The sequence below is a fragment of the Dipteris shenzhenensis genome, chromosome 33 (genome assembly GCF_047967505.1).
Source record: "Dipteris shenzhenensis isolate YYH24624 ecotype China chromosome 33, Dip_SZ_1.0, whole genome shotgun sequence".
Classification (NCBI taxonomy): domain Eukaryota; kingdom Viridiplantae; phylum Streptophyta; class Polypodiopsida; order Gleicheniales; family Dipteridaceae; genus Dipteris; species Dipteris shenzhenensis.
The window spans coordinates 14095504-14167592 of NC_141628.1; positions in this window are offsets into that span (position 1 = coordinate 14095504).

Consider the following 72089-nt stretch of genomic DNA (forward strand, 5'->3'; position numbering starts at 1 on the left):
TACCAGATTTTGTACCATTTGATGAAACTCAAATGGGTATTTTTGTTGCAGTTTGAAAGCCTAATCCAAAAATAGACTTGGATGACTAATGTGGCCTAATTTTGGTGGCAAAGATTGTTCACATGGAAAGGGATGAAAAGGGAATTCCTAAAACATTCACAGCTTTGTGGTATGAACCGAAGTCTTTGATCTCCCATAAAATATACAATGAAATGATTTTATGAGCCTTTCTTGCAAAAGAAAAATGAATGGTTTCTAAACGAGGATGATCTAACAAAGGTGTAAGTGCTTATCATTTTTTATTGCTAGAAATTGAGGGCTCAAAGTCTTTAAAAAAAGCATAGACATGATTTTAAAAATTGTGTCATAATCCCTTATAGTAGACACACACATATTAAACATCATTCATGTATACTTGACCCATCAAGTTAAAAAGCAATACTAGAATTATATCTTGTTCCAAATAAATGATGTATCTTTACACCACCCATATGTTGAATTCCCTCACCCAAAGATAATGAAGATGAACATAAGAACAACGTTGCAATAACTATTTAAGTTTTATGAGTTCATTCTCAATCTTTTCTTCTTCTAAGTCATGAGAAAGAATTGTCTAGTTATATGAATCATCAAGTTACAAATTGCATCTATGGAAACACTTCCCAAATGTAAGTCTTGAATGTCACCTCACATTTTCAATCTAGGGTATCTATAGGCCGTTTTCATTTCACTCACCCAATGTAGCTAGAAGAGAAGTAAACCATTCCATAGGTTGCAACATAGGGCATTGAGAATACGCCATACAGTAATAAAACTTTTGATGTTTAAGCACTACTGACCATTATGACTTTAAGGAGGGACCCGGAATCGATCCATCTCATGGAGTAAAACAACAATTCATTACGTCCGATTTATTCCTGGGCTGCGGATTTGCAGTTTCGGGCCTCTTAGAATATATTCCAATACTCCAGTTCAAGTTTTGACACTAAACTTGTCGAACAGTAGCCTTCCACAATGTCTCGAAGAGGTATTAGTCTCTTATTCTTAGTTTGATATCGCTCTAAGTAGCTGAACATGGAAGTCATGACACGGACCCGTATTTTGAAAGCCTTCCATTGTTCCAACAAAGCATCCCTTCCAACGCCTGGTCCCAGGCATTTGTCAACACTACAAGAATACTGCGTCCGCGCCGTCACCACTCAAGTTAGGGAAGCTGCAGTATGTAGTTAAGAAACGATTTCATGCTAAAACAAGCAGACCCTCCATGAGAAATGACAGAATAAAAGCGGAAGAGGCTTGCTCATCATATTTTGACAATTTTAGGGTTCGCTCAGAGACGACGGCTTAATCATCCTAAGATGCAATGCTTTGCGAGCCTCTCGTAAAACGTAGGAATCTCCTATGTCGACATTTTAACGACGCGCAGCGCTCGCTATTAAATTGCACTCGTAAAACAAGGATAAGGGATTACCAGGAGCAGGCTCATGCAGTTTTGGACAAACTCTATGAATTTTTGGTGTATAAGAACAGCATAATAGTCCTTAAGGTCTCCGGACGTCTTGGACAAAATATCGTAGATGTGCCTGCATATGGATGTGAAGGAATACTTTCTTCGAATTCTGTACGAGTCATGCAATTAGCTTGTTATCAGCGACAAATTATTCCAATAGTCACGATCGTAGTTAATTCGACGTTAGTATGTCCTCTAAACTAGAAATGCCTTTACAGAAAAGAGATTTCGTGTGCCAAGGATACGAGTAAACGATCATATGGTCGCTTGGAGAGATTTGCTCATCTGTGGTGAGAACCGGACTCTGAAAGCGAAGCATCTTGTCGACAGTAGCTTCGAACGTGCACCACCTCTCCTCGGAAGAAGCAATATCAAGGAGGGCACTCAAGGGGTGTGAGGAAAAGTTCATGGTTTTGGATGATTTGCATGTTCTTCCATCGAAGAGATTAATATCAAGGAGGGCACTCAAAGTCGGAAACTGATGACCGTCTACTTCAAACGCACACCAATATTTTTTTCTTGCTCGCAAAAAAGGGAATATTTTATTAAATGCAGAAAAAGTGAGGATTACAGCATCAAGCTATGGAACTAAACATAACTTAGGACCGATAGCGAAAATATGACATCAGTTGGAGAACTTCTAGTTGAATCTCCAACCGTGCAGTAACCGGAAACGGTGCATGCTAGAACACTAAACCATTTCTGATCCTCGATATTTAATTTCCCACGAGAACGCCCCGAACAAGATTCTATATGAGAATTTGAGGATCAGTAAACTTTCACGGTCGCCGAGGAGAGCCATCTTCCAGTCACACTGAAACAAAATGTTGCCCCAAGCCAACCACTGAACCGTGGAGCTCGAGAGGGGGCGTATCAGCAAACAATTACATAATAAATGCAAATGAGTTTCAAGAGCCACTCTACAAAGAGGGCAAAGTGGAGAAATATCGGTCCGCCACTTGGATAACTGATCACAAGTTGGGTATTTAGAAACCAATAAACGCCAGTACAAGGCAAAGTTAAGCTTAAAGAAAAAGGTAGCCTGCCCCACCTGCCTAAGCTGCATCAGCCAAATCACCAAAGAATCTCACAGGCCATATCACCGCCATAAGAGTTGAACATCCTTAGCAATATGCTTATAAGCAAGCCGAAAAAAATCCTTGAGTGTCAACCTATGCACACTTCCCACAATCATCAACCCAAAACCTCAAGTCTGATGTCATCACAACTGAAGTGCCCGTCGGCCAGTGAGCACGCACCCAACCAAGAACTATACATAGGAATTGGCATTCTCAGGCAAAGAGATTAAATAATTGTCCCAATTCCACCAACTATGTGAAATGTGATCCCACAAATTGTTCTAGGTTACCATTCCCCTTTGATATAAGTGTTTTGAAATCTGGGGGCTGAGTTTCGCTAATGGAACATCATTAACAAATGGAAAGGAGTGAAGCGAGAAACTCAAAGACGATGAAGAATCACCACCCATGTGGGTAGCCCTGAACCAAGTGCAACCTGTAAGACCACTCTTCTAAACAACAATAAGAGTAGAAAGGAAGCTAGAAAAGCGAACCTTAATTGGGAATGGACACATAAGTAAATCTTGCCAATGTCCCAAGAAACCAAGGGAACCCGACTCCTGAATGGAGAGGCGAGAGATTGCTGCCCATGACTATTGTGAATGTAGCTTCAAAATCCACTTATAGCATAACCGATGGCATTTCTCAGCAGTAGACGAAACCCTAAGGCCACCCTCACTACACTGTACATTGGCCCATAGGACCATGGAAAAGAGTGCCACTGGTTAAACCATAAAAATTTTCTCGCAATCTGATCAAGTTTTGCAAGAGAGGCCATTGAGAAGTGCATCACCGAACACACAAAGACGAGTAGGGAGGATCAAATGATTGAGAACACTGACCCTACCCACAAGGGACAAGCACTTGTCGTGCCATTTATGAAACTTACCTAACACTTTTTGTAGCAACCAATCAAAGATTTGTCTTAAAGTAATACCAAATCCAATGGGGTAGCCCAAATAGCGCATGATTGTGACCTAAGGAACTTTTACAAAACCAAACTGAGAAATCCACTGAGGCAACGGTTACCAAGTTAGGTAGAGTAGGGTATTTTAGACACATTGATCCTAGAAACCGACAAAGCAACAAACTCCTCATACACATAAAAAAAGGAACACAAATTCTGTGGATGAGCTTCCAGAAAGTTAGCATTATCATCTACAAACATCTGCAAAGAGAAGAATGACCGGTTTAGAAGCATGAAACAACATATAGCGCCAACAACCATACGGGAGTCAAGTTGACGAAGTAAGTGTTGAGATATCGAGCTCCACTCGTGATATGCTAGGGTGACCGTTGTGCATTTATGTCACTGACTTGTTAGCTGCAGATGCGATTGGTACACCGCCCATGAATAATAGCTGGATGACAGCTATCCTTATCTACTCTAGTTTGTGGCTCAGTTAGTATGCCACCTTAGTTAGCTGAGTTGGTTTGAGACCCACATATAGGGTTCTTCTATTTCTTTGTACTTGAGTTCCTTTGGCTTTCACAACTAAGAAGAGGAAAACTGTTTTCAGCCTCCACCTTTGTGTATATTCCCCCATTGTGTATGTGAGAAAGCTGCAAGTGAGACTCCTTTCCTCTCTCCCACTATCTTCACATGGTATCAGAGCCTTGTTCGTGGTAAGGAGCTTAAGAAAGCAAACCAAGTTCACGGTGTCCTGGTAAGAGGACCAGTGTTGCTTTCCTTTTTCGAGTTTGGGAGCAAATCTCTGCAGGTAGCACAGCCGGAAGTGCAAGAGTGCACTATCTCAGATTGAGACGCCGTTTTGGGGCCCGTTTTGGATTCGAGGCCGTTTCGGGGCCCGTTTTGGAGGCGGAAGTTCTTCGTAGGCACTTAGAAAAAGGCCCTGTTTTTGCTGTGCGACCACTGCTCTGCAGGTCGGTGAAAAGTTACCGTAGAAAATTGCATCGTATGCCTATGCACAGAGATACTGGGAGTTACAAAATCATCCTTATTGCCTGTTGATGCAAAATCGTCACTAGGAAGTGACTGTGTGGTCAAATACCACTTTCATCAGTTTTGCAGATTTGCCCGTGTGAGGTAGAAGCTGTGTTTTTTGCAGTGACAGAATATTTTGCAGTGTTCTACAATGGCGTCTGATTCTCTTTCACAGATTGTCACTGAAAAGCTTGACAAGAACAACTTCCAAGCATGGAAGTTTTGAATGATGAATTTCCTTATGGGAAAAGGCTATTGGGAGTTCATTACAGGAAATGAAGAAGAACCAATTCTTCCTAATGTTCCCAATCAACAGGAAATGCAGGCATTATAAGGATGGCATGAGAGAGCCATAAAAGTTATGTACTGGCTTTCTATCAGTATTTCGGACTCTATGATTGTGCATATTCAGGATGCAAGTATGCCAAAGGAGGCATGGGATACTTTGGCAAAAATGTACAGCACAAATACGCAAGCCAGGAAAATGCAGCTCAAGCAGGAGTTGCACAATGTGCAGAGAGAAAATATGAGCATCAATGACTACCACATGAAATGAAGAAAATTGCAGATGCTTTTGCTTCCATTGGGTCGCCAGTGGAAGATGATGATCTAGTTTCTGTGACCTTGAATGGTCTAGGAAAGGATTATGCACAGTTTCGGACATCCATTGTTGTCCGTGAAAAATTTCCTGATTTTGAGGAGTTGTTTGCTCTTCTAATTTCTGATGAGCAGAGAAATGGTGGTGCATCTTCTTCAGGAGGAACTTCAAAAGAAACTGTCTTCTACTCAAATGCTGGAAGAGGTAGAGGCAGAGGTAGAAAAGGCCGATCTGGAGGCCGTGGTAGAAATCAGAATATGCAACAAACTCAAGAAAACCAGTCCTTTGGAGGAGGACTTGGTAACTCTAGAGGCAGGGGGAGCGGTAATGTAAACAGAAATGTTGAATGCTACTATTGTGGTAAAATGGGTCATATGGCTAAAGACTGCTACAAAAAGTAGTTCTAATGACATTATGAATGGAAAATTGCAGCAAGGCAATTATGCATCTTCTAGTAGACAAGGTGATGACAGAAATGAGCATCTGTTTATGGTGCAACACATGACCAATTCTGTGACAAGTGCAGAAGAAAGAAATAATGTGTGGTATGTTGACTCAGGTGCATCAAACCACATGACAGGTCATGCAGAATCGATGCAGGATGCAAGGAAAATGGAAAGACCAGGATTTGTGGAGACTGGTGATGATACTGCACATCCTATTGTGCAGATTGGTAAAATTCCTTTGTCTATGTAGGATGGGAAAAAGAAATACCTATCTGATGTATTTCATGTCCCGAACATCACCAAGAACCTGGTTTTTGTTGGTCAAATGGTTGAGTAGGGCTTACAGGTCAGATTTAATCCTCATGGATGCTTTGTTGAGGATATGAAAAATAACGGTCGCTTGATAGCAAAAGGAAAGAAGAAGGGAAGGATGTTTACATTGGATGCTGACATGCCTGAATTGAGTGCAGCAATGTTGTTGCAGATATTGATATATGGCATAAACGCATTGGTCATGTTAATGTACAGCGACTTAAATCAATGCAAGCCCAAAATATTATTGCAGGATTGCCAAAATTCAAGGTTGCAGAAATGCATAAGGTATGTGAAGCTTGTCAATTTGGAAAACAGGCAAGGAAACCATTTCCTAGGCATGTTCAAGAGAGTAAGAAGCCATTGGAATTAATACACTCTGATGTGTGGACTACTAAAGCTGCATCTATTGGAGGCTGTCATTATTTTGTCACTTTTATTGATGACTACAACAGAAAAGTTTGGTTGCATTTTATGAAAAAGAAAAGTGAAGTGTTTGCGCATTTCAAAGCTTTTAAAGCTATGGTTGAAAAAGAAACAGGACTGTAAATAAAATGCCTAAGGTCAGATGGAGGGGGAGAGTACCTCTCAAATGAGTTTGCAAGGTTCCTACAGGAGCATGGCATAAAGCAACAATATTCATGCAGTCATACCCCACAGCAAAATGGACTTGCAGAAAGGAAAAACAGGCATATTGGAGAGGTATCTCGAGCCATGCTAAATGAAAAAGACCTACCATATTATTATTGGGCTGAAGCAGTTGCTACAGCAGTTTACATAATGAACAGGACTCCCACTGCAGCAATACATGGCATGACACCAGAGGAGATGTATACTGGTAGGAAAATAGATATTTCTCATTTGAAAATTTTTGGTTGCATTGCCTATGTTCATGTGCCAGATGAGTTGAGGTGCAAGTTGGATCCAAAAGATGAGAAGCGCATCTTTATTGGTTATTCTCTACAGCAAAAAGGGTATAGATGCTATAACCCTTCTACTCGTAAGTTTACAGTGAGCAGAGATGTTGTTTTTGATGAGATGAGCAGCTGGTATAAACCAATAAATGTGATTGATGATGTAGATGCACAAAATGGTAATGCTGCACAGAATTCATAGCAGCAATCACAAAATATTAGTGGACCTGCAGTGTCCTCTAGTAGTGGTTCACATATTTCGCCATGGACAGGCAGATTGAGATCAGGAGAATCTCCTCAAAGCAATGTAGATAGTGGTACGCAGGTATCACGAAAAGGAAAAGAGAAGGCAGATCAGCCCATGTTTGATGTGAATGCAGGTCACTCTTATGCTCCTCTTATGTGGATGGTGAATCCAGTGGCTCAGAACAGAGCATTGATGATGAGTTGGGTATTCCTTCTGTTGTTACACCTGGAGTAAGGAAGACTAGGGATGTTTTAAGAGCACCTGGAAGTGAGCCTATTTTGCGCAGGTCTACCAGAGCTAGATATCCTATGGATAGGCTGAAATATGATGGATTTACAGCCATTCACTATGCCTATATGGTCAAAGTGATACAGGAACCAGAACCCACTTCCTTTGAGCAAGCCATGGGAAAAGAAAAATGGGAGAAAGCCATGGATGAAGAAATGGATGCCTTGGAAGCAAATGCTACATGGAAATTGGTGCCTTTGCCTAAAGACAAGAATGCAATTGGCTGTAAGTGGCTTTATAAAGTGAAGCACAATGCAGATGGTTCTGTGAACAGATACAAGGCAAGATTAGTTGTCAAGGGGTATGCACAGACATATGGCATTGATTATGAGGAAACATTCAGTCCGGTTGCAAGGATGGCAGCCGTAAGAGGAGTCATTGCTATGGCTGCATCAAAGGGATGGTCTTTACATCAGATGGATATAAAGAATGCCTTCTTGCATGGTGATTTGCAAGAAGAGGTCTTTATCGAGTAGCCACCAGGTTATGTTCATGCTATTCATCCTGAGTTTGTTTGCGGGTTGAAGAAAGCCTTGTAAGGCTTGAAGCAAGCACCTAGAGCATGGTCTGACAAGATAGGATAGTATCTTATCACTATTGAATTTCAGATCTCCAATGCAAATTTCTCACTTTATGTGAGAAAAATAGAGAAAGGTATTATGCTGCTTGTCATTTATGTTGATGATTTGATCATCACAGGTGATAGTGATGAAGATATCCTTCACGTGAAAATGTTATTGAAGAAAAAGTTTGAGATGAAGGATTCGGGAGAGCTGCGTTATTTCTTGGGCATTGAGGTGATTAGATCACCAAGTGGGATACAGCTCTTGTAGAGGCAGTATGGATTGCACATGCTGTCCAAATATGGGATGACAGGCTGTAAGCCTATTTCGGTTCCTTTGGAGCAGAATGTGAAGCTGAGCACAGATGCAGGTGAGCTTCTGGAAGACCCTACTATGTATAGACGCATAGTAGGAAGTTTGATTTATATGACTATTACCAAGCCAGATTTGAGCTATGCTGTTGGATTGGTAAGTCAGTTTATACACGCTCCAAGGAAACCACATTTGGACGCAGCTAGATGCATACTTAGGTATGTGAAGTCCACATTGCAGTATGGACTATTTTATGAGGCTGGGGTTCAGATACAGTTGCATGGATACACTGATGCTGATTGCGCTGGTAGTATTTTTGATAGACGATCTACCAGTGGTATATGTTCTCTTTTAGGAGTGCTGCAGTCACTTGGAGCAGCAAGAAACAGCCTACAGTTGCCTTGTCGAGCACAAAGGCTGAGTACAGGGGTGCAGCAATGGCTGCATGTGCGGTAGCTTGGTTGCATAAGCTACTTTATGATATGCATGAGTCTACAGATGGGCCAGTTGTCATTTATTGTGACAACATGAGTAGTTTACACTTGGAAAATAACCCAGTCTATCATGCTAGAACAAAGCACATTGAGGTGCATTATCACTATGTGTGGGAAAACGTTTTACTAGGTCTTATTGATCTAGTTTATGTCAGCACAGAGGATCAGGTAGCTGACATATTCATGAAGGCATTGGGCGCAGAGAAGCTGCGCAAGTTTAGAGACCTGCTTGGTGTGCACGAATTGGGATTGAGCTCGAGGGGGAGTGTTGAGATATCGAGCTCCACTCGTGATATGCCAGGGTGACCGTTGTGCATTTATGTCACCGACTTGTTAGCTGCAGATGCAGTTGGTACACCGCCCATGAATAATAGCTAGATGATAGCTATCCTTATCTACTCTAGTTTGTGGCTCAGTTAGTATGCCACCTTAGTTAGCTAAGTTGGTTTGAGACCCACATATAGGGTTCTTCTATTTCTTTGTACTTGAGTTCCTTTGGCTTTCACAACTAAGAAGAGGAAAACTGTTTTCAGCCTCCACCTTTGTGTGTATCCCTCCATTGTGTATGTGAGAAAGCTGCAAGTGAGACTCCTTCCCTCTCTCCCACTATCTTCACAGTAAGGGCTCTGTGACAATTTCAAAAAGAAGAGGGGCCAAGGGAAAACCCGGCTTGATTGAGCACTGCAACTGAAATGATTGATAGTTGTACCCATTAAGAGATTAGGTAGCCAAAGCATTGGTAAATAGCACTTGAGTAAGCCGACAGCACTACAAGGTACAGGCCATTTTCCAACGAAATTATCGACCTTTTTTATACTAAGAAGTTTTTTTTTACTGGGCACAAAGGTCGGTATTTACATCGCTATTAACGTCGTAAAAGAAATATCACTATATAAGTGTCACTATGTAGGACTCTGTAAACATCACTATATAGGGACACTGGTAAAGTGTCACTATATAGCCCTTAACTGAACTTTAAAAAAAACATTAGTGGGGCTAAACAAGGCCACAGCAAGCCCTTTTTGCTGCCCCACTAATGTTTTTTTTATAGTAATTACAAAAGAATGTTTACAAGCACACAAGCGAGATAAAACTCTCAAACCTTGTTTATTACAAAATTTTCCTTATGAAAGGGGTGATACAAAATCGCTGAAACGAGCCGAGAGACAGAAGCATATACATGCCGAAGTATATACAACCTTGTTTGTTATAAAATTTCCCTTTCGAAAAGGGTGATACAAAATTGCTCAAACGATCGACTTACAAAAGCATATACAAGCCATAGTATATACAAACTACTACTACTACTATTACTACTACTGTTGCTCATCTAAATCATCATCGTCGTAGTCGCGCTAGCTTAATCCCTGGCCCTTGTGAGCTACACTTGATCGCTGGCCCTTGTCGAAGCCGTGTAAGCCAAATCCCTCGAGACATGCCTCCTCATCATCATTGCTCACCTCCGCTGATGGGATGTTCGAGCTTGCACCGTAAGAGTGAAACCATATTAATTGGAAATTAGATTGGAACTTAAAGAATAAAACAATTTAAAAAGTGAGATTACAAGTAGGATTAGACTTATACCATGTGAGTAGCACAGCCCAATCGATTGTCAAACTCGCTGCCTGCTGCTCAATAAACCACGGCTTTGCTCCTATGTGGAATGCACGTCTCGTCTCGCTGTCTATGGGAAGGTGACCCATTGCAAGTGGGCCCAATTTATGAGAGTTAGATAAAGTGCATGCAATATGTAATAAAACAAATAGAATAATAAATTAAATGAGAAGAAGTAGACTTACCACCCAGGCCTCGAACGCCAACTGTCTTCCTGCACCAAAGTGCGAAGCACCTATGATGTCCAAGGATCCCGATATGCCGTAGGCTTGGCATAAGAAGGATGATGATCGCATCATTGGCGAGGTTCCCCAAGGAAAAGGGATTGAAAGAAAGATGAGCGAAGAGCAAATGGAGAAATTCAATAAGTTTTGTATCCTCAATAGCAAGGAGATGCAGAATTGGATTGAGAGATATGAAGTGGCCAAAGCAGAAAGAATAAATGCAAGGAGGAGATTCAGAGTAATATACAGGAGATTGCAACCATATCCACGGGATCTTGCCCTTCTCCCCACTCAATTGTCACTTGATTGGCTACAACTGGCGCTACGTAAATCCCAACGTGATGGAGAGATAATAAACGAGCTCGAGTTATCATTTGGATGTATGATGCATGTACGCTTCTCACCTCTTGACGTAAATTTTAAGTAATTATTTGTGGCAATATATGCTATAAAATAGATGCATCTTCATTGTTTTAATGATGCTCTTTTGCAATACAAAAAGTAGTGCATTATGGTCATATGGATGACATTTTCGCGTGGAACGCATCGATTCAAACAGAGTCACATATGATTGTGGAGTCATGGCTAGCTTCACACAAGATAGCCAAGCAAGTGCTTTGGATACCAATCTTCTCTCCTCGCAGTTGGATTATTGTGGGACCATATGCGAAATCTATGAAATTGATTTCAGAAAATTTAGTATTTCATTCTTGATGTAAAATGGTTTAGAACTATTTACAATGGTCCCCATGCGACAGTGAGGTCCAAAGACAGTAGTGGTTTCTTTGCAATCTCAATGAAAGTAGGATGGAAGGTGTGACAAAATGATGGGGAGCCAAGAATGGCTAAGAATGGGTGAAATGAACCAAAATGTGGTGTCTTATAGAGAGCCTGAACTCATCCACTAGATTGCTCTTGATTATTATGGGTGGAGAAGGTGCTCGGGGGGTTCACTATGTATGTTCTATATCACGTGCATTCAAGGCCTATTTCTAAAATCCCTTATATGTAAATTTTTCATTAATAAAATGTACCCCTTTTTTATACAAATCTGTAAATTTTTTCCAAAACTATTTTAAATAATCCCTTATGTATATTTATTTCTGTAAATTTTAGAAATAAAAAATATCCTTTTGTTGAACTCACGTGATAGGGTTACATATGATGAGTGACCCCCCCGAGAGAAGGTGCTAAGATTGAAAATAATTAGCTACTAAAATTCCGTTTAATTTTGTTTTGAAACTAATTTTTGTGGTCTACCCAAATAAGTTGATTTTAATCATATTATATATATACATGGAATCCAATGTTAATTTTGAATATTTTCATCATTTGATTTTATTTCAGTTTAATATTCACATAACATATGTGCCTATCTTGATTAATATTTTTGTTAATGCAATTTGAGAATAACCTATGTGATATAAACCATGATAATTTGATTATTTTGCCACTTCCAAATATCTCCAAATACCTCGATCGTGGTCATAAACCATGACAACTTGATTATTTTGCCACTTTTGGATACCTCCAAATACCTCGATCGTGGTCATAAACCATGACAATTTGATTATTTTGCCACTTCCAAATACCTCGATCATGGTCATAGACCTTGATTGTGGTATTCTATGCTTCACGCACTCAAATCACCTCCAAATTCCTCGATCGTGGTCATAAACCTCGATCGTGGTATTCTATGCTTCACATACTCAAATCACATGCATGTATAACTTACCATGCATGTTGATGATGTGGCTCACCATCATCATGATGTGTATACATGTGGCTGATGTGGCACCATGCATGGTGATGATGTGGCAATATGGTGTGGAATATATGAGGCTCTTCCATGACATGGAAATGTGATGTGGCATGATGAGTTGGCATTCATAAGGTGGTAGATTGACATGGCAAATTGAGGTGGAGGGATTGGTGATGTGGTAATGTTGACGAGGTACGCCAAGGTGGCAAGGTGTGATGACATGGCTCCAAGAGTTCCTATGATGTGGAATGATGAGGTGGCACATGTGGCTGATGTGGTAGCACGTGTGGCAATGTAAGGTGACATGGCAACGAGTGATGTCACATCTCCTTGATGACATGGCACCATGCGGTCTAACAACGTGGCATGGTGGCAAGGCAAAAATAGATGACTCAGCCTTCCACATGGGCAGCATGCACACTCCAAAGGCTTGCCACTTGGGTTGGTGATGCTCTTGACCTACCTCACCAAGCCTAATACCAAGCCTACCTTGTCTTGGTATTAGGCTTGGGTGGCCCTTTTTCCCCCACAAAAGGGAGATTTCACTTGTGGAGGCCATAATGTACCCTTCCCTTACTCAAATTTAACCAAAATTTTTCCTCTTATTCATCATGTGGAGGACTAAAAATATTAACATTTTTGAAATGTTTGGTCATGTTTAAGAATTACTAGATTTATTTTTAATATCCTTTGTTGATCCTCTCAGGAGTAAAAGTAAAAATTAAACTTCAATCTCCCTAAATCTAACCATTGGATTTGGGATTTGATGATTGAACCACACACCCTTATGTGCCTACTAACCTTTTACTGAATTCATTCCATATAGAATCTGTTTGAGAAAAAAGAACCAAATACGGGCATATAAAACACATTACTAATCATATCAAGGCACTCATTCAAGATATGTAAAAGATTTCAGGGTACAAACAAGCTACATTCACATTCACTTCTATTCAACAATTATATATATCGCACAAGCCAATATATGCCTAAAAGATAATTCTAGGAAAACTTTATTGCATCCACTCTTCTTTATTCCACAATATGTGCAAATCACATCACCTATCACCCTATCCGCTTTATCCTCCTTAGCTTTTGTACGTTTGATTCTTTGCCTTTCCCTTCTCTGCTTCATCATCCCTCAATCTTTAAAGTCTCCCCTGCTCTCTTCTTTGTCTCACACCACCCCTATCTCGTCGTTCCCCTCCTTCCACTCTACTACTTCTAGTCGCTCTCTCATCACTTCCTTCTTGTCGCTCACTTCTAGTCCCTTCTCTTTTCTCTCTCTCTCTACTACTCCCCATGACCCCTAGTGAAAAAGCTATGGTAGCATACTTGGAGGATCTGTACATAGTCAATATTACGATATAAAGGATGGGGAGGTAGATGTACCATCGCTCCCTGGTGCACATCTGTGTCCAAACACACACGTCGAGGGTGAGGAGCTGCCTGATGAGGACATGTACAAGACCAATCGGGAGATCTTGGAGGATTCTATTGACGAGATGCAAGAGTTGATCCAGAAGAAAGGCCATACACCCAAGGAAGCTCCTTGGATGTTTTTACAGTTTATAAAGTACTCCAATTTGGAGAATGTTTGCTACAATTTCTGGTGTATGAGAGGGAGGCCTCTCTTGGATATTTTATGTAACCCCACTTGGATATTTGTTATGATATATGATGAGATTATGTTGTATCCCTCTCTTTGTTACTCATTATGCTGTATTTTTTTTAAAGAGAGAAAAGATAGGGGAAAATGTTTGAAAAGAGAGAGAAAAAGATAGGCTCCAAGCACTGGTGCAACCTAGGATTTAGCAAGCATTTATAGACTCAGATCATTCTTTGAATTCTTGGTTCTTGAATCTTAGCATCCAAAATGCATTAGAGAAAAGAGAGACTCTCGGGAATTCAAACAATGATTTGGAGAGGGGTGTAATGACACAAGTCTGCATATGCTTGCTCAATGTTAGGGTGTTGAAGCTTCACATGGGTGGGACCTCAAGGAGAAGGAAAGAGAGGAAAGAGAGGAAAAGGGCAGAAAAGAGAGAAGAGGAGAGAGGAAAAGAGAGAAGAAGAGAGAAGGAAAGAGAGGGGAAAAGAGAGATGGAAAAGAGAGGAGGTAAAGAGAGGAAAAGAGAGGAGAAAAGAGAGGAAAAGAGAAGAAAATAGAGGAAAAGAGAGGGGAAAAGAGAGAAGCAAAAGAGAGGAGGAAAAGAGAGGAAAAGAGAGGAGAAAAGAGAGGAAAAGAGAGAAGAAAAGAGAGGAGAAAAGAGAAGAAAAGAGAGAAGGAAAGAGAGAAAAGAGGAGGGGAAAGAGAGAGGAAGAGAGGAAAAGAGAGAAGGAAAGAGATCCAAATGGAGATTGGAACCAATGCCATTCTCCACAAATCCACATGGAGAATGACACTAGTGCCAATCTCCATATGGATTTGTGGAGAATAACACTGGTGCCAATCTCCAAAATCCATGTGGAAAATCGGTCGATGACAAAATTTCCAACATGAACTATTTTCCTATATGTTTTGGTAAACTGGAAAAATCTTTTCTAAATTTCCATTTTTTTTCAAATTCGCAATTATTAGGGGTTATTGTGGTGATTTTTGAAATTAGTTCATGAACATATTTGATAGGTAGTCTTAATAGGGAACTCGAGGGGTTCACTATATGTAAATCCTCTATATCATGTGTGTTCAAGACCTAATTTAAAAGTCCCTTATTTATGAAGTCTTCATAAATAAAACACACCTTTTTTCTATCAAATCTGTAAATACCCCCTCTAAATGCTACCCTTTTGTATGTAAAAAATGTGCCAAAAAAAATATTTTTAAAATCCCTTCTGTTGAACCCACGTGCTATGCTTACATATTTATGAGTGACCCCCCTAAGGTAAGGAAGTAAAAGTTAAGATTGAACCATGTCTCACAAAGAATGAGAAGCTACTACTATTTGAACATGAATCTTGATGATCACCATGCAATATTGGAGATTGTACGATGGTTAGAGGGGTTACCATGATCAGATGACAAACCATCCGAGTATAAAGGTGTGGCATGAGGATCTTGAACATGTTCTTCATTTTGATACTAGGGCTCTCTTTGAGAACATATAACCATTGAATAATTATCCCCAACCACAAGTGCATTTGGGTCGAGGTGTGACCTTTGATAATGGTGTACTAAAACATTTGATGTCCCACCCATCATGGAACCTAGGTCTCTTGCTCCTCCTATATTTCATTAAGCTAATGTGACACCTAGGACTCTAGCTATTCTTGTGCCATCTCAAGTTGATGTTGTAACTACATCATTTGGATTTGAAGATCTTATGGCAAAGTTTTAAGGGTATCAAAAGAAGATATTTTGAAGGAGGTTGATATCATATGTCAAAAGTGTCCAAGTGCATCTATTATGCTTGAAAAGTTGTTATTGAAGGCTTTACAAAAGGGGAATTAATGATAGGTCTATGATGTATTTATTGGCCCTTCTATAAGAGTTGCTTCACCTTTTTGAGATCTATTTAGGTCCACTTTATATTGTTATTATCAGTTAATTATCAATATATTAGTTTTGACATTTTAAATGTTGAGGCTCAATCTCAAAAGAGTGTGTGTGTGTGTGTAACTAGTTATTTAATTAGTTAATTAATTATGTATATATTAGTTGATTAACGCATGTGTGTGTGTGTGTGTGTGTGTGTGTGTGTGTGTGTGTGTGTGTGTGTGAGAGAGAGAGAGAGAGAGAGAGAGAGAGAGAGAGAGAGAGAGAGAGAGAAGAGAGAGAGAGTGTTGATAAAGGACCACCACATAAGCATTATCCAGGAGCGCCATAGATGACCCCAGCGAAGAGACCTTCACATGCGAGGATGGCATCAAAGAGACAAGCTAGCTAGGAGCTACATTGTTTCCTGCTATTGTTGCTGCAATGTGAATCCTTTTGGAAAGTCTGCCCTCACAAAAATCATCTAGGCCTTGGGAGGTGCCTACACAAATCTCTCTTCCTCTCTCTCTCTCTCACACACACACACACATACACACACACACACACACACACACACACACACACACACACACACACACACACACACAAATCCTCTCGGCCTTGGGAGGTGCCTACACGAATCTCTCTCTCTCTCTCTCTCTCTCTCTTTTAGCATGCTCTCTCCCCTTGTCTCTCTTGCTCAGTAGGCTTGTTTTGTGCATCAATCAGCCTGTTTCATGTGTCAATATATAATGGCTTGTTTTGTGCTAGGAAGCCCACCATTATGTACGTGAATGTGATGTTGCTACTGCTGCTATGAATTAGCACCCCTCCACCATGCAATTTTGATCGCTTTTCATGAATTCAATAAGGCATTCCAAATTCCTTTTCTCTTATTCAAACTAGGCCTAAACTTATCAGAATAGAGAATAGAGTCCCTTCCGAACAACTTGAATGATGGATTCGGTCCACCGGAAGAATTAACAATTTTGATGCGTTATGGGAATGGAGGAGGTCAATGAGCAATGATCAGCAAAGAATTAAATGATGCTAGTGAACTTGAGTAGAGATGTGAGGCTATAGAATGCACTCACAAAGCTTTCGTTTGGATGGCCATATGAGAAACGGTAGGCCATCTCCAAGATCAGGCTCTTCTCCAAATGGGATCGTGTCTCCCTCATGCAACTCCTATGAGAAATACCTTCATGCAGACTCAAGAAATGCTAAATTCTATAGAGAATCACATACACAACCAACTCATACCCTCACCTATCCTTGATTGTTAAAACTTCTTGCATAGACTTCCCTTTGATCCATTCGGTGGCTGAAATTTCACAAAAACATGGGTAGCAGCATGCGTTGCAGTAGATTTAGGAGTGGTGGAGGGCACAGTGCTTCTCTCTCTATCTCTCTCTCTCTCTCTCTCTCTCTCTCTCTCTTTTACGGCATTCTCTCTCTTGGCTCTCTCTCTCTCTCCTTGAAAATTTCAAACTCTTTAGAATTTCAAATTTCAAACTCTCTTCTCTAGTTTCAAAATTCAAATTGTAAAATTGAATTTAAATATGAAATTTCGGTTCAATTTTCATACATAAATTTGAAATAAATACATTAATGTATATATATATATATATATATATATATATAAAAGATCACATGAATTTTAGCACTAGGAAGTCTTTGATATTCTATTTATACACACATATGCGCGTGACATATATATACATACATAATATACTAAGAACCTTGATTTCGATCAACAGTTGGGTACCTTTAAAATTCACCTTTCACTCATTCATTTTGAATTGATTAAAAAAGTTAGCTCATTAGAAAATGGTAGACTCCATTAATCTCCTATAGAGAATGGATAAATGTGGACCAACAAGATTGATAAATAAATAATGTAGTGCTAATGTGATGATCTCTTAATGATGATTGAATTGTCATTGGAGTGTGTTAAGTTTTTTATAATTTATATGAATGCATGAGTATCTATGTGGAAACCTTGAATTTCATCAAGGGTTGGGGACCTTTGGAGTTCATAAAACATCTTAGAGCTCTTGACAAGATACCAATATTTGGTTAAGAGAACATTTCCTCACCATGAGCCTACACCTCGTATCCTGGAATGTGAACGGGTTTCACTCTTCTGGCACCCGTGGTCCTAGGAAGCTCATTTTGAGACAGGAACTTCAGCCAGCAGTGATAGGACGTTTGGATGTACTTCTGCTCCAGGAACACAAGCTTTCGGCGGCTCACTCCCGTAGATGTGGGAAGATCCTCACTGGTCGCTCTCACACTTATTGGGAGCCCTCGATCGGCGCACTGGGGAGGAGTGGTGGTGTCTGTACTTCCGTGGGAGAGCAGCTAGCCCAGGGAGTTTTCGGTCATGGCACGTTGATTCCAGGTCGTGCCCTTTGGGTAGGCCTGGAATTAGAGGGCTCCAGAGTTGGAATTCTCAACATTTATGCCCCCACAGATCTCCGTTGTAGAGCCACCTTCTGGAGGACACTTACAGGGATTCTCCCAGACATGGATTCCTGGATTGTTGGAGGTGACTTCAACAATTTGGAGACCTTGGAGGACCAGCAGGGCAGAGAACCGGAGTTTGCAGGTATGTCTCAGGCAGAGCAGTCCGCTTGGGACTCTTTTATCTTTGCGACAGGAGGAAGGGACTGTTGGCGAGACCCGTCCTTCCGGCATTGGCACGGGAGCTTGGACTTCTCGTGGGGTTTCCGCAGGGGAGGCAGAGTCCTGGAGAGGCTGGATAGATTCTATGTTAGGCGGTCAGGCCGGTATAGTTTCAGGGACGACACTCTCCGACCATGCGCCGGTGCTCTTATCATTAGATTCGGCAGCTCAGGCCCTTCCTCCCCGCTCATGCCGGATTCCCGACTCCATTTTCTCGAGGGAGGACATGCGCAGCAGTATTTGCGGTCTTTGGGATAGAGACTGGGGCGAGTGCGCGGATTTGGTTGATTCGGTGGCGCAGGCGTTGCAGGAGTCCAGCCAGATCTGCCAGCTCGCAGCCCTACAGGTTCGACAGGAGTGGTGGGGTAGAGAGAGAGCCCTTCGGAGAGACCTCGCCTCCATTCAGCGGCTCCAGCAGGCATCCCCGGGCTCGGAGGAGCTTCGGATCCAGGCCCTTCGAGCCAGAGCCCTTCTGGAGGAGACACTCCAGCGTCGCTCAGAGTTTTCCTATCACGCCTCTCTCTCCTTCTGGGCTCGGAAGGGTGACCGGATGTGCAGGGAGTTCTTCAGGACACATGGCCAGAGAGCTGCAGGTGATCAGCTTCAGAGTCTCAGGACAGCGGCAGGACACATTGTCACGGATCCGGGAGAGGTCTTGGGGTTGGCCACCGACTTCTACGAGACCCTTTTTCAGTAGGAGCCGCTTGCTCCTCGCACTCGTCGTGCCCGTGAGGAGGCGTGGAGACACACTCCTTCCTTGGTCCAGCCTAGCATGTAGGCGACGCTGTTGGCACCGTTTACCACAGATGAGATGCTGGAGGCCTTAATGGGCCATCGATGGACAGAAGTGCCCAGGTGAGGATGGGCTATCCCGGGCATTCTTCACCTCCTTCTGGGACCAGATCCATCAGCCCCTCTTAGCAGCTCTTCAGAGGATTTTCAGCAGCGGTTATATGCCAGAGAGCCTCTCCTCGGGACTGATTTGCCTCATCCCGAAGGGAGGAGATAGACAGGAGATCCGTCAGTGGCGCCCGATCACTCTCCTTACCACTGCCTACAAAATCCTAGCCAAGATGATCAGCGCCAGAGTTCGGCCTCTACTTCCAGACCTCATTCACGACACTCAGACAGGCTTTGTTCAGGATCGCAGTATCCTGGATAATGTCTTCACCTTTTCAGAGGCGGCGGAGTGGGCTCAGCACAGCGGATCACACCTTGCCATCCTACTTCTCGACTTTGAGAAGGCCTACGATCGGGTGGACTGGTCCTTTCTGGAGGGGACTCTGGAGCGGCTAGGTTTCCCAGCAGGTTGGATTCAGGGTATTTCAGCTTTGTACAGGACAGCCTCTAGCAGAGTCATCATCGAAGGCAGGATGGGTGAGCGTTTTAGCTTGGAGAGATCAGTGCGTCAGGGCTGCCCCCTTGCCCCTTACCTGTTTCTCTTCTTCGTCGAGGCTATGACTTACTACCTCCGGGCGAGGTCTACAGGGATCAGGGGTGTTCGCCTTCCCCTCCGGGAGGACACGGAGCTCTTGGACTCGGAGTACGCGGATGACACTGCCCTGTATGTCCAGGACGATGAGTTGATGCTGGACAGGGTGAGGATGGCCCTGGAGGTCTTCTGTTCAGCAACTGGTGCAAAAATCAACTGGAACAAATCAGTTGGTTTCCTCACAGACCCCGGGGCGCATTCTCAGTGGGGGAGGTTTTTGGGTTTCAGGTGGATCCCGCGGGGACAGACAGCTAGATACTTGGGTTTTCAGGTCGGCCTGGACATCATGCCAGCTCAGCAGTTTCTCTCGGTGCTAGATTCCATCCGACGGAAGCTGGCTTTCCGGAGCACTGCTAAGCTTTCCCTTGCAGGTCGTGCCTTGGTAGTCAACCAAGTCCTCCTTGCCACGGCTTGGTATGTGGCTTCTTGTTGGTGTTTCTCGAGATCCAGTGTGGCACAGCTTAGGAGGCTGGTTCGGAACTTCCTTTGGTCCGGGGAGGATGGCCTCAGAGATACCAGAGCCAGGGCTGCTTGGCAGACAGTTATTCTTCCGCAGGCTGAGGGAGGCCTGGGAGTCATCGATCCAGAGCTGCAGAGTCAGGCCTTGTTAGGCAAGTTAGTCATCCGCGGTTTGACCCCGGGGGGGCAGACGTGGAAGATGCTACTTCAGCAGGGGGTCGGTTCTTGTGTCCCGCGACGAGGTGGAGAGTGGCTCCCATCCCTCAGGTGGATCTTCACTTCCGCCCCGCTTACTCAGCCCCGTTCCCCACTCGTTCGTAGCCTCCTCATGGTTTGGAGGCGGCTCCGCCTCAGTCTCATTCGGTCCCCTCCCCGCTGTCAGGAGGAGATTGATCGCCAGCCGCTTATCTGGAACGATCAGGTCAGAGATGCCGAGGGCCTTCAGTTGGGGGAGAGATCACATATCAGGTGGGATGGTTGGATGAGGGGGCCAGCCCGGTCCCTTCGAGTTTGGAGGGACACGTACAGATATTTAGAGGCTCCACACAGGCTGCACGCAGGCCAGCATACTTTTACTTTGTTCAAGAGGATCTGCTTCATCCCAATAATAATCTGGTAGGTAATTTTCATTTAGCATGGCCTGAGATACCTCTCCAATATGCCTGTTTTTCCTTTCTGCAAGTCCATTTTGTGATGGGGTATGACTGCATGAATATTGCTGCTTTATGCCATGCTCCTGTAGGAACCTTGCAAACTCATTTGCTGCATCTATTAGAGGCTGTCATTATTTTGTTTCTTTTATTGACGACTACAGCTGAAAATTTTGGGTGTATTTTATGAAAAAGAAAAGTGAAGTGTTTGGGCATTTCAAAGCTTTTAAAGCTATGGTTGAAAAAGAAACAGGCCTGCAAGTAAAATGCCTAAGGTCAAATGGAGGGGGAGCTTCAGACGGCATCAAATTTGGACATGTGACAATTATTCTATTAATAAAAATGTGCACACGTAGTACAAAGAAATAGGAGAACCCTATATGTGGGTCTCAAACCAAACTCAGCTAACTAAGGTGGCATACTAACTGAGACACAAACTAGAGTACATAAGGATAGCTGTCATCGAGCTATTATTCATGGGCGGTGTACCAACCGCATCTGTAGCTAACAAGTTAGTGACGTAAATGCACAACGGTCACCCTGGCATATCACGAGTGGAGCTCGATATCTCAACACTCCCCCTCGAGCTCAATCCCAATTCTTGCACACCAAGTAGGTCTCTAAACTTGCGCAGCTTCTCTGCGCCCAATGCCTTCGTGAATATGTCAGTTACCTGATCCTCTGTGCTGACATAAAATAGATCAATAAGACCTAGTAAAACCTTCTCCTGCACATAGTGATAATGCACCTCAATGTGCTTTGTTCTAGCATGATAGACTGGGTTATTTGCCAAGTGTATACTGCTCATGTTGTCACAATAAATGACAATTGGCCCACCATCTGTAGACTGATGCATATCATAAAGTAGCTTATGCAACCAAGCTACCTCACATGCAGCCATTGCTGCACCCCTGTACTCAGCCATTAGGAAAAAAGAGAGCTCATTTTGGGGCCTTTTACGGTTTGGAAAAATAAGCTCTCAACCAATCAATAAAAGGCCAACGTAACGTTGAAAATTCACGAAAATAAGAGAGAATAGAAAAAAGAAACAATACTTTATGTAAGTACAAGCGTGCTACATTAATGAGGAGATTGGTTTTTTATTCTTAGAAGATCTTTGGACAAGAAGATAGAATCTAAACTGACATTTTATCTGACAAGATCCTTCCCGCTTCCACCTTCCTTTGAATTTTCAAATGTTGTGCCGCCTTTCGTGCGAAAGGTCTACCATTCTACACCATTGCCTCATTGTGCAACAGCCTTTCTTTTCCAAAACTGCTCCCTTGATCCTGTTTGGCATAGAGTAAGATGTTTCTCGTCAACTGTCTGTTTGCCCACTTTCTCTTTCTTGAAACTTCAAATTGTTATCTTAGTTACATTACTTTGCTATTGTTACAGATTCAGAAAATCTCCATGGTGAACCAAAACCACGGCCGTTCTTGTGGAAGACGCTCTGTGGATGATAATGCTACGAAGGCAGAATTATACCAAACATCCTTACCCCGTCGACCTGCTTCTTCTATTTCGTCGGTAGAGAATTCAAGTACAGTCAAAACAGAAGGAACTTGGGAAAGGTTTAGTGTTTCGAAAGGAGCATGGGTGCTCATGCAACCTAGCAAAAGAAAAAGACCCCAGACAAAAAACATTTTCTTGGCATCGTGGAAGGGAAGAGTACGAGATTTTAAAATCACCAAAGGGAAGATATCCGTGAAAGAAGTTTTGATTCAGCACATGTACATGCATAAAGAACTTGTCTTGCGAGACTATCCAAAAAATCTTCCGCAACACAGGCCTAATTGTATATTTTTCTATTGTGGTTTTTTTCTTCATGAGGTGTATGGATTTTTAAGATGAAGCTTTCTCTCTTAACTTATTGACATTCTTGTGTTGTTTTATTTCAGATTTATATCCTTCATCGTATGAGACATGGCAAAACATCGATTGTATTCTGGGATTTATAGATGTTCTGCATGGATCGATAGGAGAACAACAATACCAAGGTCGATGTGCAACAGAGCTAGCTCAATCGGGTATATTTTTTACTGATCATTTTTATCAGTTGCTGGACAAAGCTAACACACATGGTGTATTAATAAAACAAGACCTTTCGGCATGGAATTCGGTGGATTGGCCTCACCCACATTCTAGTGTTACAGAGGCATATAGGGCGAAGCTTTTTACAGAAGTACAGAAAGCTCTGAGGCCCAATATTGCCACTAGGATAGTAAAAATTTCTTTGTGCATGCCTCTCACAGTTTTTGTAGACTTGTTTAATACCTTTCCAGTAAAGGTTTCAAAAACAATGTTCACAGTTAAAGCAACAAATTCATGGTTGCATCACAAAATTTTATTTTCTCTTTTTATTACAAGCGCAGTCAAATGCTAGGCACAAAGCTTGTCCCAATGGACCAAGATGAAGAGTCTTTTGGTGCACAAAATAAACTTATTGATATTGATGTTGTTGAGAATGGTGATGTGGTAGCCAATATCTCGTTAAGAGAATGTTGCTCCCTAGCTCAATTGCGCAGTGACATTCTGTTTGAGACTGAAGGTTCTATCTCAAACGACTTTTTATTTATCTACAAGAACAGAAAGGTACACCATCTGATTTATCCTAGTCTCTATAAGCATTGCCATTAGTTTAATTTACCACTCTAATTCATATTTCTTTTTTGCAGTTACTCAGAAGAAGAGAGAGCTCAGTTAAATGCAAAGACATAGAAAATTTTAAAATTGAGATAACACAGACTCCATAAAGAAAGGTTTTGTATTCAATCAAGTAAGATTTTGTACAGAATTGTTTAGCTGAATCTGTAGAACATATTTCTAACATCCATTTTCTATTTATGTACAGTTTCCTGCTCTACATTTTCTGGAGGATCTTCTCTCTGCTGCTCCATCCTGTCTCCTCCACTGCCCCAGAAGCCTCTCTTTGCTGCTTCTCCACCTTCTCCTCAACATCAGCAGCAGGTCTTTGCTCCTGTGTCTGCTCCTCCTCAGCACTCTGTGATTGCTCCTGTGGCTTCTGGTCCTCAACATTAGGTGCTTCATATGTGGGATCAAGGTGTATGACACCTTCTTGTACTTTAGAGCTTTCACCCAGCTCCACAGTAGCTGCTACAATAGGTTTGGGGGAGGCATAGCTCAAAAACCTCCAAATTGTATGAGCTCTAAAATTATGTACATAGTTGGGGCTGAAGCTATCCTCTTTCATCTGCAATGGCAGAGGATAATTTAGAACACTTTGTATCATTATGAATTATCTTCAAGCTAAATGAAAAGTATTTTTCCTTACCAGATCTGGCTGTTCCTTTTCAAAGTAGCTTGAAAGTATATATTTTGCATTGATCAGCACCCTCCATCCACAACTACTTGAATCATTTTGTTGTGGTGTCTGTACAGTTAGAAAAAAATGTTAGAAACTGTGAGCATCAGCACAAAACAAAATTATTCAATAAGTTCAAAGACATAGCATTTAATAGCCTTTTTACCTCTAGACTTATTGGCTCTATTGAATCCAACAGAGAGACATTTGGAGGACAATGATCCAATGCATCTAATAGCCTTCTAATACAACTGCAATATGTATAATTTAGTTAGTATGGTATCAAAATAATGAAGTTTTAAGTTCAAAAAGCACACACAGCACTTACAATTTCAGCTCTCTGTGTGTGTTTTTTAGAGAGTTGAATAGAAAGCATTGCTTCTGCTGGATGTCAATAGACACAAAACTCCAGTGGTCACTGCATAAGGAAAAAAGCATAAGAAAATGAAAGGCTACAAGAGTTCCCAATATTAAAGAAGAATCTTAAAAGAAGTAGTCACCCACATACCTGCTATGATATGGAAGTAGCAAAATGTCAATTACTTCAAAATTGCAGTGTTTGAACCAGCTGGAAATACTCATGGGAGTCTCCTTTGCATCTCTTAATCTAGAAGAAATGGCTGGATCAACAATATGGACTGTATGTTGTACAGAGGGGTGAAGCCAGCTTCTCATCATGCTGCATAGGATCAGAACATAATTAGGGTAGTTTATAAAAGAGTTACAAGGAGGATTGATTTGCAAAAAAAGTAAAATTTAAAGACACTTACTAGAGCATTGCAAGAATGATAGTATCTGAGCAATACTCATTCTTGTTAGCCAATGCTGCTAAGCATTGTTTTGTCAAATCAAAATCATTGACTGAAACTTCATCCTCAATATGTACAACTACATCAGGGCCTAGCTCCTTCAACCTTCTATGTGTGTGTAGCTCCTTCTTTCCAGTCTCCACATCTATAACAGATTTTGTTTCTTTTATTTGCTGCTTCAGTGAGTCCTCATAAGCAGCCTTCCCTCTGGTGTTCTTTGAGTGTGTTACCTCAACAACCTTTACCTCAACAACCTTTACCTCATCAACCTTCACCTTCCTTGTAGGTGGAATTAGCAATATATCTCTCATTTTGATGTCCTGCCATTCCACAGGATGAACCAGCTTGTCATATCTCCATCTCACTCTGGACAAAGTGTTGAAATCTTTGGCCATCAAAGTCACCCTGTGAGCATGGGCTGCGACATGCATTGCATCCTCAAAATATTTCTCCAGGTAATCCTCTGCCATTTCCTGCAAGGAAAGAATGGCAGTTCTATTCCACCTGAACCCAAGGTTCCAACTGTCACAAATTTCTCTCACCAGTCTTTGAAAGGGTGCTTTGGGTATTGCAAAACCTATGGCTTTCTGTTGCCTCCTTATCTCCCTTAGCACACCTGCACCCTTATTCAATCTTTTGGCCTTTGGCTTGAGCAAGCTCATTGGCTTACCCTTCCTGCCATGTGAAGCTCTTCCCTTTGGAGGCACCCTAAACTTCTTGGAACCTGTCCCAGATGCTGTTGCTGCAAGACCTGGTCCTTTGCCAACTTGCCTTGCAGTTGATTTGGTTCTTGCCATCACTCTGAAAAACTGCATACAAAGGATTGGAAAGAGATCACAGACATGAAGAACATGTTCTAACAAAGAAAAGGCAATCACAGGGGTGGAAGAAGCCAAATAGAGAAATTTGCAATAAAATGCGATATGAGCAGTTTGGAATTTCAAACAGGTCCACATCGCATTTTGCTGCAAATTTTTTAAATGAAATGCTGGTGCACTCCTACAGTGATTTCTATGTTTCTCCAACCAAATACAGTATGAATGGAGGTTATGCAAGAAGATCACATGCAAATATCACACTTGAAGATCTGCATTCCTACAGTGATTTCTCTGTCTTGGTTTGAGCCTATGCATTTCCATACAGGATGTAAATTTTCTATTTTAGGCAAGAAGATTGCAGAGACTAAGGGGAGTCACAAAACCAGAACATGTTCTCACAAAGAAAAGGCAATCACAGGGGTGGAAGAAGCCAAATAGAGAAATTTGCAATAAAATGCGATATGAGCAGTTTGGAATTTCAAACAGGTCCACATCGCATTTTGCTGCAAATTTCTGAAATGACATGCTGGTGAACTTCTACAGTGATTTCTTTGTCTCTCCAGCCAAACACAGTATGAATGGAATTTATGCAAGAAGATTACAGCTATGGAAGTCAAAAAACCAGAACATGTTCTAACAAAGAGAAGGCAATCACAGGGGTGGAAGAAGCCAAATAGAGAAATTTGCAATAAAATGCGATATGAGCAGTTTGGAATTTCAAACAGGTCCACATCGCATTTTGCTGCAAATTTTTTAAATGACATGCTGGTGCACTCCTACAGTGATTTCTATGTTTCTCCAACCAAATACAGTATGAATGGAGGTTATGCAAGAAGATCACATGCAAATATCACACTTGAAGATCTGCATTCCTACAGTGATTTCTCTGTCTTGGTTTGAGTCTATGCATTTCCATACAGGATGTATTTTTTCTATTTTAGGCAAAAAGATTGCAGAGACTAAGGGGAGAACCCATTGTTACTGACCTGGAATCTATCTGTGGATGTGCTGTGCTGCTGAGGAGTAATCTGTGCTGAGGATCATTCTGTGCTGCTGGACAAGATGCTGATGCTGCAGAGTATGGAGGTAGGGAGGCAAGAGAGCAGAGCCTGGAGGGCAAGAGTTCTAAAACAGGATACCACAAAGAAGTGCAAATAGAATTAAAGAATCACTAAATCCCACACGTGTGGAATCTAGTCGTTTTTCACACGTGTGGATGGGACCCAGATCTCTTGGAGTTTGAAATTTGGCACGTGTGAAAGTACACTTTATTCCTTGGAACTTGTGCCATTCATGATTTCATCATCAATACCACAACCACTTTTCCCTCCCCTGGATTCCAATCTTTCATCCCTGCCACGACTCTCTCCTGATCCTTTCTCTCTGATCCTTTCCTACCCAGCACACTCCATCCAGACTGCAACCTGCCTGAAGACAGTACTGCCAGATCTCCAGGTTACCTAGAGTGCAAAGTTCAAGCTAGAGAAAGAGCAAGAGATTTACCAGTGCAACTCAATCAGCATGGAAAAGGAAAAAAAAGGTCAGAGTTCTAGTTTGGTTTCAATGTTTTTCAACATTTATTTCTTCCATCCATTGGATTTTTGATGTCCCAATGTCTTCACTCAGCTCCATCCTTCTTCTTACATTTTCAATTAATACTATTCAAGAATGTGGTAAATCACCCAGAAATTAGATTGTAGGTTGATATGAATAGAAACAAGAAATTTGCAACAAAATGCGAGGAGAGTGGTTTATAATTCTCTAAACAGCCCATATCGCATTTTGCTGCAAATTCCTGTTGTGGACTCTGCTCATGAAAAGTTTCACTCATTCCATTATTTCTCTTGCATATGAGATCATAGTGTCCAGGAATCACTGAGATGAACCAAGTGCTTGATTTGACATGCACATGAACAGAACTTGAGAATTTGCAACAAAATGCGAGGAGAGTGGTTTATAGTTCTCTAAACAGCCCATACCGCATTTTGCTGCAAATTCCTGTTGTTGACACATTCCTCATGAATAGTTTCACTCATTCCATTATTTCTCTTGCATATGAGATCATAGTGTCCAGGAATCACTGAGATGAACCAAGTGCTTGATTTGACATGCACATGAACAGAATTTGAGAATTTGCAACAAAATGCGAGGAGAGTGGTTTACAATTCTCTAAACAGCCCATATCGCATTTTGCTACAAATTCCTGTGTATTATTTGTTTCTCACTTCTACCTCATTAATTTGCTATCTTTAGCCCTGTGGAAATCTTCCTTGATGATGAGAAATGTTTTTGTTTTGGAACAGCTGGCTCCCAGGCCCCACCTTTCAAGAGGAAGCTGGACTTTTCTGCTTCTATTATTAGACCACAGCAATCACCAGGTGAGTGATGAGATGTCATGAAGGAATTATCTGGTGATATACAATGCATTCACTGATTGCATATGTCAGCATATAGAATTCATAGTATATAAGTTTTTGAACAGGCAAAAAGAAGAGGCTGGAGCAGAGTGCTGATTCTTCCATCAAAAAACAAATGGAACCAGAAGAGGACAGTTCTCCAGATTTGCTCCTATTTGAGTTTCTTCACAAATGCAAGGCTCAGAGTAACTTCCATATATACCACAGTATTTTCAACATGGAGTTCACAATGAGCTCTGTACTGGAGCAGCACAAAGATTTTCTTTCAGACTATTGGGATGCCTTCAAAGAACTGACAGAGGCAGGAAGAATTGTGGGAGGAGAAAAGGTTTTTGTGCACCTTAATCATATTGTCTCCAATGACAGGCTGAGGTACCATGTGAACAGAAGATTTGACAGCCTGCCTGATCACTATAAATTCAACTGTACTTTGCACACCAGAAAGTGCAGAGTGCTGGAGGAGAGCATGGAATTTCCTTTGGATGAACAAGGGCAAGAAATAGAAGAAGAAGACACATCTGAAGCTTCTGAAAAGGAGGATGTTTCTTTGGTCACAGAAATGGCAGAGCAAGAAGAAGATATCAACCTTCAGGATGAGGGGCTGCAAGTGGCTGCTCTTGACCTTGTTCAACTGAGGAAAAAAACTCTGAGGGGAGCAGAGCCAGTTGAAGATTTTGATGTTCAGAGCAGCAACTATGCAGTGCCCATGCTTCCAGGTGTGTTGATTGGTGCAAAGGATTATGTTTTCCTCCATGATATAGAGTGGATGTTTGATTTGAGGGAGGACTATGCCATTTCCCTTATTGCCCAGGCTTCAAGGCTTGACAAGGAGGTTGGCATAGAGGATGACCATTCACTACTGGCTTTGGAAACAATGTTTGATCCTGTAGAGGCCCTTTCATTTTGTTTCAAAGAGGCTAAAAAGTTCCAAGAGCCAGATGAAGCTGCCTTCCAGCTCACACAGGAAGCTATGAATCTCTCAGCACTATACACAGAAAAGACTAGAGAAGAGGTTGGACAAGAAGGGAGAGGGATAAATCTTTGGAAAGATGAACTGCTTGTTGCTGATGAAAATGAGAAGGTACTTCAAATCATATACTTTGACTTTTGCTTAACTTTAGTTTTGTAGGTTGTGTATTGTCTCACTCCAATCCTTTGATATGTTGCAGCTACAAATTGAGGATGACACATTCCTCTAGAGATCAAGTGGAAGCAGGCAGGTTGGGTTTCGCAAAATGTCAGGCCTAGCTCATTATATTCATGATCTAGGCAGTGCCAAGATCTTGATTTACCATAGGCAGTTGAGCAACAATGGAGAAGCCATTGTTTACTTCCTAAAATGTTTGTCCAGGGCTTTAGGTGGACATGCTCTTTCATGGCAAAAGGAAAAGATCATTTTGATAGAGAGGTTGTCTGCCATAGATATATTTGGAGATTATGTGAATAAGCAGGCCTCTAGGGCCACTTACTTTTTGTCTTATACTTCTTATGCATTAGCATGTGGTGTTAAGGACCCCAAATATCTGGAGGGCTATGGAAAACACCAGCTCGTAAGGTTTCGAGAGCCACCCATGATTGCATCAGGCCACACAGTCCAAGAAGAGGAACAGGTGGAGAGAGCTGAAGAAAAGGATAAAGAGACAGTCGACATCAAGCCAATAAAGAAGAAAAAGACTCCAATCAAGATCAAAAAGAGAGTTCCGATCGGCAAGCCCTGGGAGAAATAGGATTTAGTCATCGAATATAGCACAAACATTATATTAAATTTGAACTGATTTGTATAAAGTCTTTGATATCTGGTATGATCTTGTATAAATGATTAATAAGCTGATGATGAAATGATTTGTACATTTACATAGAGTGGTGTCGTTAAATATTAAATGAACAATATATTGAAATTGTAAACAAATTGTATTAAGTTCAGATCATATGTTTCACATTGAAATTTTTTTCATGCATAACACCAAGAGTCACTTGTTCCACTAAAAAAATTTCTATTGAATGAGTTTGAAAACATGTGGACATAACACCAATAAGTTACGAATGAGTCCTATTCATGTTTACTTGTCCATTTATGGTTTCTAAATATCTTCGATTCCCTCCATTGTCTATGTCTCTCTGCTGCAATTGAATTGAGCTTGTCTTCGTCTTTGCTTTTGGGCTAGAAGAAAAACAAGCTTGATTTTGGAGCTAGCAACTTTTCTTTTAGCATGCAGCCTCTGTAGTATGCCTCGGTAAAACCATTGGAAGACTTCCTTCAGACTATTCGCCTTCTGACTCCCTCCATAGTGTTGTGTGTGTCTAAAAAATGCATTACGTGCCATGTAGTGAGACTTCTCCATGCCTTGGGTAGACCAAATAGCTGGGCATCCATACTTTTTGACAAAATAGGGAAGGTGGTTGTATATGATATGCTGTAAGACATAAGAATGCATAGTAAGTAATTAAAAAAAAAAGAAGATCACACTTAAGTAAAAGAAAAAGACATAACCTTACCATGTAGTGAGTTATATTGCAGGTTGTCCACGCGTCTTTCATTGACTTTCCAAAATGTTTAATTGCCTCCTCAAAGTTCTTGTAATCACTCTTTGTCCATGTTACTTTGTCACAGAACATGAAGAGTTGATCAAGAGACCTCCACACCTCTGCCTTCCTATTTCGTGCTTCCCCATCTGCCTCATGATCTTTCACAGCATTATGGACTTGCTTCCACAATCCATAATTAATCTTTGAAACTGCTCTACCTTGCCTTACTTGCTTACTGTGTTTGGGTCGAGACAAGAATCTTCTTGCCTTAACACCACCAATAGAGGGCTTGATTGGTACCTCCTTGCCATTGGTAGACTTTTTAAAATCCTTTGTGATTTGAACATCTCCTCCATGCAGACCTATATCGGATAACACTTTTTCCAATGCTTGAAGAGCATCCTTTCTATTTTTTTCGGGACGGAGTTTCCAAGCAAATCCAATATATAAAAATACCAATTGCTTTACTAATGTTATACATGCACTTAAGTGTTTTAAGATCCCCGGCCATGTGCCACTCTACTTGAAAATCACCTTTTCCTGCAACATGGAGATTCTCGCCTTGCACTTGTCTTTTGATTATTGTTGGTATTTCCGTGTGGTGAAACACCCAATCTAGTGTTTCATGGTCTTCGGTCTTCACCTGCGAGATTATAGAAAACAAAAGTATTACTATATCAGATTTGAAAACAATGACCAAAATCAAGTATAAAACAACCCATGATCATACCTGGAACGAGCCTAACCACCATATGTGTTTCTCTGACTGCACACTAAAATACTTCGAACTCGCTTCAGTCAATGATGTATCAATCGCTCCATTCATCAATGTAATAGTAACTCTTTCCATTTTCTTTTCGTTTACAACCTCACACTCATCCAGTTTGATAACAAATTTCAAAATGCCTTTGCACTCCTCAAATGTTATTCCATAAAACTCGACCATTCTTTTTTGAAGTTGTTGCAGATCTAAAAATATATTGTTCCAAGGATCATACACAGTGGTTCCTTTAACACCATGAAATATTTCTTCAATATGGATATATTGCCCAATAAATTCATCTATACTTTCATTCAAATGACCTCTTATCCTCCACACGGTTGCTGGATTTGGCAGTAAAACTCGTTTAATCCTTTGATCTTTCAAAGTTGAGGATATCGCATGGAAAATCGAACTATATCCCTTCCTGCTAACTCCACTAACATCAAGAGCCTCTTGGATTATAGTGCCATCAACTTGATTATTGGATACAAAGTCCTCTACAACATTGCGTTTGACTGTTTTGTATTTTTTTTCCTCAATCAAACCTTTTGCTACACCGCAAGAAAGCAATCCTTTCATTTGTTTAACAGGAAGAAGGTTCGGGTCCATATTTTCTTTTGCAGGCTCCAATAATTTCCTGTAATAACAACACAATATGACTATATTATTCAGCACCTCAATTCTTATTTTGCGACAATCAACGAAATAGATATAGTCTGGAAGAGAGCCTTTTTGAGTATACAAAATGATAAATTTCAATCTAACCTTGCTTCCTGAATTCGTCGCTTGCATCCACCAGTCCCAGCCTTCAAATTTGCAATGTTTTTAATCTTCCTGCTACGTTGTCTATCTCCAAGCACGGTTCTCTTCTTTCTTGCTCTTGTCAACTCTTTTTTACTCTTTGAATGCTCCTCAATTTCATTCTGCAACTGCTGCTCCAATTTTGCACGAATGGCTATCTCCTCCATCTTGGCCCCCTTTTCTTGTAGGTACATCATTTTATACGTTTCCGCAAATGCAGACTGCGCTGAAATATAACCAAGAAGTCCATTTTGTCCATTGCCGGCAAACCTCAGTAATGTGGTGGGATTGACAAATGGAGGTGTAGAGTTTTTTACTTGACATTTTGGATATATGCTTCCATCGCACCATAAGTCAATATGTTGAAGCCCTTCTCTTCTCATATTTTCCCTCTGTTGAGCATTCAGCACCGTATCCTTTCGTCTTTTTTGTGCTGGAGCATATTGTTCTTCCAAGTCGATGTGAAGATGGTGTAATCGCTTCTTCTCAGATAGTGACTTACTAGTATCGGCCATTTTTTGTGCTCCTCAGGTTGCGAAGTTTGTTTTTCAATCTCATAGTCGTTTTGTAACATGAATCGTGGAAGTGTGGCGGTATCCATGTGAATATTTTGAAAACTTGCAATCACTAAGTTCAGTGATGGACTCTTAATGAAAGACCTGCACACGTCGGCCAAAGAGATGCGGAATCTTTGGTAAACAAAAAAAAATCTAAGAGGATATTTAATACAAAATCGTGTTAGTCAGACAAAAGATTATCTTATTCCTTTTTGAATTGACAGTTCTGTAGTCCTTACTGACAAATCTGAGCCACGTTTCCGTATTTTACTATTTTTGAGGTCTTTTAGGAGAGAAATAAATCAAAAAATAGTGAATTTCTTACAGGGCCCCAAAATGAGTTCCCTTTTTCCCTAATGCTCTATGCTAGACAAGGCAACTGTAGGCTGTTTCTTGCTGCTCCAAGGGACACCATGCAACTCTATCTAAACCCCAGCCTCATAAAATAGTCCATACTGCAATGTGGACTTCACATACCTGAGTATGCGTCTAGCTGCATCCAAATGCGGTTTCCTTGGAGCCTGCATAAACTAACTTACCAATCCAACATCATAGCTCAAATCTGGCCTAGTAATAGTCATATAAATCAAACTTCCTACTATGCGTCTACACATAGTAGGGTCTTCCAGAAGCTCACTTGCATCTGCGCTCAGCTTCACATTCTGCTCCAAAGGAATTGAAATAGGCTTATAGCTTGTCATCCCATATTTGGACAGCATGTCCAATCCATACTCCCTCTGGAAGAGCCGTATCCCACTTGGTGATCTAATCACCTCAATGCCCAAGAAATAACGCAGCTCTCCCAAATCCTTCATCTCAAACTTTTGCTTCAATAGCATTTTCACATGAAGGATATCTTCATCACTATCACCTGTGATGATCAAATCATCAACATAAATGACAAGCAGCATAATACCTTTCTCTATTTTTCTCACATAAAGTGAGAAATCTGCCTTGGAAATCTGAAAGCCAATAGTGACAAGATACTGTCCTATCTTGTCATACCATGCTCTAGGTGCTTGATTCAAGCCATACAAGGATTTCTTCACCTGCAAACAAACTCAGGATGAATAGCATGAACATAACCTAGTGGCTGCTCCATAAAGACCTCTTCTTGCAAATCACCATGCAAGAAGGCATTCTTTACATCCATCTGATGTAAAGACCATCCCTTTGATGCAGCCATAGCAATGACTGCTCTTACGGTTGCCATCCTTGCAACCGGACTGAATGTTTCTTTATAATCAATGCCATATGTGGGAAGTAGCAAGCTAAGGGTGTCCACTTTTTGTTCACTCCCCAATCCTTAGGACGTGGAAAAACTAGCTTTTTAGCACACAAAAATGCAAATCTCACCTACTTCCCTATGGATCTAGTCTTTGAAGTCTTTTGACACAACATCACACTTGCTATTGTGCACACAATCGTATAGTCTGATCAAAAATTCGATGCACACACAAAAAATTTCTTTGTGTCACACGGCATGGTTCTAGGGTGGTCACACGTTTGTCACGAACAGAGAGTGTCATATTAAATTCTAAATTTCTCACTCATTTTAGATTAAATGTTATTGAAACTTTGTAAGTGGTCTCTTTGCATTATGTAGAGCTTAACTTGATTTATTGGTAATTTTTTGAATGATTTATCTAATTATAAATAATTATTTATAATAAATAAAGTCATAAAATACATGCATTTCAGTAGCACACCACATTTTTTTAGTATTTTGAATAATTAAGCAAATCCAATTCGGTGGAAGGTTAGTAGGCACATAAGGGTGTGTGGTTGAATCATCAAATCCCAAATCCAACGGTTAGATTTAGGAAGATTGAAGTTTAATTTTTACTGTTACTCCTTAGAGGATCAATAAAGAATATTAAAAATAAATCTAGTAATTCTCAAACATGACTAAACATTTCAAAAATGTCAATATTTTTAGTCCTCTGCATGATGAATAAGAGGAAAAAATTTTGGTTAAATTTGAGTAAGGAAAACGTACGATATGGCCTCCAAGAGTGAAATCTCCCTTTTGTGGGGGAAAAAGGGCCACCCAAGCCTAATACCAAGACAAGGTAGGCTTGGTATTAGGCTTGGTGAGGTAGGCTAGAGCATCACCGACCCTAGTGGCAAGCCTTTGGAGTGTGCATGCTGCCCATGCGGAAGGCTGAGTCATCAAAACCATGCCACGTTGTTAGACCACGTGGTGCCATGTCATCAAGGAGATGTGACATCACTCCTTGCCATGTCACCTTATATTGCCACACGTGCTGCCACATGTGCCACCTCATCATTCCACATCATGAGCCATGTCATCACACCTTGCTACCTTGGCATACCTCATCAACCTTGCCATGTCACCAATCCCTCCACCTCAATTTGCCATGTCAATCTACCACCTCATGAATGCCAACTCATCATGCCACATCACCTTTCCATGTCATGGAAGAGACTATATTGCCACATCATGACCATGCATGGTGCCACATCAGCCACATGTATACACATGACGATGTGCGAGGCATAGAATACCGCAATCGAGGTATATGACCTGCGTGAGGCATACAATACCTTAATTGAGGTATATGACCGAGGGGTACCTCAATCGAGGTTTATACATGCGTAATGCATCGAATACCTCGATCGAGGTATATGATTTGATCGAGGTATATGATCTGGGCATAGCATACCTCGATCGAGGTATTTGAAGGTACAAAACTTAGCCAATTAGTTTCAATCTTAGCACCAAAACTTAGCCAATTAGTTTCAATCTTAGCACCTCTCCACCAATAATAATGAAGAGAAATCTAAGAGCAATCTAGTGGATGAGTTGAGGCTCTCTATAAGACACCACGTTTTGATTCATTTCACCCATTCTTAGCCATTCTTGCCTCCTCATCACTTTGTCACACCTTCCATCCTACTTTCATTGAGAATGGGTTCTCAAAGCCGTAGAGCTAGTAGACGTGAAAGATGTAGGAACCCCCCCCCAAATCTCATTGACGAGGAGTGCAAGCGGAAGGCTCGTGAGTGCAAGAGAGCCTCTAGAGCTTGAGCTCGCGCTGCCACCACTGATCCACCTCCACGTCTGCCTCTACATCCCACCTCCACCCCCACCCCCACCTCCATTGTCCCCCCATCCTCATCCGCTCCCCTACCTCTAGCCTCCGCCCTTCCCCTAGCCACCTACATTTTGGCCTCCACCTCTACCTCTTCCCCCTCCACCCTCCCCCCTCCCCCTCGCCCTCCCCCTCCCCCCACTCCCCTTGGTGCCTCCCTTCCCCCGTCCACCCTACCATCTCCCATTGATCCCCTTGCCCCACCTTGCAGTAGTAGTGTTGCTTCACGACGTGACTTGCCGAAGTCCACTATCCGTCATTGTACTAGCAAGATTGTGCAGTCTTTTTTTTGTGACCTCATGCCAGCTTCGCAGTCTTCTCTTCTCACATCCCTGATTGATCACCCTGACTTGGTAGAGTGTAGGAGGCTTGTTGGTCTTGGTGCACGTAGAGATAGGGTTGTATGTAGCGAGGTCCTTAGCAGTGTTCAACGTTCTTATGCTTCTATTAAGCATAGGAACTCCAGTGATGCCTTGGCAACACGTCGTGCTATTGTGGCTGCCATTAGTAGACCTCATATGATAGGCCATGTGCGTACCGCTTCACGTCTTCTTCAGATTGCACCGCGCACATTGCGAGCAGGCATCATTAGGAGGCAGAGTCTAGAGGATAGTGAGACCGATGCTCTTTGGGCTCCGAGTGGTCATGCACCTCGCAGCGATTGATTGTTGGATGATTCCACTAGGTCCTTCATACAACAGTTTTGGGAGGAGCATTGCAGAGCATCCCCGGTGTTCAAGAAGGCATTGCGGAAGAGGGTGTCACGCGGTGTGTACATTGAGCATGGTGCATGTTTTTTGGAGTGTACCCAGACTGAGTTGTACACTCAGTTTGTAGAGGCGCACCCGGAGTTCAAGATTGGGTAGAGGTCATTTGAGCGATGTAGGCCATGGTTTGTGCGATGCTCTCAGGAGCGTGACACATGCTGTTGTCACTACCATGTGGATTTTGGATTGATGTATGACGTGTTCCGTTCCCTTGATGGTCATAGGGGAGTGGTTCCTACTAGCCCTCGCGACTTCATTCATTCCATATTGTGTACACGAGATGGTGATGCTTTATTCCACTCCCTTGATTGTGTGGAAGGTACGTGTACTTTGTGTGGTGACTTTGCTAGAGTGCCACGAGTTGCACTCGATACTTGTGATGTGCAGATGGTTCGTTGGCAGCAGTATGAGTACAGTACCTTGACATTAGATGGTGATGCACAGTCGAGGAGGTTGCAGCTTGTGGGGAAGGAGACACCACGTGTTGTATTCATTGACAGTTTTCGAGGGAAGCTGTACCGCTACATACGCCACTCGCACACTGCGAAAAGGGAGGATCGTCAGTTCCGTGCATGTTTGAGGACATTTCCTACAGGGGTGGTTGTCTCAGTGGTGGACTTTGCGGAGAATTACACCTTTGCACCACAGCATGAGATCCAATCGGAGTATTATTTCTCCGAATAGGTGACGTGTGATTGAGTATTGATTTTTTTCCCGCCTCATTATATTGAATTATTTCAATAGTCATATTTTTTTTCAATGCCATATTGCAGGTTGCTATATTTGTGCACATTAGCTATCATCATGCACAGGCTCATGTGGATGGCATTGATAGCACCATGGACTCACGCGTCATTGTGCGAGAGTATCACTTCTACATTAGTGATGATCGATCGCATGATGCCCATTTTGTGCAGCATTGCTTCACTTTGCATGATAGTTTCTTGAGGGATCATGGTGTCACATGGCAGCGGCGCTGGATCTGGTGAGACGGCTGCGATAGTCAGTTCAAATCCGCTAGACAGTTTTATTGGTTCTGCAGATGGCACCGTGAGACAGGCATTCCGATCACATGGAGCTACTTCGAGACAGGGCACGGTAAGGGAGAGCATGATGGTGCAGGTGCTTGCGTGAAGCGTGCTTTGCATCGATACCAGTTGCGTCACAGTGCCGATCGCTTCAAGGATGCACATGATGTGGTGCGGTGGTGCAGCCAGCACTTATCCACTAGTGCTAACTCCTCGTTTCAGTCGCGTGACGATAGGGTGGTGAGCCGGTATTTTTGGTGCATGGACATTGGGAGTCTTGATCGGTCTAGGCCCTTTGATTGTCGTTCTATGCCTGGCACTCTTGATTTCCATTCCATCAGGAGCGTAGGTGAGTCTCACCCCGCGATCTTTTCTCGACGGCTTGCATGTTTTTGCTCTACATGCATGGATTCTGTGAGTCCATTCCCTTGGGGGTAGTAGGGTGTGCTTTTTCTATGGATTACCGTGAAGCCAGACAAGAGTTCTTAGTTTACCTCATTGACAAAATGTGTGCCTCTATCTGACACAATTTCAATGGGGCATCCGAATCGGGTGATCACATTTTCGTATAAGAATCTTGTTGTGCTTCTGGCATCTGCCTTTCTGACTGCTTTAGCTTTAGCTCATTTTGTAAAGTAATCAGTGGCCACAATGATGTAGCGTGCCTGTGTTCCTTTTGCTGCTGGATGTATGGGACCCACATAGTCAATCCCCCATTTTTCAAATGGTTGTTGTGCAACAATTGGTGTTAGGGGATTGAAGTCTTTGTGTTGTGGTTTAATGGTCCGTTGGCATACATCATATCCTTTTACATATTCATAGGCATCTGCCCACAGTGTTGGCCACTAGTAGCCTGTGAGGAGAACTTTTCTTGCTGTGGTTTCCCCTTGGAAGTGTCCTCCTGCAATGCCTTAATGGACTTCACTTAGGATTGGCAGGATCTGATGAGGCATTACACATCTTCTTAATATCTGGTCCTTGCCCATCTTGTACAATTGTCCTGCAATGAGTTGATAGGGTGCAGCTTTTAGAATCAATTTTCTGGCATCTACTGCTTTCATGTCAGGGGGTGGTCTTCCTGCCATCAAGTACCCAACGATATCTCCACAGCACTCTGGAATAGCATCTATTTGAAATAGTGTGGCATCTGGTAAGTTGTCTTCTACTCTAGTGGCTTCTTCTCCTATCTTGACTCGAGACATGTGATCGGCAATGTAGTGTTGGGCACCTTTGTGGACCACGATTTTGAAGTTGAATTCTTGAAGCAAGAGGAGCCATCTAGATATTCTTCCTGTTGTACATGGATGGTTCACAAGATAAAGCAATGCTTGATGGTCAGTGTAGAAGAGAAATCATTTGCCAGTAGATAGTGCTGAAATTTCTTTACACTATACACCATTGCTAGGGCTTCTCTTTCTGTGGTTGTATAGTTGATCTCTGCATCATTGAGTTGTCGACTGGTGAAGTAGATGGGGTAGTCTTTCTTATGTTCACCAGGTTGACAAAGCACACTCCCAATTGCATACTTGGATCCATCAGTATGAACATGAAAATCAATATCCCAATTGGGAGATATAAGGATGGGTGCTGTGATTAGGCGCCACTTTAAAAGCTCAAAGGCTTGGTCACACTCTTCGGTCCATAAGAACTCCACTAATAATTTGTAAAGTGGTCTAGCTATCATGGCATACCGCAATATAAATATTCTATAATAGCCGGCATGTCCCATAAAGACCTATACACCTTTGGAATTTGTAGGAGGAGGCAAGTCCATGATGATTTTGACTTTGTCCATGTCAGTTGCAATCCCATGTTGAGAGACGATGTGTCCCAAAACAACTCCGTGGGTGACCATGAACTGGCATTTTGTTGGATTTAGGGAGATGCCATACTCCCTGCATTTGATTAGTACTTCTTCAAGACATTTGAAGTGGTCTTGTTTGTTTGAATGGATGCACAAATCATCCAAGAACACCTGTAAAAACTTATTCAAAAATGACTTGAAAGCTGTGAACATGACACGTTGGAATGTGGCTGGGGCATTACAAAGGCTGAACGGCATGACTCTATATGCAAAAATACCCCATTCTGTAGCAAATGCTATTTTTGATTGGTCTTGAGGAGCAATTTGTACTTGGTTATAGCTACTGGAGCCATCCAAGAAGCTATATATTTCGGATCTTGCCACCTTTTCCAACACTATTTCTGTTAAGGGTAGGGGATAGTGATCTCTAATTGTGGCGGCATTCACATTTTTTAAGTTTACATATATTCTGAGCTTCTTATTGCATTTAGGTACAATGACAATGGTGAAACCCAATCAGTGTGCTCTATCTCGTAGATGAATCCGGCATCTAGGAGTTTTTCCAGCTCGTCATAAGCCATGGTGCCATATTTAGGATTTGTGCGATAAGGTCCACATACCTTAGGGTGAGCACCTTCCGTTATAGGTATTTTGTGTACTGCCACTTCTGGTGAAATTCCTTTCATCTCTTTGTATGACCATGCTAGGCAGTCATAGTATTCCATTAGGAGTTCCTTGAGTTTGGTTTCATCTTCTTGATGAAGTTGTTTCCCAATGAAAACCAATTTTTCTTCCTCACCTTCAAGGGCGAGGTTTATTGTGCGTGTTTTTAACACTTATTTCATTAATTTTGGACTCATATGTCTACTTTTGGACTATTCCTTAAAATCCTTCCCAAATGAAAAGTTTACTTTATGAAACTGTCATTCGAGAATCAAAAGTTTACTTTCTGGCACTATCATTTTCACATAAGACATTTCAAAATATCTCTCTACAATGTTGTACAAATAATGCAAAAACTACTATTAAATCCTAAATTTGTATTTCTTGTTTATAAGAATCATATTCTTAAGATAAAAAATCCGAGTTATTAGTTTAAATCCATGAAAAACCATGCTATTGAGGATTCACAACATTTTAAAAATGTATACATAAGAGACCTGTAAGACTCTTTTTACTTTCAATACAGAAAACTATAACACTCTTGAATATTCAAGAAATTAAAAGGTTTATATAGACATGAGACATGATGGAAGCCTCTTTTGTACTCCAAAAAATAGCAATAGCTATGCTTGAAATTTCACATTATCATGTCATAAGTTTTACAACAAACATTGCTCTGGATGAGTCTTTGTACAAAGGATCTCCTATGGCCTTTTCAATAATTTAATTTTTCCTTTACAATGAGTTTAGTACAAATGGGCGATCCAAACATTTGCTTGTTTGAATGTCCTTTTCTATCATGATCACAGAAATGAGCGATCCAAACATTTGCTTGTTCAGAATGTCCTTTCTGTCGTCACTTGTCGCTTGGGTGCCATCTTCATTCACTCTCATCTGACAACCACCACCACCTTCACTCTTTCTCGATATTTGAATGGTGTTATCATGGGCATTCTTCATTTGCGCTATCTCCTTCTACTTCCTCCCGGGCGAGCATCTTTGTGAACTCTGTAATGTGCGTAATAATTGGTTGCGGTAATTTTATTTTGTCTTCTACATCATACCCCATGTGCTTCTTTGTTTTCTTTGACCTTGATTTCCAGGATACTATGACTGTCTCTGTGGAAAGTCTTGAAATTGCTTCATGGTTTGGGACCCATTCCTTTTTCAAACAACTACTATACAATGTACTGTTATCTTGGTTCTCCTTCCTGCCCCTTGGCTCATACCATACCACTGTAAATGTTATAGCTCTCCCCCGGTCATCCATGCTCACGTCAACTACTTTCGCAACCCAAAACTTCACGTTCTCATGTTCATCATCCGATGGTCGTACTGTAACAAAACAATGGACATCTATGTCTATTTGTGGCATAAACTCTCTCTTCTTGGGTCCACAATATGGACATGGGAGCAACGATTCAAACTCATTTTCAAAGAGACCACATGCTGGACACAAGTCATTACCAACATTTGGCCAAAATAAAGGCCGTTCTGCCTTAATATCATCTTCTCGCATTTTTGCAAGGTCCTTTATCAATTGGTAGGTCTTGCTAATTACAACAGTAGTGTGTTCCTTTCAAGAGGGCTTCCAATCAGGAAATCTCCAGAGCATTTTCTCTTTGTATGCAATAAAAGCTTTTAAGCCTTCTATTTCACCTTTGGATTTCTCGCTGAATTCTTTTATAGGAGCCCATGTTGGATGCATTTCTTTGCTCAGGATTGAAGTTAAGAGAGAGTAAGGTTCTTCAGGTTTCCATTTTGTATCAAGAGAATAGTGTTGCCATTGCATCACTGGTTTTTCATCCTTTAAGAAAAATCAAAAATAGTGTGGAGCGCTATGACCAATCAGGGCATCACCACCTTTTTGTATGAAAGGTAGAATAAAGCTCTTCCAATCATACATCCTCTCAACCATTGAGCATATTGTTCCTTCCTTACGGCCACCAACTTGGCTCCCACATTTTCTTATCAAGTCATCCATTGTCTCCATGTCCTTGTGTTTTAGTTCTCTTGAAACTGTGCTAAATACCTGATCGATATCCTCATGTGTGTGCCCAACCAACAAAAACCCAACTTCAATCTCCTTGAAGATTCTATGAGCGATTAGCATTGAGCAAAATCCAAAGAAGAGTACATTCTTATTCTCTCGTCCGCAATTGTCTGCTTGTACTCTCAAAGTTGTTGGTAGGCGACCTTTTTCTACATGTACATTGTGAATTGCCTTCATAACAGATGTTACAACTTGATTGCTATCGTGTAGAGGCAAGGAATCAATCCATATGTCTGCAAAAAACCTAAATCCGTGCACTAACACTCCACATAGATGTGTCTTTAAAAAGTATTTGCCTTGTAGCTTAGGTGGAGTGTTAACGAATCGAGGTAATGTTGTTGTATTTTGATCCATACCATCTACAATAATGCACATGTACTCATTTGGGTGAGAAATAGCTTGCTCCTTCCAAAATGCATATTTTATTCTAGAATGTCGAACAAGTCCATGATGAAATTCTCTCTTTCTTTTGTAAGCTTCTTTTTGTTCTGGAGATGTTGCACTCTCAAGTGCTCGCTTTAGATCATCACAGTCGTTGCACTTTGACATTTTTTGCGTCTTTGGGATTTTAACATGTCCAAAGCTTTTTTTCCAAAGAGTATACAAAGTATGAAAAGATGCCGGTGCATGCCCTCTTTGCCTCTGTGTTTCTCCAATAGAGTTAAATACTTCTTTTTTGGTCAAACCTATCGGAAGATGCATTTCTGATAGGTGGGGTTGCGGTAAAGCATTTTCATAAATGTAATCTTTTAAAATTGCTGTTGCCGCAACCGTTGAGGCTCTTGTTTTGGGCCTTCCTATGTTTCCATGAATGTTAAATTTAACTCCATACTTTGCTTTATTAGCCAAATTCCAATATGTGCCATGTGATAATCCTGTAATAATGCGATATGCATTATTGCATATACTTTTTCCATTTATAAGAGGCCTTATTTGATGTCTTGAACTTCGCCTTCTCTTATCATTTACAAGAAAGCAAGACAATCTCGTGAGTAGGTATTCATTTCTTCTGCTTCCTAGAGTAGTTGGAGCCTATACTTGAAAGCACCCAAACTAGTCTAGAGCTACCTGTTACTCAAGATCTTGGCAGTGAACCTCTCGAGATGGCTACCCAAGTCACTACTACACAATCTCAAGAAGTGAAATTTAATAAAATATATGAGGCCTTGTTGGATGTAGGCTATAGTTCTGCAGAATCAAAAGAGGAAGTTGAACGTCTAAGGAAAGAGGAGCTTGAGAAGTGTGAAGAAGGAAAGAATGTGAATTAGAGTGTCTTTCCTATATGTAAATCCTATTTTGAAATAAAGAAGTCTTTTTGCTTTCTCAATGATGTGTATGAATATTTTTTTAACAATTTGTTTTTAATGATGTGTATGAATGTTTTTTATAATTTATTTAACACATTAATAATGAACACCAAGACCAATATGATGTCCATGTTTAAATTTTTATTTTGGTAATTTTCAATATATTTTTGAATAATTTGTTCTTTTATTTTTGTAATGACCAAATGGTGGCAATGTAATTTATTTTAATTTTTCAATGGTGAATATTTTACATTAAATATTTAAGTTTAGAAAATATTGATTATTTTATTTTAATATTTCAATGGCGAATATTTTAGCTTAATTATTTTAGTTTAATATTTTAATTCTCATGTGACTAAGGATCAAAATTACTCTATGCAAGTGGGAGCGTAAGTGTTGGCTTAATTGTTTTGTGCTAATATTTGAATGGTGAATATCAATAGCAAGAAGGTGTATATGTACACCGTCTCTCAAAGCGAGATCTTGTTTCTATTAAAGATCAAAATTACTATATACAAGAGATATTGCAATATTTGGATACACCCCTCAAATTCAATGCGAGTCTGCTAAATTCCAAAGAGTTTTGCATAGTAGTCAGGGAGGCATGGAATGTTAAGAGCCAATGACTGGGCTGACCCCCAGAGTAAATGGGATGCCGCCAATCATAGGGTGATGAAAATCACAAGACTTCCAACAAGGAAGAGCTCAGTCATCACAAAGAATCCCTGCTAGCGGTGCTGAAGTCATCCTCCAAAGATCCCTATATCGCCACCCTGCTATTTGGGGTAGAATCTTCAATGCATGCTTGGGAGATGGAGGAGGCCGGATCTGTAGAAGACTGACATGGCTAGCAGTGGGTGACTGCCCTTCGAAGACCTTCTTCTAGTCCATTAAGGCTAATCAACAACGTGATCATATAGACAAAGTCATGGACGCTCATGGCAAATTGGTGGAAGAATTCTAGCACATAGCCAAAGTTTTCAAATCAGAACTCAACACTGTCATGGGTGAGCCTACGGTACAAGACGATGAATGGAGGACCAATCTCTCTTGAATGGGTCAATTACAGGGTGACAAAGTATCATAGGGCTCATCTGAGCAGACCCTACTCACAAGCTGAGCTGGAGGAAGCACTGGAGGCGATAGCGGATGAGCGTGCCTCGAGTCTCGATGGCATGACCACTGAGTTCTATCAAGCCTTTTGGAAGAAGCTGCTGGGGCCCGCCGATCTAATGGGCATGGTGAATGTGGCAGTGACAATAGGTTCTCTCAGTAATGATGTCAATTTTGGGCTCGTCAAGCTTTTCCCCAAGCGGCAAGACAGACTGAGGGTGGGCGATTGGCATCCTATTACGATGCTCAACACTTCCTATAAAATCATTGCCAAAGCCCTCGCCATTTGGATAGCTGACATCTGCAAGACAGTTGTTGACAGAGAACAAAGCGGTTTCATCAGAAGCCGTGACATTTTTTAGAACATTCTGAATGTAGCCTCAGCCATTGACTTTGCCTCTACCACCAACTAGCATGTGCTATTCTTCGAAAACCTCGACAAGGCCTACGACAGAATCAAGCAGGACTATTTGGACGAAGTGCTTCTGAGGCTTAGGTTTGGCCAAGGATTCATCAGGATGATCAATTCTTTGTTTGGCAATGCGGGCACGATCTTGTGCCTAAATGGTGATGCTGTGGGTAGATTTGAGCTCAAGGGATTGGTGCATCACGGCTGACCCCTAGCACCCTCTCTTTTTGCTCTAGCCACAATTCCCCTTCTAACGATGCTGAAGCAGGTGCAAGCAAATGGTGGTATCAAGGGCCTCTTCCTCCCTTTAGGGGATCAGTTGGGCACCCAAATGTTTGCCGATGACATGATCTCCATCTCCCAGGAAGACCTAGAGAGGGTGCACAATCTCTTCAAAGTGATGGAAATTTTTTGTGCTACCTCTAGCTCCAAATGCAGCTAGCTAAAAAAACCTTCCTTCTTTGTACTAGTACTCTAGACCCTCGGGATGGCTCAACAACTTGGAGGTCAAGCACATTCTACACGGCCAAATTATCTGCTACCTGGGTGTGTTGTTGGTGGGCTTGGATGTGTCCATGAGGCAAAGGTTTGAGTGGTTCCTCGATAAACTAAAGGCTAAGATAAGAAGATGGAGTGGTGTTGTTCTTGTGTGGAATGCAAGATTCTTGGTCATCATGCACAGTCTTTCGGCCACGCCATTATGTACATATGGCCTCTACTTGGCAGTTCTCCAAGACTCAGTGGCTTGAAGCTGAAAGGCTCTTCCAAGGGTTCCTTTGGGCAGAGGAAAATGGAAGAAGAAGAATGCACTATATCTCGTGGGACCCATTGAAGCTCTCGAAACTCAGCGAGGGTCTAGGATTGCCCCCGACTGTAGAATGCAGAATATCTTGCTTATGGGTAAGTGGCTCCCCCACCTAGTCAGTGGTTCAGCACTATGGATGATGATTGCCAAATTTTTTATGGAAAGGTCCAATAGCGAAGGGGCCGGCTAAGCTATCGTGGTTTGATAGGTTGTTCTTAGATTACCCTCAGAGATTACCCCATTAGGGTTGTAGGCTCACAGGTAGTTTTCAGCCCTGGAAGGAATAATTCGCCTGGTGCACTTAGAAGGGTAAGAAAGGGTTGAGGGGCGATGCTAGCCTCTTAGAGTCATTCTGGTGGACCAACGCTTTGTCAAGATGATCCAGGGAGCCGTTTGCCTTGCATGACCAACACAGAGCCAGAAGCTTGTATAAGAAAGGCCTCAGAGTCTAGGTTGACATCTGGGATCCACGCAAAGCTGATTGGGTTGAGCTTGATGAATTATAGAGGAGGTTCACCCTGACATATGGCAAAAAGGACTTGGTGCAAGTAGTCCTCGATAGGCTCCCACCCTCCTAGCCAACCAACACAGTGGTTTCACGGGTAGGGAGAGATTGGCAGTGGATTTTGGTAACACACCTATCAGGAAACTCTCTGCGCATCACATCTACCAATCATTGATGAATTTGTGGGTCAACAACTATGATCTAAACCGTAAATGGCACTTATGTTATAGCCCAGCTTGGTGGAGCAAAAGATTCAAGGATATCTGGAAGGGCTTCCCCTTTGGGAGAGCTAGGTTTTTGCTCTAGAAAGCTGTGCACATGTGGCTTCCAATAAGGGGTAAGCTTGCCAATGGCAAGCACATATGAATATTCAAAAAATAACCAACACAGGCCTATCATATTACCTTCTAAAATATGCTATGAAAACCAAACCCATGGCACTTCCTATTTAAAACTATAGTAAAGTCATAGTATTGTATTGAAGGACTCTTAATTCATAGCATATATTACTCAATTTTTTTCATTTTCAAAACATTACTAATTTTTTCCAAAACTCAAAAAATATTTCATGTATGAACTATTATTTAAAAATGCTTTTAAATACTGACATGTTTTTAGTGATATATAACTCCATTTAAAACAAATCCAATAATAACCACTTTTAAGTATACTACATAAATTTTCATGTATTGTTACTCTTATAAAATATTGTATTGTATTTCAAATATTTCTACTATTATAGTGCTCTTCTTGATATCATAATTAATACTTCTCAAATCGCAAGTTTACATAGTGCATCCTATAGATACATATTGCGGTCATCCAAGTGTCATGGAGAACTTGACCTACTCAAATTGCAAGCTTACATAAATCTATGTTATAAATTCACTTTATAAATTAAGTCAAAATGGAAAATATTATTGAAAAATTTCTAGGAAATAGCACTAAATTCATTTATACATATTCTAGCTCAATACAACTACCTGCCCGAATCTAGTTCCACTTTGTCCCACACTTCCCGAGAGACTGCGTAGCTATAGAAGAGGTGTCTGACCCATTCAATTGCATGACCACACAAGGGGCAGACGGGGTTGATGTTGATTCTCAAGAGTAACATTCCTGCATGGTATGGAACGACATTACGATGTTCTAGGGATGGACGGAAGTAGATCCATCTTTGTGTGAGAGGATCTAAAGTAGGTTTAGTTTCTAAATGTATAGGATATGGAAATCTATATTTGCATTTGTGGTTTGTGCTTGAGTCAAATAGATTGCATGTTGTCCTACATGTGTGGATTTGTTTTCTCTTTACCATATAGTTAAGCTTTCTTTGAATTGAATTCTCTGGCCATTTATTAAAATCATTCATGTAAGGGATATATGCATCTATCTAGTTTGATACGATCTCTATGTCTTCATTATAATAGATTGACGTATTTGGTACATCAATAACAAGTATGGTTTGTAAAGAGTGAACACGGAGAACAATGTTGATATTCTCATTTTTAAATATATGTTGAAGAACATCTTGCCATCATGAGCACCATATTCGAAAGGATAGAGGAATGGGAATAATGCATACTCAAGTGTTAATTCGTCACATTGTGATAGACCTTCCATAGATGTTATGGGCTGACGCTCAATAATTATTGTTGAATCACAAAGTACAATTGTGCCGACTTCTTGCGATGAATTGATGAGTTGTAGGTAGCATGTTAATTTGTTCTAGTAATGACAAGTAGTTGTCCTCATGTGCAATTTTCATAAGATCAAATGGTGAGTCAGCAGAGTGTCTTTCAAGAATATCATAAATAACTTCTGAAGAAAGAACGTTTACTCCTAGTTTTGGATGCGGTCGTTCATACATTGTCAAGTATTTTTTAAATATGGGATTTGTTCTAGAGTTAAACGCTAGAACGTGTTTCATTGTTGATAGTAAGTTTGTTGAGTTAGTACAAAATCTTTGTTGGCGATTCCAACATATTTGTGGATTATCCAACATCAATCTCCTTTGTAGTATACCTATTGCTAAAGATGTAATACCTTTAGAAATGTTTAGGGATACATTGATTATAGAAAGCATTTGCATTTGAAATATGTCCGCACCTAATACATTCTGTAAATAGTCTGGATCATAGGGAACCGAGTACAACTTTCTGAATGGGCTATCTATGCATGCTTTACAAGCCATTTTTGATCTATGTCCTAGGCCATTTTCTACATGCAAACTTATGAACGTATTGGATAAGTCGTATGGTGTTATACTTGATTCTAGTAGTGATATTACTAATTTTAACTTTGTAAACGAACCTGTGTTAAATTCTATTCTACCACAATATACACAATATTGCATCTTTGAAATATATTGAGAATTGATTTGGTTCCATCCTTCTAGAAATTTATCGATGAATAGCCATGAAGAGAAACTCGTTTGTAATCGTCTTTTCTTGTTTTCTATGCTAAAGTAGGAAGCAAGTTTTCTCCTTTCAATAAGTGACCTTTTCATATTTGTAAAGTAAATTATATGTTAAAGTAGAAGCACCTACTTTATTTTCCCATTGTAGATGATAGTGTTAAAAATGACTTGAAATTCTCCAATTCTCGAATCATCTGCAAACAAAATATCAAGGTTTTTAACACTTTATATTTTTCACTCTAAATTTATAATGTCTCTAGTTTATGTTGAAACCAATTTGAATATAGCATATAGGAATTAGAATGTAGCATATAGCATTCAGCATTCCAAATATGGTGTGGGGGTTAAAGGTCACTGTGCCTTTACCTCGGTTATGTACAATACTCAAACACATATATAAATGAATGAAAAAGAAGATTAGGGTGGTTCTGCACCCACCAAAACTTGTGGCTCTCTCTCTCTCTCTCTCTCTCTCTCCTTCTTCCGTTCTTGCTTCCGTTGAGAGCTCTCTCAACTGGTATCAGAGCCCGGGTGATCTAGCTGAGCGTGCGTGAATGCTTGAAGCTCAACAGCTCTGTGGGAGGAAGGAGAAGCTCTGTGGGAAGCTTTGTGGGTGACTTTACTTGCATTCGAGTGTGTAGAGACCTTGGAGGAACCTTTGGAAAAGTCACTTTGGTTTTGCGAAGTGGTTTTGAGAGCCTGTTAAGTGTTTTCAAAGAAAAAGTCATTTTTTGAGCTTTTCCCTGTTCCGTTCGATGACAGAGACTCCTTGAATCTGGGAGGAATCTGAGATCATTTCATTGGATTTTTGACTCACAGTGTCAGTTTCTGCATTTTTTGCCTGAGTGTTGGAACTCAAGTTTGGAGCAACCATTTGCAGATCTGTCAGTTCCGGTGGACTCAGGAGGTCCTAAAACTTCTATGTTGCTCATCATTCGCACTCAGGTGGAGTTTACAAACAGCTCTGTTTCCAAAAACGTTTTTCAGTCCGTGTGTTGGACCCAGTGATTGAGACCACGGTTTCAAAACCGTCTGTCCCATTGCGTTCCGGACACCCAAAAACCCCTACCTGTCAGTTCTTGCACAATTTGGTGGAGGATTTTCAGAGTTATAGATCTCTGTGTATTCGATTTCGTCTCTCTGTTATGCATTTTTCATTCTAATGTTTTGAAACCTTAGATTTATGCCACATGGCAATGGATAAGTGTTGACTCCCATTTCTCACTCATCGGTTGGGATTTTGGAGTTCTGGCAGAAGAGAGATATTTGCAGATTTTCTTGCTGATTGTGATTATGCAATGGCGCCCATGTTTTGAGGCATCTCAGGTTCTATTTTCAGTAGCGGTCATTACCGTGGGAATATGATTTCTTGAGCATACCTTATGCAGATCACTCTGGTTGTAGTTTGAGTAGTGTGCACTCATTTGTGGTGTGCATTGGGTTGCAGTGGATGATTTATAGGCCATTTGGATGCATTACGGTCCTTATTAGATGTGCTGATAGGCCCAAATTGCCTTGTGGGATGCTATTTTTTATGGACGCTTTGCACATGGATGCTATTTTATGCTGAGGGATAGCTTTGACACATTGCAGGTGATGCACTGATAGTGCTATGCTCTCTTGGATGAGATATTATTGATGCATATGCCAGTGGACGGTGTTTATGCTTGAGTCATTTGGCACTTATTGGCATTTTCTTTTGGGCCAGATTTGCTCATATGGATGCATAGTATATGCATATGAGTTAGATGCATCTTCTAATGCTTTGAGCTTTGAGTTTTGGTGATATTTCACTCTATTGTGGCATACACATTTGGGTGCACCTGGTATTTGGTGTGATTCTCTCTTGCAGGCACTAGCATTTGGGATTTTGTTTCATTTGCATCATGGCATCCTCTTCCATGGCTGAAAAGGAGTTTTTCAACATTAAAAAGTTGGATGGGACAAACTTTTCTTTGTGGAAAGAACAAATAAGGGATGTGCTTATTCAAAAGAAGCAGATTAAACCCTTGGCAGGGATTGAAGCTAAGCCTGCAAATATGTCTGAGGATGATTGGAATGAGTTGGATGCATTAGCAAAGTCTACTATTAGACTTCAGCTTGCAGAGTCAGTTTATTTCACAGTAGTAAATGAGCAGACTATGGAAGATTTCTGGAAGAAACTGTGTGCCACTTATGAAAAGGAAACTGCCTCTAATAAAGTTTACCTCATGAAGAGTTTGTTTGAGCTGCAGATGAAGGAAGGGGTCTCCATTGCTTCTCACTTGAATGAATTCAATATTATTTTCAGCCAGCTTCAGGCTCAAAAGATGAATTTTGATGTGGAGACTAAGGCAATATTTCTCTTATGTTCATTGCCATCCTCGTGGGATACCTTCCGTACAGCTGTCAGTAACTCTGCACATGGTGGAGTACTGAAATCTGATGATGTTGTGGGTAGCTTGTTGGCCGAGGAGATTAGACGGAAGTCTATGGATGGCAACAAGCAGGATGCAGCCTTAAATGTGCAAAGGGGCAGATCACAGTTCAAGGGGAAGTCCCAAGAAAGAGGGAAGTCTCGTAGCAAATCCAGGGCAGGGAACATTGACTGTTACCACTGTGGCAAGAAGGGCCATATCAAAAAGGATTGCTACAAGCTGAAAAGAGAGCAAAAGGATAAGAAAAAGAATGCAAATTGGGGTGCAAATCAAAAGGAAGAGAGTCCAAGGGAGGACAAAGGAAAAGTGAAGATCGAGGAGATCAATGCAGTCACACATGATAGTGACAATGACGTTCTCTTCATGTCTAGTTTATCTGCAGAGTTGCTTACCACTTCAGATGATGCATATTCCCAGGATTGGATTTTGGATTTTGGTGCTTCATTCCATGTTACTCCCCATAGGGAATGGTTCTCCACTTATGACAGTGGAAAGACAGGTTGTGTGCATCTTGGAAATGACTGCCTGTGACATAGTGGGAGCAGGTGACATAAAGTTTTCTTTTGCAAATGGGTCTGCATTTGTTTTGAAACATGTGAGACATGTGCCTAAGTTGACCAAGAGTCTTATTTCAGTGGGTCAGCTAGATGATGCTGGTTTTCACACCACTTTTGGCTTTCAAGTTGGAAAATTCAGAAGGGCTCTATGCCTTTGGCCAGGGGTGCCAATTATGGGACTTTGTATCCCTTACATGTATCAGGGGTATTTGATCATGTTGTTGCAATAACCGAGCAGCCAAGCACTTCTTTGTGGCATTGCAAGTTGGGGCACATGAGCCAAAATGGAATGAAACTCTTATGCCGTTTGGGTTATGTACCGCATTTTAGTTTCTCTGATTTTGAATTTTGTGAGCACTGTCTCTATGGGAAGTAGACTAAATTGGCTCATAAAAGAAGGGGAAAGAAAGAGTTTGAAAAGCTTGATTTGGTGCATTCACATGTATGTGGTCCCATGCCTACATGGTCATTAGGCGGGGCTGAATGCTATGTGACATTCATTGATGATGCAACTAGGAAAGTGTGGGCTTATGCTATAGCTCGGAAGAGTGATGTGTTCCAGGTATTTCAAAAATGGCTGGCCTTGGTTGAGAATCAGTCAGGTAGAATGCTTAAATGCCTACGGACTAACAATGGTGGAGAGTATCTCTCTCATGACTTTTCTGTGATACACATGGGATTAAGAGGGATCTCACATCCCCTCGTACTCCAGAGCAAAATACAGTTGCAAAAAAGATGAATAATACCATTCAAGAAAGGTTGCAATGCATGCTTTCCAATGCAAGTCTTTTTGGTGGTTTTTGGGCTGAGGCAATGAAGACTGCACTACATGTGATCAATAGATCACCTAGTAAGAGTTTGGATGGTGGTATTCCTGAAGAGGCATGGAGTGGCAAGAAGCCCTCTTACTCTCATTTGCGTATATTTGGGTGTGAGGCATATGCACATGTGCCAAAAGAGCTTTGAAAGAAGCTAGATCCTAAGTCTAGGAAATGCATCTTTCTGGGTTATGGTGAAAGTGGAGAGATGGGCTATCGTCTCTGGGATCCAGAAGCAAAGAAGATCATACGCAGCCATGATGTGGTCTTCAATGAGAAGAAGATGCATAAGGCACCCATGAGGGATGTGGAAATGAGGAGAATCACTTTCCAGGATGTAAATCCACCTGCATATGTTGATAGACAGCAAGCTGTCCATGCACCAAATACCACCAACTACTCCCACAGGTATACAATCAAGGGTAGATGATGGATCGTCTATTGGTGGAAATGATGAGCCAAATGTGGCTGATATGCAGGGCAGTAGAGGATATGGAGCTTATGCAGATGGATGTCAAGACAGCTTTCTTGCATGGGGATTCGCATGAGGAAATTTACATGGTGCAGCCGGAAGGCTTTGAAGAAAAGGGCAAAGAGCATTTAGTTTGCAAGCTGAAGAAGAGTCTCTATGGTCTTAAGCAAGCACCTAGAGAATGGTATCAGAAGTTTGATGCTTTCATTCGGTCCCAAGGTTTTAGAAGGAGTGAAATTGATCACTGCCTCTACACTAAAAGGGCTAAGGATAATAGCCTAATAATCTTGGCACTATATGTGGATGATATGCTATTGGCTAGCAAGAATACTTATGAGCTAGATGCATTAAAGGCCAAGTTGCATGAGGCCTCTGATATGAAGGATTTGGGATTTGCAACTCATATTCTTGGTATGCGCATCACGTGTGATCGGAGTAGGAAACTCCTTTGGCTTTCACAAAAAGAGTATGTTACAAAACTATTGCAACGTTTCAATATGGAGGGGGGGAAGGCAGTGAGTACTCCATTGCCTCCATATGTGAAACTGAGTCATACAGATAGTCCCAAATCAGATGAGGAGAGGGCCATGATGGCCAAGGTTCCTTATGCATCGGTAGTTGGGAGTCTTATGTATGCTATGATAGCTACTAGACCAAACATTGCATTTGCAGTGGGAGTTATTAGCCGGTATATGGCTAATCCAGGAAAGAGGCATTGGGAGGCAGTTAAGTGCATCATGAGGTACATGAAGGGTACCAAGGAGATGTGCATCTGCTTTGGTAGAGGAGACATGCGTGTACTTGGGTACATAGATTCAGACTATGCAGGGCATGTGGATAGTAGGAGATCCACTTCTGGTTATGTGTTCACCTTTGCAGGTGGTGCAGTGTCGTGGATGTCTCGCGCACAGAAGTGCGTTTCTTTGTCTACCACAGAGGCTGAGTATGTTGTAGCCACAGAGGGTTGCAAGGAGGCTATATGGCTTGATCGGCTAGTGGGAGATTTGGGGATTCATACAGGTGTACAGACATTGCATAGTGATTCCATGAGTGCTATTCAGCTAGCACGGAATCCGGTCTTTCATGCAAAGACCAAACACATTGAGGTCAGGTACCATTTCATCACGGAGGTACTTGAGGACAAGCGCATAGAGCTTGTCAAGGTTCATATAGATGATAACCCTGTAGATATGCTGACGAAGAGTCTACCTAGTCAACGGTTTGAGTATTGTCATGTATTGATGGGCATTGGATAGTATGCTCACTGGTTGTTCTCCCTTAAAGGCACATTGTCCTTTAAGTGGGAGGTTGTGGGGGTTAAAGGTCACTGTGCCTTTACCCCGGTTATGTACAATACTCAAACACATATATAAATGAATGAAAAAGAAGATTAGGGTGGTTCTGCACCCACCAAAACTTGTGGCTCTTTGTCTCTCTCTCTCTCTCTCTCTCTCCTTCTTCCGTTCTTGCTTCCGTTGAGAGCTCTCTCATATAGAACATGGTAAATAGCACTTTCTTTTTGCCCATAGGAGTTTGAGTTTAGCATATATTTTTTTGCATACATTTTGTAGCTATTTGAATTTGGGATATAGCAGTTTTCATTTATTACTTTGTATATATTAGGTGGCAATTTGAATTTGAGATATAGCACTTTGATTTTTGTACATAGCATTTTTCATTTAGAATAAGCACTTAGCATTGATCAACTAGCATTTTTGCATTTAGCATATAGCACTTTGTATCAACACATAAACAAATAAACTTAACCACACATTCGTGTGGGGGGAGAGTCGGCACATTTCCTCTCCAAAAATTATAAGACCAAGGAACGTGCCCTTCCTTGGGTTCTTTTTTTTTTGCATTTTGCACATAGTATTTTGCATATAGTATGTAGCAATTTGAGTTTGGGATATAGAACATAGCACTTTGCATTTTGCACATGGTACTTTGTTTTTAGAACTGTATGATTTTGTATTTTGTACATAGTATTTTGCATTTAGTACATAGCATTGAGCAACTAGCATTTTTGCATTTAGCACATAGCACTTTTTATCAAACACATAAATTAATAAGTTTAACCACACATTCATGTGGGGGGAGAGTCGGCACATTTCCTCTCCAAAAATTATAAGACCAAGGAACGTGCCCTTCCTTGGGTTCATATCATTTTGTATTTTGCACATAGTATTTTGCATATAGTATGTAGCAATTTGAGTTTGGGATATAGAACATAGCACTTTGCATTTTGCACATGGTACTTTGTTTTTAGAACTGTATGATTTTGTATTTTGTACATAGTATTTTTCATTTAGTACATAGCATTGAGCAACCAACATCTTTGCATTTAGCACATAGCACTTTTTATCAAACACATAAATTAATAAACTTAATCACACATTCGTGTGGGGGGAGAGTTGGCACATTTCCTCTCCAAAAATCATAAGACCAAGGAATGTGCCCTTCCTTGGGTTCATATCATTTCGGATTTTGCACTTAGTATTTTGCATTTTGCACTTACTAAGTTTGGGACATAGAACATAGCACTCTGCATTTTGCACATGGTACTTTGCATTTAGGAATGTATGATTTTGTATTTTGCACATAGTATTTTGCATATAGCATGTAGCAATTTGAGTTTGGTATATAGAACTTTGCATTTAGTATATAGCAATTTTCATTTAGGTATTAGTGTTAAAATGGCTAACATGCCATATCAACATCTTGGGTGGTCGTTGTTCTAGGTATATGTGCATTGAGCTATATGGTGCACTGAGCTCCATTAGTGATCCTCATACTGCATGAAGAGGGAAAAGCTATGAAAGGAAGCATTAGCCCTGTTTCTATATACAATGAAACATCTAGTGTAGCTAAGTTGGAAACTTGCAAAGAGCTTAGATTTACAAAATTCCTATTGGAGTAGAGGGTTTCATAGTCTTACCTATAAGCTACCAATACGAGGAGAGCAAAGGGCCATGGTATCTGCGTAGGATTGGGAGGCACGAGAGATAACCCTGTAGGCATGAGGTATGCATGTCACATGGGCAAATGATCATGGTCTAAAGATGTAATAACTTTAAAAACGTTTAGGGATATATCGATTATAGAAAGCATTTGCATTTGAAATATGTCTGCACCTAATACATTCTATAAATAGTGTGGATCATAGGGAACCGAGTACAACTTTCTGAATGGACTATCTATGCATGCTTTACAAACCATTTTTTATCTATGTTCTAGGCCATTTTCTACATGCAAACTTATGAACGTATTGGATAAGTCATATGGTGTTATACTTGATTCTAGTAGTGATATTACTGATTTTAACTTTGTAAAAGAACGTGTGTTAAATCCTATTCTACCACAAAACACACAATATTGCATCTTCAAAATATATTGAGAAATAATTTGGTTCCATTCTCTTATAAATTTATCGATGAATAGCCATGAAGAGAAACTTGGTTGTAATCGTCTTTTCTTGTTCTCTATTATGCTAACGTAGGAAGCACGTTCTCTCCTTTCAATAAGTGACCTTTTCATATTTGTAAAGTAAATTATATGTTAAAGTAGAAGCACCTACTTTATTTTCCTGTTGTAGATCATAGTGTTAAAAATGACTTGAAATTCACCAATTCGAATAATCTGCAAACAAAATATCAAGGTTGTTAACACTTCATATTTTTCAGACAAGATGTATAACATCTTTAGTTTATGTTGATACCAATTTGAATGTAGCATATAGCAATTTGAATGTAGCATGTAGCATTTCGAATATAGAACATGGTAAATAGCTCTTTCTTTTTGTACATAGGAGTTTGTGTTTAGCATATATTATTTTGCATATATTTTGTGGCTATTTGAATTTGGGATATAGCACTTTTCATTTATCACTTTGTATATATTTGGTAGCAATTTGAATTTGAGATATAGCACTCTGAATTTCATACATAGCATTTTGCATTTTTAATTAGCACTTAGCATTGAGCAACTAGCATTTTTGTATTTAGCATATAGCACTTTGTATCCAACACATAAACAAATAAACTTAACCACACATTCATGTGGGGGGAGAGTCGGCACATTTCCTCTCCAAAAATTATAAGATGAAGGAACGTGCCCTTCCTTGGGTTCATATCATTTTGCATTTTGTTCATAGTATTTTGCATATAGTATGTAGCAATTTGAGCTTGGGATATAGAACATAGCACTTTGCATTTTGCACATGGTACTTTGTTTTTAGAAATGTACAATTTTGTATTTTGTACATAGTATTTTGCATATAGCACATAGCACTGAGCAACTAGCATTTTTGCATTTAGGACATAGCACTTTGTATCCAACACATAAACAAATAAACTTAACCACACATTTGTGTGGGGGGAGAGTTGGCACATTTCCTCTCCAAAAATTATAATACCGAGGAACGTGCCTTTCCTTGGGTTCATATCATTTTGCATTTTGCACTTAGTATTTTGTATATAGCATGAACAAATTGAGTTTGGGATATAGAACATACCACTTTGTATTTTGCACATGGTATTTTGCATTTAGGAATGTATGATTTTGTATTTTGCACATAGGATTTTGCATATAGCATGTAGCAATTTGAGTTTGAGATATAGTTACTAATTTTGCACATAGCATTTGAATCTGGTATATAGCACTTTGCATTAGGCTTATACTACTTTGCATTTAGCACATAACCATACATTGTGTGGGAGGAGAGTTGGCACACTTCCTCTCCAAAAATTATAAGACCAAGGAATGTACTCACACATTGCATTTGTTATATTGCACTTTGCACTTGTCGTATACTTCAACAGAATTCATCTTCTTGTTTATTTTAATTTGCATTTGCCATAGAGTACTTTTGAACATTATTAGCATTTTGAATCTGGCATATAGGACTTTGCATTTGGCTTATAGTAGTTTGCATTTAGCATATATGTAGGATATTCTATGGGCTATCCATAGGTACTGCTCATTCCTTGGTATGTGCATTGTAGGTCTAATTATTAGACTTTAGGTTACATGGCACAGTTAGTACATGTACCTTTTATGACACCTAGTTGTGTTGGGACACCTATCTTAGGGTTTCATCATATTGGGTGTGGATGTAGTCTTTGTACTTTCCAACACACTTAGTTATTCTACTACAGTAGCACGTTTTGCTTCTTGCCTCCGTCTCATTTGCTTCCGTTGTCCACTCCACCCAACAATGGTATCAGAGCAGGCTTTGCCTTGGTTCCTGGTCTTCCTCCACTTGCAAGCTTCCCGTGGATCTATCATTTGCTGGTTGTCTACTTGTAGAGCTGTTTTTCAGCAGGTTGCCTACCTTTCTGGCCATCTGGAGCACTCTCGTGGATTTCTGTCGCGAAAGATTGGATCTACATACTGCATTGAGCTGGGTGATTGCACTTCATGGCAGATTTGAGCTGGGCGATACTTCTCCTTGCTGTTCTTTCCCTGGGCGACTTGTTTTGTGGCTTCTCTTGGCCAGGGTGACCTCTTTTCAGGCAACCATTTGCTGTTTTTCACATTGGACAGCAACTTTCTCTCTTCCTGAGTGATTGGTTTGCTTCCTGGAGCTGGAATACAAATTCAAATCTAAGATTTACTGCTGCAGCAACTATATTTTGCTGTATTTAGTTCATTTCCACTTGGATTTGTGCCCGAGACACTCAGATCTTGCACTAGAATCATCCCTTTTGCTTGATGAATTGATTTTGGTGGCATCTGGAGTGATATTTAGTCATCATTTGCTGATTTTTAGTCAGTATTGACTGCTACATACAGGCTGTGTGCTTGTCATTGAGTTTTCTCAGCTTCTAGGCTGATATTTGGTCATTCTTTGGTGGACATTTGTTGTCTTTCTTCCACAGGCTCACCTGGTAAGCTTCTATTCTTTCTATTGCATAGTTGGCAAGGCCCTTGTGCCTCTGGACTGCCTCTAGACTTGTCTTTTGATGTACCATTTAACAGTGGACAGCAGTACACTTTGGTAGTGATCTTGTTCAGTTGAGTTTGTGCTTTGAAAAAGCCTTGAGGCTTACGCATTCAGTCACTGATATTTGCAGTTGAGAGCTTGAGGCTCTTGTTCATTGCCTTTGTCATTCTTGGATTTGTGCATCTGCTTGCATAATGGCTGGTGGCAAAGATGATTTCTTTGGGGCCTTCAGTGCTGATGACAAGCTTGATGGGGTTAACTACCCTATGTGGTCATTCATGATGAAGCATGTTTTGGTGGCCAAGAATTTGTGGAACATAGTGAAAGGCAATGAGCCTACTGTCAGGCAGGCTACAGCTTCTTCTAGTGATGCTACATCCACTGGTTCTTCCCGCGATGCCTTTATTCCTCCTACTCATGAGATGATACAATGGGATGGCTATGATGCTAAGGCACAGGCATTGATTGCTCTATCTATCAAGAAGAGTATTGTCCCTCATATCAGATCACTTGCATTTAGCACAAAGCTATTTGAATTTGGTAAATAGCACTTTATTTGGCACATAGCACTTTGAATTTGGCAAATTGCACTTTGAATTTAGATCTTATGGTGGGAAATCTGACTCTAGTAATGACATTGTTAATCTTAACTTTATGAAAGAACCTGCGTTGCCATAAAAAAGACAATATTGCATTTTCAAAATGTATCGAGAGCATTCTTATTGATGAATTATCATGAGGAAAAACTCTATTACAATCATCTTTTCTTTCTCTGAATGTTAATTTGAGAAGCAAATTGAAAGAGAGAATTTTCAAAATGTTTCAAGAGCATTCTTATTGATGAATTACCATGAGAAAAAACTCTATTACAATCATCTTTTCTTTCTCTGAATGTTAATTTGAGAAGCAAATTCAAAGAGAGAATTTACTATGTGAAGAGATAATTTGCTTCTCATATGAACATGAGAATACAAATTCAAAAAGAAATTTGCTATGTGAAGAGAGAATTTTCTTCTCATATTAACTTTTAAAAAAAGAACATGCTACTTTCTTTTCATTTTTGTGAAGCAAGTTATATGCAGAAGTAGAATACTTACTTTATTTATGTCCTTGTAGATCAAACTTTCAATATAACGACTTGCAACTCACTAATTCACTGGAGCTGCAAAATAAATTTGAAGGCATTTTACAAACATTGTCAATCAAAGAAAGTAATTTCAACCTATAAAGTGTCTTGAAATAAGCATAAGCAACTTACATCTACTTTCTTTAATCCATGTAAAACTTATGAGGGAAGTTAGCAAAATGAAAACCAATCTACATTGAAAATCCATATCTAGTTATGATCTAGAAAATTAATGGGTTCGGGCCAGAAGTCACTCGTAGCAACATGAAATCCATAATGCCGTACAAAGGCCACACACTGGTGTGACTACATAAATGCTGCAAGCAAGTGTGATGCCTTTTTACATATAGGCATTGAGAAGTGATTCAAAATTTCCCACAACATCCAGCGCTCTTGAAAATGAGCCAAACTTATCAAAAGCCTCCGGTGGTGCGTTCTAGAGACTTCTCTGAAAGAAAGAAACAAACCAAGAAACCTTCGACAAGTACAGATAAGTAGTCAATCAATAAAATAAAGCTGATGGGTTAATGTGACAACTATCTATGCAAGACACTTCCCCAAGTGTCACCACAGCATGAGAGAAGAGTTTTAGAAACAATGAAAATGGATAGGTTGATTGCTATTATCACTTGAACACCCTCAGAGGTATTAATAGTTTGTACAAGCATTTTCACAAGAGACCATTGAAAAAAGTGAATGGCTTCTTGCATGAAGTACACCAGCAAATGAAGCAAATGAGGCACTTGTACACTCGCTTGAACTTGATCCAAAAACATTCTATGAAGCAGGGATGCAGTTCTGATACTCTTTTGTCAATGCTATGTTTTGCAATCACACTTCCTCATCCTCCTATAGTAAAGGGTGGACAAAAAGGTTTTCATCATAAACCATCTTTATCCAAGAAGCATCACGAGCACCAATTTGCTAAAAACAACGAAGCAATTCATTGTATTGCAAGATAGAAGACGAACCAGCGTGCTTCTTGAATGCAAGATTGACAAAGGCAGCTGTTTTGGGAGAAATGCATGAATTTTTAGTTTGTCAGTGGTGTATGCAAGATGGTCAAAGTTCCTATCCAAAATCTATTTTTGTTGGGCTTCTCTGGCATCCTTTGTGGCAGTGTGCATTTTTGCAAGACAAGATTGAAACATCCACAGGGCATCCAAGAGTTTCCTATAAAAGCCCTGAAACTAAACAGTGAAGTGCATCAAGATGATCGTAGATCCAACCATTTACACCCAGCAAAAGCTTAGAAACAAAATGGTGAAGTGCATGAAGATGATCGTAGATCCATAGATGGAACGCTTGACGTCTCTTCTTTGTAACCAAAGCCACTTCTATTGTAGCCACAGCAGCGGCGACAAAAAATGGACAGGAACACGGGTTTTAGCAAGGTTGCATAGTACACAGTGCAATGAGCTCAAAGGGATGCGAAGCGAGATTAAGCCTTGAGGCTTGAGTTGCGCAGTTATAAATACCCACGTTGGCTTTGTGCCTCTCAAATCAGGGTTTCATCATATTGGGTGTGGGTGTAGTCTTTGTACTTTCCAACACACTTAGTTATTCTACTACAGCAGCACATTTTGCTTCTTGCCTCCATCTCATTTGCTTCCATTGTCCACTCCACACATAGCACTTTGAATTTGGCAAATAGCACTTTGAATTTAGATCTTATGGTGGGATATCTGACTCTAGTAATGACATTGTTAATCTTAACTTTATGAAAGAACCTGCGTTGCCATAAAAAAGACAATATTGCATTTTCAAAATGTATCGAGAGCATTCTTATTGATGAATTATCATGAGAAAAAACTCTATTACAAGCATCTTTTCTTTCTCTGAATGTTAATTTGAGAAGCAAATTGAAAGAGAGAATTTTCAAAATGTTTCAAGAGCATTCTTATTGATGAATTACCATGAGAAAAAACTCTATTACAATCATCTTTTCTTTCTTTGAATGTTAATTTGAGAAGCAAATTCAAAGAGAGAATTTACTATGTGAAGAGATAATTTGCTTCTCATATGAACATGAGAATGCAAATTCAAAAAGAAATTTGCTATGTGAAGAGAGAATTTTCTTCTCATATTAACTTTCAAAAAAAGAACATGCTACTTTCTTTTCATTTTTGTGAAGCAAGTTATATGCAGAAGTAGAATACTTACTTTATTTATGTCCTTGTAGATCAAACTTTCAATATAATGACTTGCAACTCACTAATTCAATGGAGGTGCAAAATAAATTTGAAGGCATTTTACAAACATTGTCAATCAACGAAAGTAATCTCGACCTATAAAGTGTCTTGAAATAAGCATAAGCAACTTACATCTACTTTCTTTAATCCATGTAAAACTTATGAGGGAAGTTAGCAAAATGAAAACCAATCTACACTGAAAATCCATATCTATTTATGATCTAGAAAATTAATGGGTTCGGGCCAAAAGTCACTCGTAGCAACATGAAATACATAATGCCCTAAAAAAGGCCACACACTAGTGTGACTACATATATGCTGCAAGCAAGTGCGATGCCTTTTTACATAGTAGGCATTGAGAAGTGATTCAAAATTTCCCACAACATCCAACGCTCTTGAAAATGAGCCAAACTTATCAAAAGCCTCCGGTGGTGCATTCTAGAGACTTCTCTGAAAGAAAGAAACAGACCAGGAAACCTTCGACAAGTACAGAGAAGTAGTCAGCCAATAAAATAAAGCTGGTGGGTTAATGTGACAACCATCTATGCAAGACACTTCCCCAAGTGTTACCACAGCATGAGAGAAGAGTTGTAGAAACAATGAAAATGGATAGGCTGATTGCTATTATCACTTGAACACCCTCAGAGGCATTCATAGTTTGTACAAGCATTTTCACAAGAGACCATCAAAAAATAGTGAAAGGCTTCCTGCATGAAGTACACCATCAAATGAAGCGAATGAGGCACTTGTACACTCGCTTGAACTTGATCCAAAAACATTCTATCAAGCGGGGATGTAGTTCCGATACTCTTATGTCAATGCTATGTTCTGCAATCACACTTCCTCATCCTCCTATAGTAAAGGGTGGACAAAAAGGTTTTCATCATAAACTCTTTATCCAAGAAGCATTACGAGCATCAATTTGCTAAAAATAACGAAGCAATTTATTGTATTGCAAGATAGAAGACGAACCAGTGTGCTTCTTGAATGCAAGATTGACAGAGGCAGCTGTTTTGGGAGAAATGCATGAATTTTCAGTTTGCCAGTGGTGTATGCAAGATGGTCAGAGTTCCTATCCAAAATCTGTTTTTGTAGGGCTTCTCTGGCATCCTTTGTGGCAGTGTGCATTTTTGCAAGACAAGATTAAAACATCCACAGGGCATCCAAGAGTTTCCTATAAAAGCCCTGAAACTGAACGGTGAAGTGCATCAAGATGATCATAGATCCAACCATTTACACCCAGCAAAAGCCCAGAAACAAAACGGTGAAGTGCATGAAGATGATCATAGATCCATAGATAGAACGCTTGATGTCTCTTCTTTGTAACCAAAGCCACTTCTATTGTAGCCATGGCAGTGGCGACAAAAAATGGACAGGAACATGGGTTTTAGCAAGGCTGCATAGTACACAGTGCGATGAGCTCAAAGGGATGCAAAGCGAGATTAAGCCTTGAGGCTTGAGCTGCGCAGTTATAAATACCCACGCTGGCTTTGTGCCTCTCAAATCATTCCACATTTGGAGAATTTTCATATCTTGGTCTGTTCGTCGTTGCGAATGCTGATGGTTCTAATTTGTAAATCTGAGCAAGGAGAACTGCAAGGAGTCCCAAGTACAAATGAGTTGCATTGGAAGTCATGGAATACCGAATTTTTGCCACATCCTACACCTATGGGAAGAAGAAATCGCAAGCGATACACGAGATGCGTTTGTCAATGGCCAACAACACTTCAACTAGGTTCTCCAACATGCCTTGTTGCTTGATGCCATCCAGGAACTTCAAGATGGTAGGGAGGGTCAAGTCCTGTCTGGCATCAGCATCACGAGGAAACCATCAGGGATGATAATGAAGCAAATATTGTTAGAGGTTTAAAGGTAGAGGGGCAGGGGCCTGAAGCATGCTTCGGTGAGCTTGTTCAGTGATGATGAAGTTGATGGAGAAGTCTCTGAGGAGGCAAATTGGAAGAAAGGATTGATGTGAATAGCAGGGCGTGCATCACCAAAACATGGATTGTAGTTACGCGGGGGTAGAGCATTTTTCATTTTAAAATAAATAAAAGTATTAAGATTTAAAATTAAATTTTATATCATGACACGTGGCTCAATAGGAAGCTAGAATTGTTTTTCATTCCACAATGCTACCTGCCTAAAGAGACATGTGGTCCTTGGGGCTAATGCACATATTCAGAATAGCATGGCAAACCGCACTCTAGGGAAACACCTACAAGCTCCCATCCAACCTCGTCTCACGGCGTGGCCTTTCATTAGGGTTGTGGTCTTTGTCACCGTTTGGGAAGCCAGGAATCGACCACCTTCCATCACAAGGGTCACATCGGATGCAGAGTCCCATCTATCTTGGCCAGGGTTCGTCTCTTTTTGCATGACTTTGGTCATCTGGTTTACTGTCAACACCCTGTTGTAGGGCAAGCCCTAACGGATATCTCTAACTATATTTGTTAGGGAGTTTGGTGTGCTTTCTAGTGTAGGCCTAGGCATCAAGCCCCCATGTTGGCCAAATTTTGCATCTTGTTTATACTTTGGGTCCCCTGTGAGAGTGCTCTCAATGGAAGCAAGAACGGAAGAAAGAGAGAGAGAGAGAGAGAGACAGAGAGCCACACAAGTTTTGGTGGGTGCAGAACACCCTAATCTTCTTTTTCATTCATTTATATATGTGTTTGAGTATTGTATATAACCAGGGTAAAGGCACAGTGACCTTTAACCCCCACAACATCCCACTTAAAGGACAATGTGCCTTTAAGGGAGAACAACCAGTGAGCATACTATCCAATGCCCATCAATACATGACAATACTCAAACCGCTGACTAGGTAGACTCTTTGTCAGCATATCTGCAGGGTTATCATCTGTATGAACCTTGACAAGCTTTATGCGCTTGTCCTCAAGTACCTCCCTAATGAAATGGTACCTAATCTCAATGTGTTTGGTCTTTGCATGAAAGACTGGATTCCGTGCTAGCTGAATAGCACTCATGGAATCACTATGCAATGTCGGTACACCTGTATGAATCCCCAAATCTCCCACTAGCCGATCAAGCCATATAGCCTCCTTGCAACCCTCTGTGGCTGCAACATACTCAACCTCTGTGGTAGACAAAGCAATGCACTTCTGTGCACGAGACATCCACGACACTGCACCACCTGCAAAGGTGAACACATAACCAGAAGTGGATGTCCTACTATCCACATGCCCTGCATAGTCTGAATCTGTGTACCCAAGTACACGCATGTCTCCTTTACCAAAGTAGATGCACATCTCCTTGGTACCCTTCATGTACCTCATGATGCACTTAATTGCCTCCCAATGCCTCTTTCCTGGATTAGCCATATACCGGCTAACAACTCCCACTGCAAATGCAATGTCTGGTCTAGTAGCTATCATAGCATACATAAGACTCCCAACCGCCGATGCATAAGGAACCTTGGCCATCATGGCCCTTTCCTCATCTGATTTGAGACTATCTGTATGACTCAGTTTCACATATGGAGGCAATGGAGTACTCACTGCCTTCCCCCCCTCCATATTGAAATGCTGCAATACTTTTGTAACATACTCCTTCTGTGAAAGCCAAAGGAGTTTCCGACTCCGATCACGCGTGATGCGCATACCAAGAATATGACCTGCAAGTCCCAAATCCTTCATATCAAAGGCCTCATGCAACTTGGCCTTTAATGCATCTAGCTCATAAGTATTCTTGCTAGCCAATAGCATATCATCCACATATAGTGCCAAGATTATCAGGCTATTATCCTTAGCCCTTTTAGTGTAGAGGCAGTGATCAATTTCACTCCTTCTAAAACCTTGGGACTGAATGAAAACATCAAACTTCTGATACCATTCTCTAGGCGCTTGCTTAAGACCATAGAGACTCTTCTTCAGCATGCAAACTAAATGTTCTTTGCCCTTTTCTTCAAAGCCTTCCGGTTGCACCATGTAAATTTCCTCATGCAAATCCCCATGCAAGAAAGCTGTCTTGACATCCATCTGCATAAGCTCCATATCCTCTGTTGCCACTAGTCCAAGCATGCATCTAAGTGTGGTCATCTTCACAACCGGAGAGAATATCTCATCAAAGTCCACACCCTTCTCTTGCTTGAATCCTTTAGCAACCAAATGGGCCTTGTACCTAGGCACATCATCACCTGTGACCTTCATCTTGTAGACCCATTTACATGGCAATGCTTTCTTTCCATGTGGCAAAGAAACCAAGTCCCAAGTCTTATTCTTCATAAGTGAACTCATCTCTGATTGCATATCATACTCCCACTTGCATTGATCCTCACGCATCATAGCCTCTCTGTACATTAAGAAGGCTCCCCACAATCAGTAAGCATCACATAGTCTACTCCTGGAACAAACCTATCAGGCGGTCTAGACACTCTAGATGATTTTCTCAAGAGCATTTCAGCTTGCTGTCCCACCTGCATATCAGCCACATTTGGCTCATCATTTCCACCAATAGATGATCCATCATCTACCCTTGATTGTATACCTGTGGGAGTACTTGGTGGTACCATTTCTTGCACATTTGGTGCATGGACAGCTTGCTGTCTATCAACATATGTAGGTGGATTCACATCCTGGAAAGTGATTCTCCTCATTTCCACATCCCTCATCGGTGCCTTATGCATCTTCTTCTCATTGAAGACTACATCATGGCTGCATATGATCTTCTTTTCTTCTGGATCCCAGAGACGATAGCCCATCTCTCCACTTTCACCATAACCTAGAAAGATGCATTTCCTAGACTTAGGATCCAGCTTCTTTCGAAGCTCTTTTGGCAAATGTGCATATGCCTCACACCCAAATATACACAAATGAGAGTAAGAGGGCTTCTTGCCACTCCATGCCTCTTCAGATACCACCATCCAAACTCTTACTAGGTGATCTATTGATCACATGCACTGCAGTCTTCATTGCCTCAGCCCAAAAACCACCAGAAAGACTTGCATTGGAAAGCATGCATTGCAACCTTTCTTGAATGGTATGATTCATCTTTTTTGCAACTATATTTTGCTCTGGAGTACGAGGGGATGTGAGCTCCCTCTTAATCCCACGTGTATCATAGAAATGCTGAAAGTCATGAGAGAGATACTCTCCACCATTGTCAGTCCATAGGCATTTAAGTGTTCTACCTGACTGATTCTCAACCAAGGCCAACCATTTCTGAAATACCTGGAACACATCACTCTTCCGAGCTATAGCATAAGCCCACACTTTCCTAGTTGCATCATCAATGAATGTCACATAGTATTCAGCCCCGCCTAATGACCGTGTATGCATGGGACCACATACGTCTGAATGCACCAAATCAAGCTTTTCAAACTCTTTCTTTCCCCTTCTTTTATGGGGTGATTTATTCTGCTTCCCATAGAGACAGTGCTCACAAATTTCAAAATTAGAGAAACTCAAATGCAGTACATAACCCAAATGGCATAAGAGTTTCATTCCATTCTGGCTCATGTGCCCCAACCTACAATGCCACAAAGAAGTTCTTGGCTGCTCGGTTATTGCAACAACATGATCAAATACCCCTGATACATGTAAGGGATACAAAGTCCCACACTTGGCACCCCTGGCCAAAAGCATAGAGCCCTTCTGAATTTTCCAACTCTAAAAGCCAAAAGTGGTGTGAAAACTAGCATCATCTAGCTGACCCACTGAAATAAGACTCTTGGTCAACTTAGGCACATGTCTCACATGTGTCAAAATAAATGCAGACCCATTTGCAAAAGAAAACTTTATGTCAACTACTCCCACTATGTCACATGTATAGTCATTTCCAAGATGCACACAACCTGTCTTTCCACTGTTATAAGTGGAGAACCATTCCCTATGGGGAGTAACATGGAATGAAGCACTAGAATCCAAAATCCAATCCTGGGAATATGCATCATCTGAAGTGGTAACCAACTCTGTAGATAAACTAGACATGAAGAGAATGTCATTGTCACTATCATGTGTGACTGCATTGATCTCCTCAATCTTCATTTTTCCTTTGTCCTCCCTTGGACTCTCTTCCTTTTGATTTACACCCCAATTTGCATTCTTTTTCTTATCCTTTTGCTCTCTTTTCAACTTGTAGCAATCCTGTTTCATATGGCCCTTCTTGCCACAGTGGTAACACTCAATGTTTCGTGCCTTGGATTTGCTACGAGACTTTCCTCTTTCTTGGGACTTCCCCCTAAACTGTGATCTGCCCCTTTGCACATTTAAGGCTGCATCCTGCTTGTGACCATCCATAGACTTCCGTCTAATCTCCTCGGCCAACAAGCTACCCACAACATCATCAAACTTCAGTACTCCACCAGGTGCAGAGTTACTGACAGTTATACGGAAGGTATCCCATGAGGATGGCAATGAACATAAGAGAAATATTGCCTTAGTCTCTGCATCAAAATTCATCTTCTGAGCCTGAAGCTCTGGCTGAAAATAATATTGAATTAATTCAAGTGAGAAGCAATGGAGACCCCTTCCTTCATCTACAACTCAAACAACCTCTTCATGAGGTAAACTTTATTATAGGCAGTTTCCTTCTCATAAGGGGCACACAGTTTCCTCCACAAATCTTCCGTAGTTTGCTCATTTACTACTGTGAAATAAATTGACTCTGCAAGATGAAGTCTAATAGTAGACTTTGCTAATGCATCCAACTCATTCCAATCATCCTTAGACATATTTGCAGGCTTAGCTTCAATCCCTGCCATGGGTTTAATCTACTTCTTTTGAATAAGCACATCCCTTATTTGTTCTTTCCACAAAGAAAAGCTTGTCCCATCCAACTTTTTAATGTTGAAAAACTCCTTTTCAGACATGGAAGAGGATGCCATGATGCAAATGAAACAAAATCCGAAACGCTAGTGCCTGCAAGAGAGAATCACACCAAATACCAGGTGCACCCAAATGTGTATGCCACAATAGAGTGAAATATCACCAAAACTCATGTCTCAAAGCATCTGACTCATGTGCATATAGAATGCATCCATATGAGCAAATCTGGCCCAAAAGAAAATGCCAACTACAATGGCAATCCAAAATAGCACTATCAGTGCATCACCTGCAATGTGTCAAAGCTGTCCCTCAGCATAAAATAGCATCTATGTGCAAAGCGTCCATAAAAATAGCATCCCACAAGGCAATCTGGGCCTATCAGCGCATCCAATAAGGATTGCAATGCATCCAAATGGCCTATAAATCATCCACTGCAACCCAATGCACACCACGAATGAGCGCACACTCTCAAACTACAACCAGAGTGATCTGCATGAGGTATGCTCAAGAAATCATAGTCCCACGGTAATGACCGCTACTGAAAATAGAACCTGATATGCCTCAAAACATGGGCGCCATTGCATAATCGGACAAAGCAAGAAAATCTGCAAATATCTCTCTTCTTCCGGAACTCCAAAATCCCAACCGATGAGTGAGAAATGGGAGTCAACACTTATCCACTGCCAAAGTGTACTGCTATCCACTGTTAAATGGTACATCAAAAGACAAGTCCAGAGGTAGTCCAGAGGCACAAGGGCCTTGCCAACTATGCAATAGAAAGAATAGAAGCTTACCAGGTGAGCCTGTGGAAAAAAGACAGCAAATGTCCACCAAAGAATGACCAAATATCAGCCTAGAAGCTGAGAAAACTCAAAGACAAGCACACAGCCTGTATGTAGTAGTCAATACTGACTGAAAATCAGCAAATGGTGACTAAATATCACTCCAGAGGCCACCAAAATCAATTCATTAAGCAAAAGGGATGATTCTGGTGCAAGATCTGAGTGTCTCGGGCACAAATCCAAGTGGAAATGAACTAAATACAGCAAAATATAGTTGCTGCAGCAGTAAATCTTAGATTTGAATTTGTATTCCAGCTCCAGGAAGCAAACCAATCACTCAGGAAGAGAGAAAGTTGCTGTCCAATGTGAAAAACAGCAAATGGTTGCCTGAAAAGAGGTCACCCTAGCCAAGAGAAGCCACAAAACAAGTCGCCCAGGGAAAGAACAGCAAGGAGAAGTGTCGCCCAGCTCAAATCTGCCATGAAGTGCAATCACCCAGCTCAATGCAATATGTAGATCCAATCTTTCACGACAGAAATCCACGAGAGTGCTCCAGATGGCCAGAAAGGTAGGCAACCTGCTGAAAAACAGCTCTACAAGTAGACAACCAGCAAATGATAGATCCACGGGAAGCTTGCAAGTGGAGGAAGACCAGGAACCAAGGCAAAGCCTGCTGTGATACCATTGTTGGGTGGAGTGGACAACGGAAGCAAATGAGACGGAGGCAAGAAGCAAAACGTGCTACTGTAGTAGAATAACTAAGTGTGTTGGAAAGTACAAAGACTACACCCACACCCAATATGATGAAACCCTAAGATAGGTGTCCCAACACAACTAGGTGTCATAAAAGGTACATGTACTAACTGTGCCATGTAACCTAAAGTCTAATAGTTAGACCTACAATGCACATACCAAGGAATGAGCAGTACCTATGGATAGCCCATAGAATATCCTACATATATGCTAAATGCAAACTACTATAAGCCAAATGCAAAGTCCTATATGCCAGATTCAAAATGCTAATAATGTTCAAAAGTACTCTATGGCAAATGCAAATTAAAATAAACAAGAAGATGAATTCTGTTGAAGTATACGACAAGTGCAAAGTGCAATATAACAAATGCAACGTGTTATGTATTAAACTCAAATTGCTATGTGCTAGATACAAATTGATATATGTACCTAAGGAAGGGCATATTCCTTGGTCTTATAATTTTTAGAGAGGAAGCATGCCAACTCTCCCCCCACACAATGTGTGGTTATGTGCTAAATGCAAAGTACTATAAGCCAAATGCAAAGTGCTATATGCCAGATTCAAAATGCTATGTGGAAAATTAAAAGTGCTTTGTGGGAAATGCAAATTAAAAAGAATAAGAAGACAAATTTTGCTAAAGTATACAACAAGTGCAAAGTGCTATGTCCCAAATGCAAAGTACTATTTGTTAAACTCAAATTGCTATGTGCTAGATACAAATTGATATGAACCCAAGGAAGGGTACATTCCTTGGTCTTATAATTTTTGGAGAGGAAGTGTGCCAACTCTCCTCCCACACAATGTATGGTTATGTGCTAAATGCAAAGTAGTATAAGCTTAATGCAAAGTGCTATATACCAGATTCAAATGCTATGTGCAAAATTGTTTGTGGCAAATGCAAATTGAAATGAACCCAAAGAAGGGCACATTCCTTGATCTTATAATTTTGGTGAGGAAGTGTGGTAACTATATCTCAAACTCAAATTGCTACATGCTATATGCAAAATCCTATGTGCAAAATACAAAATCATACATTCCTAAATGCAAAATACCATGTGCAAAATGCAAAGTGGTATGTTCTATATCCCAAACTCAAATTATTCATGCTATATACAAAATACTAGTGCAAAATGCAAAATGATATGAACCCAAGGAAAGGCACTTTCCT